Consider the following 71535-nt stretch of genomic DNA (forward strand, 5'->3'; position numbering starts at 1 on the left):
GCCATGGTGTGTGTGTGTGTGTGTGTGTGTGTGTGTGTGTGTGTGTAATTCTAAAAACAAATCTGATAGTCCCATTCCTCGTCATAAATACCACTGTGTGTGAGAGGACAGGAGATGAAATATTGAATAAGATCATACTTTGGGAATAAATATTTTTTCTAGGGCTTTTTTTTCTTTCTGTGAGTAATTTAGCTTATGTTCACTTTAACGCTACTAAAATGGTGCTTTGATGAACCCTTGTAGATTAATTTGTGCCCTCCTCCACAACTGTTCTTGAGAATAAAGCCCGACAAATGAATTTAATTCAAAGGGAATGTACATACCTAACTTTTATCTATACAAAGAATATATATGGGCTGCAGAAAATAGAGAATAAGGATGAGGAAGAGGAAAAATAACAAAATTAAAATCAGATTAAAAGCCCACTCTAAGGTTGGAGGCCTGGGTGGAAAAAAAGTGAAGAGACTAAGCAAAATAACAGACACAGACAACAGTGTGGTGACTGCTAGAGGAAAAAGGGGTGGGGGGAGGTAGAAAAGGATAAAGGGGAGATCAATGGTGATGGAAGGAGATTTGACTTTGAGTGGTAAATGCAACATGCAACATGCAGATGATTATAGAGTTACACACTTGAAACCTGTATAATTTAATTAATCAATATCACCCCAATAAATTCAATAAAAATAAAAATAGGTTGCTTCTATGCATATACATACAAATTATATAATCATATATGCTTAAGTATGTATTCTGTGTACTTTAAAAATTAAAAGAGACCCTGGCCAAGTAGCTCAGTTGGATAGAGCCTTGTCCTGAAAAGCTCAGGTCGCAGGTTTGCTCCCCAGTCAGGACGCATACTAAAATCAACCAATGAGTGCGTACATAAATGGAACAAACAGATGATCATGTCACTGCACAGGGACTGGGACCAAGGTGGGTCTGCTGCGCCGTGGTCTGGAATGTGTGGCTTCTTGACTACATGCAGGCAAGATTTCAAGACATGAGTTCAGATGATTTTGAGTACATTTATTAAAGATGAGGACAGTGAAATAAAGGAAGGGCTTGGGATGGAAGAAGCAAGAACACAGCAACAGGAGTGAGTCTAGGTGGAGGTGCTTTTTAACTCACTGGAGTTAAGCAAAAGGAGGCCCTCAGAGTCAGGATCAGCTGCCCTCTGCTCTGGCTGGTTTCGAGTCTCATTGGATCCCTGGGCACTTAGGGAAAAGCACAGAAGCAAGCCTGAGGAAGGAGGGTGGGGACGTGTGCGCATACTCACGGAAGAGAATGTCTACTAGCATCCTTTGCCTTGAGGGTTTTTATCCATTTTTTAAAGGCAGGAATTTTAGGTGAGATTCCCTCTTTAAAAATGACTGAGTGGAACCCGTGAAACCATATAGACCTAAAGTTTTCTTTTAGGGAAGATTTTAAATTATAAATTCAATCCCGTTCATTGTTATTGGGCTATTTTGAGTATTCTTACCCAGTTTTGGTAACTCAAATATTTCAAGGACATTTCCAATTTAATCAAATTAGCAAATTTTTAAAATAAAGTTACTAATAACTTTCTTTTCATTGACTGTAAAATAGTGGTATCACCTCCTTTATTCATTAGTAATTTCTGTCTCTTCTTTATTGGGATGTGCCTATCCTAAGATTTACCAACTGCACTGATTATTTCAGCGAATCACCTTTTGTTGTCATTGACTTTTCTCTATTGTTTATGTTCCAGTTCCGGGATTGACATTTTCTGTGAAGTGCCAGATAGTGAATATTTTAGGTTTTGTGAACCACTTTCGGTCCCTGTTGCACTTTGTTTTACAATCCACTTTTTTAAAAATGATTCTAGCTTAAGGACAGTATGGAAAAAGGGAACTAGCCAGATCTGGCCTGTAGTCTGACCCATTCTAATTCATTGATTTGTGCACTTACATTTATTACTTATATTCTCTTACTTATTTGGGGTTTTATCACTCATATCTTTCCATCTTTATAAGGTGAAAGCTTGGGTAATTGACATCTCCTCTAATAAAATAAGTTAAAACTATACAATTTTCTCCAAGTGCTACTCTAATAGCATCCCCAATACATTGACGTACTGTTTTCATTTCAATATTATCTAATTTCTCTCGGGATTCAACCCTACGTAGGCTACCAAATAGGAAAGGTGTAGAAATTCCATTTTCTCCAACTTATCAGAAAAAAATCCATGGTTGGATTCCCTCCCATCCTACCCCCAACACACTGGCATGACATTTTGACCTGTTACATTCTAAGAATGTCTGAAATAGGATAGAGCTCAGCTGTGGAAAAAACCTGAAGTTGAAACAAGCATGACACCTAATAATTTAAGTGACCATCAGCATATTAATCTTTAAATAAACACCAGCATCTCAGTGACAGACATGATTAACATTTTTACCACGTAACCTATAAAGCAACCTAAGGCATATTTTCTACATTATTAGGTAGCTCCATTTGTTTCAACTTTTGACTCTGCCTAAAGACTTTGAAATATCTGAGTTTATGTACTGTGTAATGTTTCAAAGCCTGAGCAGGAGCCATGGTTTCTTGCACAATCTCTCAAATTCCACTTGTTTAAAGTGAGAACAGGCTGTGCTCGCTTCAGCAGCACAGACTTAAATTGGAGTGAAAGAGACCACCACAACCCCTATGCAAGGGTGACACACACATTCATGGAGTGCTGTGTACTTTTAAAAATTGAGATAGTGCTTGACTCATAGCGCTCAAGAAATATCTAACAGTAGCACTACTAAAGTAGAAAAGAGGAAGTATGAAGTATCCTTCTTAAAGGAATAAAAGCAAATAGGCTAATATGTCAAATATATTAGGAGGCAATTAAAAAAAATGTACAGGAACCCCCTGCCTCTTTAATGGTCATGGAATTACTAGCTGTGTGTAGGAAACCATAAAATAGAAAGTAAACATTTGAAAATAAAGGTACTGAATCTTATAAGAATCTGGGACATGAAACAGAAGGAGTATAAAGCTTTCTCCTTGCTGAAATTATGCACAGAATTAATGGGATGATAGTGAAGAGGGATAAATGCTGGAAACACAATGAATTCTACTGGTTCAAGTCTCTCTGAAAATATTACTTGGTTTCATACGAGGCCTAACAAGTAAACTGAACCTCGAGGAAAGTCTCAAAGGAGTTTGACAAATGATTGTTATGACTGTAAAGTTTGCATGATCATATAGTTTCTAAGATGACAACATTGAAGGACAAGGCACATGGATACTTTAGTTTCTGACATGTTTGTTCAAAAAAATCCCATACATTTACATCCCAGACCAACATTCATCTTCAAAATGACTAATTAAAAATGTCTGCAGTTCACTTCTTTTAATTTAAAAGTTAAAAATATTTTTTAGATACTGATCAGGCCATTTAAGGAAACTGTTCTATTTTTTAATTAAATTAATAATCATAATTATTATTCACAATTTTCAATTCTAAAACATTAAAGTCTAAGAAGTATTTGATCTAAAAACAATTTTAAATCAGGTTCAAATGATACAGCAGCTTTACTTTCATTCAAGAAAACAATTTATTTAGCCCTGGCTGGTGTGGCTTAATGGGTTGGGCATTATCCTGAAAACTGAAAAGTCACCATTTCAATTCCCTGCCAGGGCACATTCCTAGGTTGCCAGCCTGGTCCCTGGTTGGGGGTGCGTGAGAGACAACAGACTGATGTTTCTCTCACTCTTTTTCTCCTTTCCTTTCCATGTCTGTAAAAATAAATTAATTAACTAAAAAATAGACATAAGAGTATTTTTTATAATAATCCCTCTTTTCATAATATTATTTGACAATAAATATTTATAAACATATAAGATTAGGTTACTGTTTGTAAAAGGAAAGCATACATTGAATAATGACAGAATATGAAAATTAAAGAAGTTATTTGTGATAATAAAATGACATCTCAATAAAACAGGCTTAATTTTTTTCCAAACAAACTAAAAAATGACAGTATAACTCCTAATACTTAGGCTGTCACAAGGAAATTTACAGGGCAGCAAAACAGATACACATAAACCAGTCTCTCAAAAACACTGTAGCCCCAAGAGATTCCACAAATAAGAAAGTGGAATCTAATAACCTTTAAAAACACGTTTCTTGTTAAATTACTCAACAAAATGTAGAAACGGAATACAGAAAACCACATGATGTTCAAACCAACTCAATTCTATCTGGAGGTGAAGTGACATGGCGCCCAGTCCTCCATGCCCCCAGTAGGACAGGACACTGTAGGGGCTAAGAAGTTGGTCAGAACTCCAACTCTCCACTGCCACGTGGCCTTTGCTGCATCAGGGAACACATCCAAGCTCCACTTGCCTTGTCTATAAAACGGTGATAATGCCAGTCTCATACATTTGCTGCAATGATTAAAGAGTGCATGTCAAAATGCTTAGTAGAATGCTTATATGGTAGACATGTACAATAAAGGAAGCTTTTAAAAATTTCTGATCATCACAAGGATACAAAGACCCTGAAGTGTACACAACAGTGCTTATGTAAACGCTATACTGAGTTGAAAACAGGAGAATGAACAGGAACTCCTTGTGGAGAACCACGTCTGTCATGTGTTGAGAACGGCAACACTGCCCACAGCCACGCTGCTGACTTCTTTCAGCCTTGTGTTGTTTGGTGTCTTTCTTCTCCCTGTATGCTTTAAATATTGTTTTAAATCTACCACTGACTACTGAAGTCTTTACTAATACTTAGATTTCATCCTCTTTATTCTATACATATCAAAAAAGTGAGGAAGATCTATATGTAATACTTTTTTATATTCTTGTTAAGTAACAAACCATACTGCTTTTGCAGACACAGTTTATCCTTTTGCACTTTGTGTTTTAAGATGTGGGGGAAATTATGTCATTTAGAGTGAAGGCAGGCAGGTGTAAATATCCACATTCACTTCCCACTAACACAATTTTGGTTTGAATGCCATTCCTACATCACTTGCAGGATGATTACACGTGGTTGTCCCATTGCTGTCCTGATTATTCAGTTTACTTATGCATTTTAAAAAGTTGTCCTTTATAGTTAACAAGTCAATTATATGTAATTGAGATTTTTCTAGCATATTATAAAAAACTCTTACTGTTAGGTCTGAACCAAAATGTCCAATATAGCAGTGTTTTGTTTTGAAACATGATTTTTCAAGCTTGCTTCTTAGTATGAATTTTGTAGTGCTTAATAATTCTGGAGCTATTAATGAAGGCTTCCCATGTAAATTCATATAATTTCTAGCCATGTAAGTTCTATGATGTGCAATAAAATTTTGATCACTGAATTAAAGTTTTCTCATTCAGTTGAAAGGGTGCCTGTTCAATGTGAATTCTTTGATGTACTGTGAGAGTCGATTTCTTGCTGAAAGCTTTTCTACATTCACTGCATTCATAGGGTTTTTCTCCAGTATGTATTCTGTAATGTACAGTGAGATGTGACTTCTTGCTAAAGGCTTTTCCACACTCACTGCATTCATATGGTTTAGTCCCAGTATGGATTCTCTGATGCACAATGAGTTGTGATTTCTGGATAAAAGCTTTTCTGCAGTCACTGCATTCATAGGGTTTCTCCCCAGTATGAATCCTCTGATGTTCAATGAACTGAGAACGCCGGAGGAAGGCTTTCCCACATTCATTGCATTGATATCTTTTGTCCCCGGTGTGAGTTCTCTGATGTATAATGAGATCTGACTTCTGAATGAAGGCTTTTTTACATTCATTACATTCAAAGGGTTTCTCCCCGGTATGAGTTCTGTGATGTAATCTTAGTTCTGACTTCCTGTTGAAGGCTTTTCCACACTCACTACACCGATGGGGTTTCTCCCCCGTATGAATTCTCTGATGAACAACGAGCTGTGACCGCCAGATGAAGGCTTTACCACATTCATTGCACTCATAGGGTTTTTCCCCAGTATGAGCTCTTTGATGTACACTGAGTGTTGACTTTTTGATAAAAGTTTTCCCACATTCATTGCATTCATAGGGTTTCTCCCCAGTATGAGCTCTTTGATGTACACTAAGTGCTGACTTTTTTATGAAAGCTTTCCCACATTCACTGCATTCATAGGGTTTCTCCCCTGTGTGAATCCTCTGATGAATAATGAAGTTTGACTTTTGGATGAATGCTTTCCCACATTCACTACACTCATGGGGTTTCTCTCCTGTATGAGTTCTCTGATGTACAGTGAGTTGTGACTTCTGAGTAAAGGCTTTTCCACATTCATTGCATTTGTATGGTCTCTCCCCCGTATGAATTCTTTGATGAACAGTGAGTCCTGACTTTCCAGTGAAAGCTTTTCCACACTGAACACATTTATGTTTCTCACTGGTTACAGTTTGTGGTTGTGTAAAGAGGTGTGACCTGTGCATGGAGGCTCTGATGTGCTCATTAGCTGTGTTCAGATGAAACACTTTCCCCAGTGTATTACATTCATGGTTTAGCTCCTTAGTCAGTGACTCACTATTACCTAATGCAACTTGGTTCAAAAACTTGTCTTGGTTTTCCCGGTGATTTGTATCACCTCTCAGTTTCCCGTCTTCAGAAATTGAGTATCCTATCATGTTATGGAGTACCATTTCTTCAGAAATGATCTTCTGTGGAGTTAATTCTTTCACTTTGGGTCTAATTTCAAAGGCTGAAAAAATCCAAAATGTAATGATGTTACTTCACTCTTGAGCTTTGAAAAATATAAAACAAAACACACAGTTCTTCATTTTAATGAGAACAGCAAATCTGATCATGAGTATGGTTGGTCAGCTTTAAAATGTAAGAGTATGATCTTAAAACCCAAAGACAGAAGAACAAGCAGACATTAAAAAAAGGTAGAATGGGAGAAATGGAAAAAGAAGAGTTCATGAACTCAATCAAGGTTCCATATCATGGTTCCACATGGTCCCCCACACTTCTGCCCCACCCCCACTCCACCATGAGGCTCTGTGAAGAGCAAAGGCAGACCAAAAAGTAACTTCAGGAAAGACAAAGAAAGGATGGTAGCAAAAAAGAACTGAGAGTAAGTTAAAGTAATCAGCAGAACGATTAAACCCACACTAAATATAAAAATATTGTATAAGTAACTGGGCAGAGTAAAGCACACTGCAGAAAAGGGATTTTATAGGACTGTACATATATCTTAAAGTATCAGATGACCTAAAAAGGCATGGAATGGGGCAGGTTCTATTTAAAGGGAGCAATCCTGAGTTAGAAGAACAGGTGACTTCGTAGGAAGAAAAGGTGAAAAAGAAACAAGACATACCCTCTACTTTTGGATGGTAGTGATTACGAAGAAAAGAAAAAGGAGGAAATTTAGGGCCCTCGTGCAAAAAGAGAACCACAAAACCAGAAAAATCAAGACTCCTCCCCAATCACAAAAAGGAAGGAAGGAAGAAAAAACTGAGGGATCCTACCAAAATACCTAGACTTTGCTGTATTAATGGAAAAAAACTCCAACCCTGGTACGGCGCAGTGGATTGAGCTCCAGCCTGTGAACTAAAGGATCACTGGTTCGATTCCAAGTCAGAGCATATGCCTGGGTAGCAGGCCAGGTCCCCAGTGGGGGGCACACAAGGGGCAACCATACATTGATGTTTCTCTCCCTCCCTTCCCTCTGTCTAAAAAATAAATAAAAGTTAAAAAAAGAATTCCATTGAATTAGAATCTTATACCATGATATGATAAAAATTAACAGAAGAAAAGTAAAATCCGTAGAAAACTATAGAAAAAATCAGGCAATGAATTTGTATAGAAATCAACAGAGGACAGTCCCCTGAAAAAAAATAAATAAATAACCTAGCCATGAAGCAGAAGAAAATTTTGTCTGAACTCCAAATAGAATTAAATACACTCAAACAAGCATGAGGACATGGAAAAACACCATGAAACAGAACTTTATAAAAAATTAAATAGGAAAAAAAGGGGAGAGATGAAAATGAAATGAATAAACTCAGGGGAGGAGTGGAAGATGAAATTACAAGATGCAGGCAGGGAGAATACACTCAAATGAAAATTTAATAAGCAGCATTGAAAAAAGGCAGGGAAACAATGAAGATAGTAAAAATAAAGTAAAGAATCAAGTAAAAATGGTCATAGAGAAAGTAATGGAAAAGGAAGACAGGCAGAGAAGGAATATTTCTATTATTAAAGTCCTGAAAAAGCCCTGACCAGTGTGGCTCTGTTGGTTGGGCATCCCTCAAAGCAAAACGTCACAGGTTCGACTCCAAGTCAGGGCACATGCCTGGGTTGTGGATTCGGTCCCCAGCTGGAATATGTGTGAGAGGCAGCCAACTCATGCTTCTCTCACACATCAGTGTTTCTCTTCCTCTTTTTCTCCCTTCCTTCCCCCATCTCTAAAAATAAATAAATAAAATCTTTTTTAAAAAGTCCTAAAAAAATTTAAAAAACAAAAGATTGTAACTCTAAAACATTTCACACTGAAATAAAGAAAAATAGAAGCACTTAGAAAGAATATGAATAACATTCAGTAACTTTGAAATATAGTATATCTCAGAATGCCCGGATGGCCTGGATGCATAAGGAGAGGAGTATGCACCCATCTGGGGACAATGGGTGCTGAAGTCGTTAGCCAAGGGAGGCCAATTGATTAAGAAATGTCCTAAATGATGTGGACATAGATAAGAGCCAAACTATAGGTATCAAAACTCAAGCAAAAAAGAAAAAAAGGATCATATAGGCGTTTAATATGTAGCAGTGTCATTTAGGCATTCAACAATCCCACGGCCATGTGTGGTCCTCAGCCATTTCTAAACATCTATGGCCTTCAAAATGATTTCCTAAAAAATATTTCAAGGCTAGACATGTCCTTATTCAATACGAATCTTACATCCCTGCCTCCCATACGCCAGGTTCTCACTTACCTGGATAAGCCCAACTTGAGATTTCTCCCTCCACCATCCATGGCTCTCCTTGCTCCCACAAGAAGATTTTATCTGACTTCAGAGACTGATACCCTGTTTATGGGAAATGATACGGGACTTGGGCATTAGTGGACAACCAACCATCCTAGAACTCGGGCCCATGACATTATGTATCAGAATGGTTAAAATTAAAAAGACTCACATCACCAAAGCTTGATAGAACTCTTATACATTGCTAGTAAGATACAAATTGGTATGACGTCTTTGGAAACTGTCTGGTTGTATCCACCAAAGATAAAGATGCATATGCCCTATGACCCAGAAATGCTATTCCTATATATATCTATATATACCTAACAAGTGAAATCCTATTTCTACTAGAGAATATGTATAAGAACATTCATAAAAAAAGAACATTCATAAAAAAAGAACATTCATAACTGTTTTGCTCATGATAGCCAAAATCTGAAATAACTCATATGACCATCAAAGCCAGTGTGGATCAACAGATGAATTACCATATAGTCATTAAATGGAATACGAAGCAGTAAGAACAAAAATCAAACTTCTGTCGCATGCCAAAACATGGCTGAATTTCACAGATATGAAGGGCAATGAAAGATGCCAGACGACAAGAACTTGTGTACTGCGTGATCACACTTGCATGAAGCTGAGGAACGAACAAGATGTGCAGGGACAGAAGCCAGTCGTTCTCTCTCCTGGAGCTAAGTGGGAGGCTGCCGGGTACTGGAAATGTCCTATAGCTTGAGCTGGGTAGTGATTGAGTGAGTGTATGCAGATGAAAAACTGTGTTAAGCTGTGTACTTAAGATCTGAGTACTTACTATACACATTATACTTCAATTTATAAAAACTGAGGACTTGGGCCCAGCACGCTGTCTCTAGTCTCCAAGGAATGAGCAAGACACAGTTCCCATTTTCTTTTCATCCAAATTCCCAGAAAAGTAGAAGCATAGTATGGGTACTCAAAATTAAAACATATTTTTTGACATTTATTCCCCGAAATGAAGTGCATTAAGCATTCAGAGACAAAACAGTTTTTAATAAACAGGAAAGGGATGGCAGTCACGTAGGTACTACAATGGGTTTATTAAATGTCCCTGAAGCCCTTGACACTGTCTCATTCAAGACGGAGGGCCTAATCCTCCTCCCCTGGAGCACAGGCTGCACTTAGTCACTCACTCCTAATAAACACAATGAGGTAAAAGTGATGTGTGATTCTGGAGACTTGGTCATAAAAGGCACTATGACTTTGGCACTGCGGCTCCCTCCTAGCTTCTCTCAGATCAGTGTCTCTGGGGGAAGCTGGCCATGTCTCGAGAGCAAGCTCACAGGTCTGAGGTCTCCTGAGGTCTCCTTCCACTCACTGAACAGCAAGGGACTGATGGCTCCTCCCAGGAACCCCGTGAGTGAGTCACCCTGGAAACAGATCCTAGACTCCCAGTCCTGCTTTTGGATGGCTGTAGCCCGACAGTATCTGACCACAACCACATGAAAGACCACAAGCCAGAGCCACCTGGCTAAGTTCTTCGAAATTCCTGACCTACAGAAATTGTTTATTTTGAGCCACTAAATTTTGGAGTAGTTATTATATAGCAATAGATGGTTAATACCAACCAGTACCTGCAGAGGAAAGATGTCCTTACCCACTGCAACAAGGTTGCTATAGTTCTCCAGCATCACATCCTTGTACAGGTTCCTTTGAGCAGAGTCCAGCTGCTGCCACTCCTCCTGAGTAAAGTCCACAGTCACATCCTTGAATGACACAAACCCCTGTAACAGGACATTCTTGGTCAATCTTAAGTGAAAAGTACTGGATAATGTATGTAAAAATGTTGAGAAATTATTGCTGTTTTCATCATGTAGAGTTCAGCATGATAAGTTAAAAATATTACTATGCAGCTAATTTTTTTTAATCCTCACCCAAGGATATATTTCTTGATTTTAGGGAGACAGAAAGGTCCAGGATGGTGGGCAGGAGACAGAGAAACATTGACCGAATGTCTCCTATAATGTTCCCCGACCAGAGATCAAACTGGAAACCGTTTGGTGTGTGGTATGACAGTACAACCGACTGCACCACCCAGCCAGGGCACTATGAGGCCAATTTTTTATTTTAGAAAGAGAAGGAAAGAAATATTGATATGAGAAATATTGATCAGTTGCCTCCCATTTGCGCCTGACCAGGGACTGAACCTGCAACCCAGGCATGCGCCCTGACCAGGATTCAAACAGGTCATCTTTTGCTTTATGGTACAACGTCCAACCAACTCAGCCACACCAGTCAGGACTGAGGCCAATTATGTGTTTCACTATGCGGGAGAAGCAAAAATTCCTATTATAAAAACTTTGCCATTGAGTCCTGGCTGGTGTGGCTCAGTGGACTGAGCACTGGCCTGTGAACCAAAGGGTCGCCAGTTCAATTCCCAATCAGGGCACATGCCTAGGTTGCAGGACAGGTTCCCGGTAGGGGGCATGTGAGAGACAACCACACATTAATATTTCTCCCCCCTCTTTCTCCATTCCTTCCTCTCTCTCTAAAAATAAATCAAATCTTAAAAAAAAAAAAACAACTTTTCCATTGAGAATCATTCACTCTCTTTCCATTAATAAGTATTATTAAGCACCTACGTGACCAGCACTATTTGGTGCTCAGAATACAAATATGAATAAAACACTGGAAGTTTACAGACTAATAGATGGAGGCAAACAAGTAAATATATAAATGCTATAAGGTGTTAAGTGGGTTATGCTAGAAATAGGAAGGAAAGAGTAATTTTGACGTGCTGAGCTGGGTTTTGTAGAAGATGTAAATTTATGCAAAATGAATAGTGAAAAATGTACATGTGAATTGTAAAAAAAAGTCACAACAACAGCCGGCCAGGACTCCAGGATGATGGAGCACAAAGCAGACACAGGGAACGAGGGAGCCGCAGGCAGGACAGCCGCAGAGAGGCGTACGCAGAGGGCACGCGGGGGTGCAGGCTCGCAGACACAAACGCACGAGTACACGGAACACTGAATAAGAGGTGGGCCAGACACATCATTTTAGGGGACCTCACCACAGAATATTTACTAATTACACGTGGAAAAAGTGACTGTGAGAGGACCAGCCGGCCCGCCAGAATCAGAGAGAGACAGATGGACGACGCCGCCAGGAGGAGAGGCAGGGCCCCCTGCAGGGGATGGAGGCCCCTAGGCTGGTCAGGGGCACATCAGCCAGCTGCAGTGCCGGGTCACGGAGCAGAAGGAACTGAGGACCATCCGGACTAGAGGGGGCAGGGCAAGGTGGTCCCTGTGGGTGGAGCAGCGTGTTCTCAGGCACGTCAGAAGCAAGTTCTCTGTCCTGTCCCCCAACAGTTCTACAAGTTTGTGACTATCCCCCCAGGAAAAACTTAAAGCAAACAAATACTTAGCATACCTATAAGACAGGTTTCCAATGTAAAAGAATTCAGTATTTTATAATGTTTTAATAAAAAAAATTAAGATCTTATTTTTTTTTAGAAACAACAGTATTTTTTTAATAGATTTTTTTAAAGTATTTTATTTATTTATTTTTAGAGAGGGAAGGGAGGGCGATAGAGAGAGAGAGAGAGAAACATCAATGTGCGGTTGCTGGGGGTTCTGGCCTGCAACCCAGGAATGTACCCTGGCTGGGAATCGAACCTGGGACACTTTGGTTCCCAGCCCGCGCTCAATCCACTGAGCTACGCCAGCCAGGGCAAGATCTTATTTACAAAGGGTAAGAAATAGAAGAGAGCCCTGGCTGGTGTGGCCCAGTGGATTGAGCACCAACCTGAAAGATGAAAGGTCACCGGTTCAATTCCCAGGGAAGGCACATGCCTGGGTTGCAGACTAGGTCTCCAGTCTAGGGTGGGGGGAGGGGGTTATGGGAGGCAACTAATCAATGTTTCTCTCATGTCTATATACATTTTTCATTTAATTGAATTAATTTCTGAAAACTGTCTCAAATACGGTAGAAAACAAAATGGGGTGTAAACAATATACTTACCTGGGACTTAGTCATTTTCTGTTGCTCTCCAGAAGGGGCAGCTATCTGTAAAGACAGAGCTGGGATGAGCAGACAGCCTTGAAAGCTTGAGAATCTGGGCCTGCCCTGGGACTCCCAGAACCACCAGCCTAGAATTTCCTATGACCAACCACATAAAAGACTACCCTCTGAAGGCTGCCCCTTTCAAAGGCTGCTTTTAGAGAGATCACAAAGGATTATGCTCTGATAACATAAACCTATTAACTTACAATTCTGAGAAGATCAAGACGTGACATGTTTTTCCTTTAAGGGTGTGAATATATTCCATTATATCTTTAAAACTTTTCTCCCCTTGCCATATTTGACAAACCCAGAGCTAACATCATAGTCAACAGTGAAAAACTGAAAGCTTTTCCTCTAATATCAGGAACAATACAAGGATGCCCCCTCCTACCACTTTCAATCAATATAGCACCGGAAGTCCTAGCTACAGTAATTAGGCAAGAAACAGAAATAAAAGGCATCCAAATTGGAAAGAAAAAAGTGAAACTGTCACTAAATCCAGATGACCCTAAAAAACTACACTAAAAACTATTAAAAGTAATAAATTAATTCAATAAAGTCATGGGATACAAAATTAATATACACAAAATAAGTTGCATTTCTATATACTAATAAGGAGCTATCATAAAGAAAAACTAATCCCATTTACAATTGCATTAAAAAGAATAAAATGGCCCTGGCTGGCGTAGCTCAGTGGATTGAGCTCGGGCTGTGAACCAAAGTGTCGCAGGTTCGATTCCCAGTCAGGGCATGTGCCTGGGTTGTAGGCCACGGCCCCCAGCAACCGCACATTGATGTTTCTCTCTCTCCTCTCTTTCTCCCTCCCTTCCCTCTTTAAAAATAAATAAATAAAATCTTTAAAAAAAAAAAGAAAAAGAAAAGGTGTTTAAAAAAAAAGAATAAAATACCTAACAATAATTTAACCAAGGAAGTGGAAGGTCTGTACTCTGAAAACTATAAGACATTCATGAAAAAAAACTGAAGATGACACAAATGAAAAAATATACCATACTAAGGAATTAAATAATATTGTTAAATAATATTGTCCATATTAGCCAAAGCAATTTACAGGTTCAATGAAATCCCCATCAAAATACCAGGCATTTTTCACAGACTTAGAACAAATAATCATAAAATGCGTATGAAACCACAAAAGACCCCAAACAGCCAAAGTAATCTTGAGAAACAGTAGCAAAGCTGGAGGTATTATGTTCCCCTTGACTTCAAACTGTATTTATTACAAGGGTAAACAATCAAAGCCAGCAGAGTATTGTCACAAAAACAGACACACAGATCAACGGAATAGAATAGAGCCCAGAAATAAGCCCATACATATATTCAATACATACAATATACATACATACATACATATGTGTATGTATGAATACATACATATATTCATACATACATACATGAATTGAATACATACATATATTCAATTAATCTATGACAAAGACAAGAATATACAGTAGGTTTTAGACCATCCCTTCAATAAAAGGTATTGAGAAAATTGGACAGCTACTTTCAAAAGAATGAAACCGGACAACTCTCACACCATACACAAAATAAACTCAAAATGGTTTCAAGACTTGAATGTAAGCCCATAAAACTTCTAAGAAAAAACACAGGCAGTAAGCTTTTTGACATCAGTCTTAGCAATATGTTTTTGGACCAGCTTCCTCAGTCAAAGGTGACAAAAGCAGAAATAAACAAACGGAATTACATCAAACTAAAAAGTGTTTGCACAGAGAGGGAAACCATACACAAAAATGAACAGGCAACCTACTGAATGGAAAAGGATACTTGAAAATCGTATATCCAATACGGGGTGAATATCCAAAATATACAAAGAACTTACACAACTTATTTTAAAAATTTAAATGTTACAGAACCAAAGTAAGGGTTTCGCTACCTGTCGCCTCCAATAGGCAAATTCTAGAGGCAGAGACTGGTAAGAAAGAAAAGATTTTTATTCAAATGATGTATGATCCGGGAGAATGGCAGACTCTAGTCTCAGAGCCTGTTCCCTCCGCCCGAGGAAAGCCCAGCCACCCTCAGCCAGGCGACCCCAACGGCAGTGCCCCGGTTCCTGTCCCGTCCTTTGGGAACCGCGGGCAGCCGCCGAGCGGTCACCCAGGAAGCCCAGCTTGCTGCAGGCCGCCACTGTCCGGCTCCAGGCTCCCCGCCGGAACCTGAGTGTGGGGCCAGCGCTACCACTGGCCATGTGGCTTCCACGGACACAAAGTACCTCAAAAGCACCAAATAGTATGGTCCCCAGGTGAGTAAGAGAGTGTCCCTTCCTCCCCCTGAGTTTATATTAGTTTCTGGTGTGGGAGGACCAGGTGCTTTCTCAGAATGTCCAATTAACTTCTCAAACTTCCCGGTGTTCTGAGAGGGTCCGCCTCCCGACCAATCCTGTCTTTCCTTCAGGCCAGATTGACAGGCCTCTTCACTCCAGCACCACCCCCAGACGCCATTCTGACCTCTACGTGGGAAAGTGACTGCCTCTCCGTGGGGTCCCACCGCCAATCTCGTGCGGGAAAGGGGTAGGAGTGTTTTCCCCTATCCAACAACTTGCTAACTTTGCCCCTGCTCAGTGCAATATCTCCTTCTGCCGCCATTTCTCCTGGGGGCGGGGGAACCTGTCGCCAAGTGCAGGACGTCTCCGCCCCGAGGGCTGAGCGTGGGAAAGAAAGGTGCTTGGTTACCCGCACCGCAGCCTGGCCTACTACCAGCAGCACCACTAAATCCCAAGCTCCGCAGGGAGGCAGCTACTATCTGGTACATCGCCCTTCAATTACTCACCACAACAGGACCGGAAATTACGGACCGCTACAAACGCTCCATCGCTGATCATACATGAATCCCTAACTCCCAATACCGCGGCCAAAGACTGAAACCTCCTTTTCTGAAATCGGGCTCTTCAACTTCCCACCTCTTGCGTCTTCTCGTGGGCCCTCAGCTGACAGCTAGGACCTGCCCCCACCACTTCAGGGGCCGTGGGACTCTCCCAGTAACCACGGAAACTGGAGCAGCCCCTCACTCGCCTTTCGCGAGACTTTGCGGGTGGTGAATCCCTGGAGCCGAGGATTAACATGGCCGCGCCCAGGATGGGATGGGAAGGAAGTGGGCGGTGCCCTGTTTCGAATAGTGTTAATGCCGTACAGCAAAGGACGTGAGAACTGAAATAGTGGAGCTACGCAAAAGGTGTAGGAACAGTGTGGGACCGACATTAGAAACTAGGAAAGCCGGGTATCTGAGGATGGAGTCAGGGAACCGATTCAGCTAAAATATGTAGACACGGGTACACAGAGTAAGGCGCAAAGCAAAAATTGTGGAGTCGGGAAGCAGGGGAAGCCCCTTCTGTTAAACAGATGAGAATGTCTCAAATCGATTGCTCTACATCACAGTGCCTCATTCTCCCAATCTGAGGAATAATAATAATAATGTTTATTGAGCACTTACTGTGTTTGTGAGATATGTTATTTAATGTGTTTTAAGATTCAAAGGCATTTATTACAAATAATTTACACATAGCATTCTTTTCTAATATTTTAGTAAAAGTTCTTTAAATTCTCTGTATAACCATCTTTTACACCTGACTCTTACAGTCATTTATAAGGTCATCAAGCCCTTTTTCAGGCCTAGTTGAGGTAGTGCATTTTTGAATTTTGAAAAGTGCTGTCAGTGGAAATTTTACTTCAAGTCTCAGGTTTTATTTCCATAGCTTTAGTACAGTTGAGTTCTTTTCCATTTGTCTTATAGGAATAGCTGTGGTCCTAACGATTTACTGTATTCTTAAGCTTATTGCAGGGACACTGATTAGTAAAATTATATGTTTCAAGTGTACAATTCCATAATACATTGTCAGTATATTGAAATGTGTTCACCACCCAAAGTCAAATCTCCTTCCGTCACCATACACTTGACCCCCTTTACCCCTTTCTGTGGAGAAGTCAGGATAGCACAGTATTCTCCCCAGGAGATAGCCCTGGGAGAGGGTAAGTCAGATTGCCTTTCATTTGGTGAAGTCCAGCCAATCACCCTGGAAAATAAAATTCAAATGTCCTCCCCTCCGCGGGGAACACGTTCCCTGAGTGGGATGAGAAGACCCCGCCCCTGCTGAAGACATCAGATAGGAAGCAGCAGAGGGTGAGCGTTGGGGTACGAACTCTGAAGGACAATTCAGAACCCCTAGATTCTCCTCTCGACCTGGTCTTGAGCTTGCTCTGTGGTCTTGGGGCAGCCACGTTCCCTCAGTTCTCTAATGTGTAGAGGAAGGCTTTGAACTACTCTTTCGGGTATTTTCAGTGTTTGCTGACATAAAGAAGAAAGCTTCAGCATCAATGTCAGTGAAAAGCACGTTAGATTCCACCCAGTTTTTTAAAAAATAATACCATCTAGTGTTATTACTGTTAATTAAATGAGGAGGCCGTTAGACTGAGGTGGTTCCGGTGCCTTAGCAGCCTTCTTCATAAGCAAACCCAAACCCATGCCTGTAAATGCTTCAAGTTTAAGAACTCAAAACCTCAGCACACCCATCACAGACAGCCAAGTAAGGCAACTGTTCAAACTGTAGCCCATCAAATAATTCCCTTGCTTTGCTTCTGAGTTTTCTCTGGAAAAGCCTTGCTCCCAGCTCCTGTCAGTGGAGCGCCTCTAACCATTTTCCATTTGATGCTGCCCAATTCAAATCAATTTTTGCTCAAATAAACTCTTAAAATTTTTAATGTGCCTCAGTTTATCTTTTAACATGACTACAGAAAATCTAGCCATAATGCCTAAAAACACTATGGGTTAATTCTCAAGGTTTGCTAGCGCTTTAAAGCCAGATACAGAGGACTTAATACTTCTGGAATATTCTCCCCAACCATATGCCAGGAGAATCACTATTCAAGCTTCAAAGCTGGGCTCTAACACTTTCTTCTCTAGTTTTGTTGTTGTTTGTTTGCTTTTGTCTGTTTGTTTTCCATGACTCCCAGAAACCTGTTCCTTTTTGTGGGCACAGCTGCATATGCTTCCCCTGCCACAGCCATTGCTACATGGGGCTAGGATCCCCAGTGTTTGAGTCATTCTCCCCTTTGGTCTGACAGCTACTCAGGGCAAGACTATGTCAGAATCAGCTTAGTTTCCCTGCCTTTCTTGTTAGATACACATTGGGTTGGCCAGAAAGTTCATTCGGTGTTTTCCATAAGGTGGTTTCAGTAGTGCTTGGTTGTCTCTAACTTCATTCGAAACAATTTTGTTAGATTGTATTGTGACAGCTGTCATATCAGTGAGCATTTAAAACACTTTATGAAAATGGATGAATTTTTGTGTAGCCATTTTACTATTGAAAATGGAAGAAAATAAGCAACATTTTCAGCATGTTATGCTTTGTTTTTGCAAGAAAGGTACAAATGCAACTGAAATGCAAAAAAAAAAAAAGATTTGTACAGTGTATGGAGAAGGTTCTGACTGATTGAACATGTCAAAAGTGGTTTGCAAAGTTTTGTGCTAGAGATTTCTCGCTGGACCAGTTGTAGATGCTAGCGATCGAATTGAGACATTAATTGGGACAATCATTATATACTATGTGGGAGATGCCCGACATTCTCAAAATATCCAAATTAATCAAGTTATTGGTGAAGATGAAAAATGTGTCTTTTATTTTATGGAAAAACACATACAGACTTCTTGGGCAACCCACTATTTATGTCTACTGACTCTTCCTCTGTAATGGAAAGCTCATTCATTCCTTCAGTCATACACATGTATTACTGCCATGTCCGGTAAGGCAAGGGAGGGGCTCAGTCCCATGTGACAATGCAGTATGACCAGTGATGTGACTGAGGGACTCAGTCCGATGTGACAATGCAGTATGACCGGTGATGTGACTGAGGCCTGCCTGGTGTTGAGTGGGTACAGTAAGAGGTTACTAACCCTGTCAGGGACTGGGGGGGGGGGGGATGGTAGTGGAGGGGGTGTGAGAAGGGCCTCTTAGGAAGGTTAGTGATGCTGACGTTCTGGGGGTCTGGGGACCCGAAGACCCACCATGACCCACTGTGGGCTCTTGGCTTCCCACAGGAAAGAATTCAAACATAAGATGGCATAAATTTAGAGTGAAATAGAGTTTATTAGTGAGACAGAGTGGGCTACTCCCCAGACAGAGCAGCCTCTCCGTAGAGGGATTTACTACTTTTATTGAGGCTCATTTAATCAAGGGGTAGGACATTCAATAAAGGGGAGGAATATTCAGGACTTCTCTGGAAAGATGTGGAGATGTGGAGACTTCTCAGAAAAGCTTCATTGCCACTTTTTGTCCTTATATGGGCCTTTTGTTTTAGATTTCAGCAGCTCAAGGTATGTCATTTAGCATGCTAATGTACTTCAATGAGCACATATAATGAGGCCAGGGGTCACCATGAGGTGGAATTAGTTACTGTGTTGGATCGGACTGGTCTTCCACCTGTTCTAACCCATAAATGCATTGGGGGTTGGTATTACTATAACCTTGGCAGTTCCTGTAACTCTTAAGGGTTATAGCTGTTTTGCCACATACCCTGTCTCATTAGGATATGATTTTTAAAAACTTAGTCTTAGAAGAGGAGCGGGAGTTTATCGGGAAAACAAGGTGAAGAAGGGAAGTTTCAATGGAACAGTAGGTCACTTCTCATATAGAAGAGCAGGCTGATCCGCCTCCACATCTTTGTTCAATTCAGGTGGTTCCCTCTGTTGGGAACACACACACACTCCTGTTTGGAGAGGGAGGGAATTCCTTACCAAAGATTTGGGGAGTCTTGTTTGCTTTGCAAGGCCCTAACTTACTAGTTCTTTTATATATGAAATATAATTCAAGGGTCCACAGTCTACAGCCCTTGGGAGAATCTTGCCCACTCTTTTGATAAAAGTACCTGCTCGTTCATTTACGTATTCTCTTCTTGCTTTTGTGCTGTCGCAACAGCTTTAGGGTCACTCGGTTTGTCCATTTTCTTTCATTGTTCACCTCTAGTCATATTTAGACATCATTTCTTCATTCACTGATGCTAACTTTTAAAATTTATTTTTTACTGCACAGGATGGCTTTCAGCATCATTTCTACTATTCAGGCATACCTATATTCCTAACTGTTTTGGGTGTGGCACTATTATGAGTTCTCCAAGAGGTGTGGGAAACTCAATGTAACCATAACCTGCAACTGGTTTATCCCTCCAAAAAGTGCAGATTTTCTACAGCTCTGGACAGTGATGATCATCCAATGCATACTGCTAGACCTCCACTTGATAGGAGATTATTAATGGAAAAGTCTTTCCCATTGCATTTTCCTCCCAACTTACTTTGTAATGGGGGCTTGATACAGGAGTGGATCATTGAATACATGCACACATTCATGCCAATTCAATTCTCAATATCAGTACCTTTCAATTCTCTGAAATGAGGAGGTCAGAAAGGCAGGCACTCGAATGGGAAGTATTCGCAAAGATGGCATTTAATTACATATTTGGTGAGAACCCATCACTATGCTAGATGAGTATCTAAGTGCAATATATATTGAGCAGCATTGACCGTGACTGGACAAAGTCCTGCTACTGACTCATATGTTTATTCTGAGGAACATATGAGGTAATGTAGTGAATGTGCTGCAAAAAATGTAAAAGATGATGTACATGCCAAAATCATTACCTTTAATTACAAAACCATTTTTGTTCTCATGTCACTGTTCATAGCGTTAACAAGTAAATTATAAAACAGTACAGCTGCATTTTTTTGTCTAGGACTCATGGGTAAAAAATTCTAAGTATGCAGTGGAAAATAGGTTTCCTGTGTGAACCCATATTGATGCATAATACCTTCTGGAAAGCATGGTTAAGAATGATTCTGAGGCCAAGTCGTGATTAACTCAGAAAGAGTTCAGTGGTCCTTCCACAATGGCTGCTGTTGGGCAAGGGCAGGGAATTGTGCCCCTTGCTGCGATGTGCTTGCTGTCCCAGATGCAGGTGTTTGTATTTAAGTGCTTTGAATGAGATAAAATGGAATGAGTGTCCAGAAAATTACGGTCATTCACCTTCAGTAACAATTCATCTTCAGTCTTTGAAAAAATGGCAAGTAAAAGAAACAGTACTGAGTTATAATTGTAATTTATTATTTTAATGAAAGAACATGTTTACTAGGAGAAGTCTTTGTGAATTCAACGTAATATTCTTAGACTCATCATCATTCATAAATAGGCACAGAAACTTCTACTGTATCAAACATCACGGAGTGGGCTCAGTGAAAATTTTAATTAGTGTTAATTTGTGCATATCAAAAGGATTTTAATTGTGGGAATAATACATGTACCTGATGGAAATATTCAAACAATACACAATGAACAGGAGGCCTCCCTCCCAGCTCAGATTCTGTTCCTGTCCTCCTGTGACCAGGGGCAGCCACCCTTAAGTTTTATCTCTATTTTTCAAACCAGGTCTATTCACATACAAATACAGGTATATATACATACATACAGAGAGAGAGAGAGACAAACATGCACCCTTTTGTACACAAGCAGAAACATACTAGATGCATATTTCAGCCAGATGCTCTTTTTACTTAACAGTTTAACTTGAACATCATTTTCTACCAGCACCTGTGTACCCTCAGCTGCTTTCTTTCATTTTCTCTTAATTTTGTGTTAATATTTTTTACATAAACAACCTTTTTATAAAGTTTTCTGCTTATGCAGAAGATAACAAAAACATTAAGAGCTGAGTGATGATATCAAAGATGAGGCTCATACCAGTGACCACAAATACTTACACATGGCAATGAACAGATATGCAAATTCAGTTCTCATATGTTGAGTATACAACACTCAAGCAACTCAGAAACATGTTTCAGCATATGAATGTTTCTCTAGGGCTCTGCTTATTTAACATGTTAACAATTTTTAAAACTTTATATTACAATGTAAACATAGGTTATTTACAATAATTTGTAAAACTTTTCTATAAAAGGTTTAGTATCAAGTTTAAACTTTCAATTGCTTCTATGTGAAGATTTTCAAATTCTTTCATGTACAATGAGGTGACTTCTTGTTCAAGGCTTTCTAACACCCTTTAAATTCAAAATACTTCTAAAGTTAAATAAAACCTTCAGTTCAATTCAAAGATTTCCCACATTATTTCACTCATGAGATTTCTCTTCTGAATGAGTTTTCACATGTTTGGTAAGGGATGCATTTTGTTTGAAGGCTTTTCCACATTCTTTACATTCATAGGGTTTCTCTCCAGTGTGGGATCTCTGATGTATAACAAGTTGTGACTTTGCATTGAAGGCTTTTCCACATTCGTTACATTCATAGGGTTTCTCCCCAGTATGAGTTCTATGATGTACAATGAGGTGGGACTTTTGGCTAAAGGCTTTCCCACACTCATTACATTCATAGGGTTTCTCCCCAGTGTGAACCCTCTGATGCTGAGTAAGGCCTTCAATTTGTTTGAAGGCCTTCCCACACTGATCACATTCAAAGGGACTTTCACCCGTGTGTGTTCTCATGTGGTAAGTAAGGGATGAGCTGTGTCCAAAGGCTTTTCCGCATTCATCACATTTATATGGTTTCTCCTTAGTATGAGTTCTTTGATGTATCATGAGGTGTGACTTCTTGCTGAAAGCCTTCCCACATTCATCACATCCAAAGGGTTTCTCACCTGTATGGATTCTCATGTGTTTAGTGAGAGATGAGCTATACTTAAAGGCTCGTCCACATTCGCTGCATTCATATGGTATTTCCCCTGTATGAGTTCTCACGTGTTCAGTAAGAGATGAGTTATATCTAAAGGATTTCCCACACTCCTTACATTCATAGGGCTTCTCCCCTGTGTGAGATCTCACATGTTGAATAAGATTTGAGCTGTGTCTGAAGGTTTTCCCACACTCAGTACACTTATAGGGCTTTTCCCCAGTATGAACTCTCAGATGGTCAGTGAGGGCGTGTTTGTGACCGTGAGCTTTGCCACACTGAATACATTCATATGGTTTTTCTCCAGTATGAGTTCTCTGATGGACAACCAGGTGTGACTTTTGGCTAAAGGCTATCCCACATTCATCACATTCATACGGTTTTTCCCCGGTATGAGTTCTTTGATGGTCTACAAGTCCTTGTTTGTGGCTGAGAGCTTTCCCACACTGACTACATTCATAAGGTTTCACTTTAGCTTGAGCGGTGTCACACTTCGTAGGAGGTGAGCTATGGCTGGATGGTTTTTCCTGTTTCTCCCCAGTTTCGATGTTGTCCCATTCAGTACGGGATGAGCCACGATGAACCAGGTTCTCAAGTTTCTTGCCAGTTTGAGTTTTGTCACACCTGTCAGATGAGCTATGGTTAGATAATTTCTGTTTCTTTCCAGTTTTATTTTTGTCTTTTTTTGTCTCAGATAAGGTATGGCCCAATGATTTCCTGTGCTCTTTAGCTACATCAGGTTTCTTTTTTGCATGGTTTCTTATATGACCAGGTGAGTCAAAATTCTTCTGTTTCAGACTCTCTCCCTCTGAATTAAATTTAAGAAGCTTTTTTTTGGAAGAAACTTGTGTTGTACTCACATTTTTTGCCCCCAATGAATTACCTTCATGGCCTTTCTTCTTAGTCAAAGTTTTTTTCTTTAATGTAATTTCCCTAAGGAGTTTGTTTTGAGATTCCTGGTGATTCTCTAGCTGGTCATCATCTTGCTGGACTTCCTCTAAAACAGAATTCAATGAGATATTCTTATGAACCTTTTCATTCTCATATTTTAGAATACAATTTACAAAGAAATGCCCTGTTGTGAGACTGAATCTTTATTCAAGCCTAGTACCCCAGAGTGAATGAAATACCAGCACCTATGTCCCTATCCTCTTGGGCTTGAAGGGGGAAATGCTGTAGTAAAAACAGTAAAAGAAAATCGACAATAGTAATTAGAAAAAGCTATTTATAAATATGATCTTGCAACCTGGGATAGAACATGAAATATACACAAGGAGCAGCAAACGTGAAGTAGGTGAAGTAAAAAGAGCTTGTAACTGTAGCTGACACTTTTTTGAGGTCTCTCCTCAGCCCAAGCTGCCCAGCTTTGATAACCGCTAATCCACCCATAGCATTTGTCTCCTGTAGCCTGTACTACATTAATCCATTAATCCAGCTCTCCATGGTCACAGGTGGAGATACATCTGACTCAGGATGTCCAATAAGAGTCTTCCTCCTAAAAATTTAGATTCTAGGTAGTCTCCACTGGGTTCTTAAATTTATAAATGATATAAGACAAGTAAAATAAATCCGTATTTTCCCTGTGAAAACAGAGAATTCATCAGTACGAAGGATGAAGCATACATCCACAGAAAAGCAGAGATGCAGGATCACGTGTCTTCGAAGAGACCATTTGCATAACCTCAATTACTAATGGCTTTCCAGTCCTGGTTCGAGTCCTTGGTAAGGCCTGGCTGAAGTAGCTGCCTTCACATTAGAAGATATCTACCCATGTCCTTATAGTAAATTCCTCTCTCTACTTAGGCTAGCTCATGTACATTTTTTAAAAAGATTTTATTTAATTATTTTCAGAGAGGGGAAGGGAGGGAGGAAGAGAGGTAGAAAAACATCACTGTGTGGTTGCATCTCACATGCCCTCCACTGGGGAACTGGCCCACAACCCAGGCATGTGCCCTGACTGGGAATTGAACCAGTGAGCCTTTGGTTTGCAGGCCGGCACTCAATCTACTGAGCCACACCAGCTAGGGCTAGCTCATGTAAATTTTTGTTATAGCACCCCAAAAAGCCAATACAGCAATAACAAGGCAAGTCCACCAAGGAGGACTGAACAACTTAAGGTGACTGAAGGAATAATCCAGAAAGGCTGTTCCCCTGCTACCACCCATGATCAATGTAATAACATTCCTGCACTAAAAGACAAGACAAAACAACAAAAACCTCCAGTTTCTCTGACTTCCTTAGTGCTTTTACCACATGATAAAATTCACAGAAATGAGATGGACGAACAAACTTCACACCATTTGGATGTACAATGTACACACACACTTGTTTTCCAATAGTTTGCTATGGAGCACCTCTGTTTTCCTGTCAGGTCACGCTATAACCACCAATTATAAATCCAAAGCTAATTTTCTAGCCCTGAGTGATTGCTCCCATTCTTTCCTCCACACACTATGCAGTTGTACATTTTGAGGTATCTTCTCAACCCAGGCCTCCCTTCTCTGAGACCACCGCCCACACTGACAGGTGCAGGAAGCCATGTTTGTATAGTACAACCCAACTTCTAGTGGAAAACAACTGATTGGACAGTGGTAATGGCCAGGCCCCACCCCAGCTAGTCCAATAACAATCTTTCTCTCAAGAACTTAGAATTGAAACTCAAAGACTTCTGGGAGGAGGCAGAAGAAGGTAAAGGGGGAATAAATGGTGACAGAAGGAGACTTAAATTTGGGCCATGAATACATAGTACATTATACAGATGATGTATAATAGAATTGTATACTTGAAGCCTATATAATTTTATTAACCAATGCCACCCCAATAAACAAAAAAATTTTACACAAGAAAGAAACTCAAAGACTTCTCTTAGCAAGATATGGACATTAAACATGTAAAAACCTAAAAACTTAGGTCTTGGGACTGCTACTTCGGGGTGCCCGTTTTCAGCTATGTGCAGAGAAAACTTGGAAAAGCGCCAGGGTGGGAATTAAACAGACTCAAAGAGAGAAGCAGATCTAAGAGTCCCATGGCTGCAGAAAGAAACAGAAAGTGAATAGCTGTCTTGGTGGTGAAGGAACATTACATGAATAAAGTGAAAACTGTGCTCAAACAGAAAAGAGTTATGGTGTTTGAATACCCAGCCAAGAAATAATATTATTTTTATGGAGAATTTTTAAGAGATTAGTTCCCATGGGATAGAAGGTCAGTTTTTCTAAGTGTAGCTGCAGTGGTGATATAGATAAAATAGGGAGAAGTGGAGAAAATAGGGAGAAGAATTTCTAGCTGCTTTTCCATTTAGGAAAGTTTTTAAAAAGATTTTATTTATTTCTAGAGAGAGGGGAAGCGAAGGAGAGAAACATTGATGTGAGAGAGCAATATCGATCGGTTGCCTCTTGTATGTGCTCTCATCGAGGACTGAATCTGCAGTCCAGGCATGTGCCCTGACCTGGAATTGAACCAGCAACCTTTTGTTTGTGAGACGACATCCAACCAACTGAGCCACATCAGTCAGGGCTCCATTTAGGAAATGTTAAGTGATGTACGCATCCTGAGAGAAATTGTATAACAAGAACTTTTATGTAACATGGCAAAGGTTGCATTGTCCAACGCCCAAGGATTCTGGAGAGAGTGAAAGAAAATGTTCTTCTGGGAAATTCCAGAACTTCTGGCCAAGATGAAGGCATAGGTAGACACACTGTGCCTCCTCACACAACCAAAATAAATGACAACGACAAATTTAAAAACAAAAAACAACCAGGACTGCCAGAAAATTGAACTGTATGGAATTTCAACAACCAAGGAGTTAAAGAAAAAACATTCATACAGATTGGTAGGAGGGGCGGAGACGGGCAGCCATGCAGAGAGGACTCTCGGCAAGGAGGCAGCTGGTGGAGCAGGCAGATAAACCTGGAGGAACAACTGGGGAGCCAGACAGACCATAAATATTCAAAAGACCATGCAACCCAGGGTCCCAGTGCAGGGAAAATGAAGCCTCAAAACCTCTGACTGAAAAAACCTGTGAGGGTTATGGCATCAGGAGAAACTCCCAGCCTCACAGGAGAGTTCGTTGGAGAGACCCACAGGATCCTAGAACATACACAAGCCCACCACACGGGAATCAGCACCAGAAGGGCCCAATTTGCTTGTGGGAAGTGGAGGAAGTGACTGAAAGCCGGCGGAGAGCGGAGCAAGCAGCACTGTTCCCGGTCGGACCCCTCCCCACCGACAGCAACACAACACAGCAACTTAGGTTGCCTGGCCCTGGTGAACACCTAAGGCTCCGCCCTTTACTGCTTAACAGGCACACCCAGACAAAAAAGGAAAAAAGAAAAATGGCCCAAATGAAAGAATAGGTCAAAGCTTCAGAAAAAATACAACTAAGTGATGAAGAGATAGCCAACCTACCAGATACATAGTTCAAAACACTGGTAATCATGATGCTCACAAAAATCATTGAGTATGGTCTCAAAATAGAGGAAAAAAATGAAGGCCATGGTAAGTGAAATAAAGGAAAATGTACAGGCAACCAACAGTGATGGGAAGGCAATTGGGACTCAAATCAATGGTTTGGAGCAGAAGTTAGAAAGAAACATTCAACTAGAACAGAATGAAGAAACAAGAATTCAGAAAAATGAGGAGAGGCTCAGGAACCTCCAGGACAACTTTAAATGTTCCAACATCTGAATCACAAGAGTGCCAGAAGGAGAAGAGGAAGAGCAATAAATTGAAAATTTCTTTGAAAAAATAATGAAGGAGAAATTGCCCAATCTGGCAATGGAAATAGACTTCTAGGAAGTCCAGGAAGCTGAGAGAGTCCCAAAGAACTTGGACCCAAGGAAGCACACACCAAGGCACATCATAATTACATTACCCAAGATTAAAGATACGGAGAGAATTTTAAAAGCAGCAAGAGAAAAGAAGACAGTTACCTACAAAGGAGTTCATAAGACTATCAGTTGATTTCTCTAAAGAAACCTTATAGACAAGAAGGGGCTGGAAAGAAGTATTCAAAAGTCATGAAAGGCAAGGACCCATATCCAAGATGACTCTATCCAGCAAAGCTTTCATTTAGACTGGAAGGGCAGATAAAGTGCCTCCCAGATAAGGTCAAGTTACAGGAGTTCATCATCACCAAGCCATTATTATATGAAATGTTAAAGGGAGTTATCTAAGAAAAAGAAGATCAAAAATATGAACAGTAAAATGACAACAAACTCACAACTATTAACAACTGAACCTAAAAAAAAAAAACAGTAACAAAAATGAACTAAGCAAACAACTAGAACAGGAACAGAATCACAGAAATGGAGATCACATGGAGGATTATCAGCAGAGGAGTGGGAGAAGGATAAAGGGGGAAAACATACAGGGAATAAGTAGCATAAATGGTAGGCAGAAAACAGACAAGGAGAGGTTAAGAATAGTATAGGAAATATAGAAGCTGAGTAACTTATATATACAACCCATGGACATAAACTAAAGGGGGGGAATATGCGTGGAAGGGGGTATGCAGGGCAGAGGGGAATAAAGGGGGTAAAATGGGACAACTGTGTTTGCATAATCAATACAATATATTTTAAATAAAAGAAAATTTTATTCTGGGAAAAAGGGATCAAAACTCAAACCTTTCCCCATATGGTGTAACATCATAAGAACCTTTTATAATGATGTTTGGACTGGTCCCAACTGACATTGGCCAGTAAGGAAAGATATAAAGTACTACAAGGGAAATTTACCATGAGGGAGGGAAGAAGAGGAGAATCTGAACTAGCAAACTGGTATAAGAGAGTAATACTCAGGGGAGAGCTGGGTGGGGGAGCATGTATCTGTCTATAAGCTTGTCTGGAATGTGAGACAGTGACTGAAACATGAGTTGTAAGCTAAAATGACTACAACTTCAGATACTGAGGTATGGAGCTCGTTAGACTCAGTACATCATTGGAGGAAACAGAAGAGTCCTTCCTGGAAGAACCTCCAAGTACTACAGAAGAACCAAAACAAAGAAGAGAGTCACTGGAGCAATGACCAAGGTGTGTTAGATGACTCGGGATATTTGTTAGTCGTAATATTAAGTATCACTGAGAAAAGTAAAGATAGCCAAACTGCAGCCGCTAATGAATGGATCAAAAACTTCATAAGGTCTCTCATTTGTTATTTGAAGGACGGGTCCCTCCAATCTCAGGAAACTCAAGGAGTCTTGGAAAACCCAGAGGGAACTTAAAAAGATGTTTTGGACATTCTGCTAATTTGGGGACTGTAATAATATAAATAATAACTGAATGTTTTAATGTTTGGTGGCAACACTTAAGATGATTTTTTTTTAGAAAGGGGACTTAACAAATCTACCTAAGAATTGAAGCAATTTAGTTATGTGATAATATGAATCTTGTTTGGCCAGTGGCAGTGAGAAGAAAAATCGCCATGAACTGAAGAAAGAATAAAAAGAAAGAAGGCAGAGAGCACAGATTCAGAGAAACTCCATGGCGGACAGGCCTAAAATCAGAGCAGACCCTGATAAAAACAGGGGAGGTGAAAGGAAGTTCCAATTCAGAAAGAAAGACAAAGTTTTCCGTTCTGACCCCCTGAGAACAAGCTGTCTTACCAGCAGGTCAAGTGCGAGTCAACACCAAGGACCTGCAGACTGACCTGGAAACTGACCTTAGAGTCACCGCAGTAGAATTAAAAGCTTGTATTTCCACAAAGCATGATTCCTTGGAGGGTAATACCATAAAAAAAATAGATAGTAGAAGATACACCTTAGGGACAATTCAGCAAAGTGAGAAGGAAGAGACACTGGTGAAAAAATGGTCAAGGAGCACTCAGAATAAAATCAGAGGCAAGTGTTATAATTCGAACCGGGCAGGCAAGAATTTAGCCTGATCAAAACGATTCAAATATGCACTGAAAGGTAAGCAGTGGTCACTGTAAAGTCAGAAATTTAGGTGGAGACATGAAATCTGTGGCATTTGACTGCAAAGGTTAAGGAGAAGATGTAAACAACGATGCATTACAGACCACAGATCTAGAACATTTCACAGGGAAAGGAGGAGAAGGGAAAGTACTTAGGGTCAGAAGCATCAAGCCCGAGATTTGGAAAGAGGACAGATCTAAAAATGTCTGAATATACAAAGAGAAAAATTTCATACCATGGGGTTTTAGGGCTACAGTGAACCTCATATGAGAGCCTTTCACATGGACAGGTTCACAGAAAGAAGAAATATTAGAATCTCCGAGGTTAAAGAATCTTTGTGGTTTGAAATCTTCTTCCTCCAGGAGATTCTGGTATTTCTGTTGCTACTTCCTGGTTAAGAAAGAAGGATCTGGGATCTTTAAGAAGAATTTAAGAATAAACAATTCTTTGGCCCTGGCTGACATAGCTCAGTGGATTGAGCACGGGCTGCGAACCAAAGCGTCGCAGGTTCGATTCCCAGTCAGGGCACATGCCTGGGTTGCAGGCCACGACCCCCAGCAACCGCACATTGATGTTTCTCTCTCTCTCTTTCTCCCTCCCTTCCCTCTCTAAAAATAAATAAATAAAATCTAAAAAAAAAGAATAAACAATTCTTTGAATAATTCCAAAGTTACCACCAGGAAATGAGGAACTTACTTCCATTGGCTCCTTTTTGCTTGGGTCTTGGTGTTTCACGTGGTGTTCCACCTTGTCTGGGTCTTTTCCCCTTCCCCAAACATGGCTGTTCTCCTTTTTCCAACTTGGAGATCATGTCTGGCTTGGCAGCTTGACACCCTGCCCATGGGGAATGGTAGACATTGAATGTTAGAACAGCAAACATCCCCGAAATCAAGCCCTGACATTTGAGCTTCAGAGCCTTTACAGGATAAGGATACAGAACATATGGATTCTGAGATTTCACAAGGCCCCACCCGAGTAGACCTTCTATTTTGGACGCAAGGGCAAAGTATCGTGCCTAGTACCCAAAAGGGATTAAAATTCCTTCACTCAAAAACCAAGGCCAAACTTAGGAAGGACTTCAGAGAGGAGGAATCACAGTGGACACATTTTGAATTACGAAGGAATTGCCTTACCCATTGAGGCGAGGTTGCTGTAGTTCTCCAGCATCACATCCTTGTACAGGCTCCTCTGAGCTGGGTCTAGATGCTCCCATTCCTTCTGGGTAAAGGCCATAGTCACGTCTTTGAATGTTACCAGTCCCTGTAATAGGATATTCTTGTTCAGTCTAATGTCATCCACACTCGTGAGTGACTGGGACAGATCTTACCTTGACCATTCACTGTTGATAGGATGTTATATAGAATACCTATTCTCTGCTCAATTTTGCATTTTTTCTTCAGAAACAAAAATCATATTAGTCCCTGTTATGGACTGACTGTGCCTCCTCTAAATTCCTATGTTGAAACCCCACCCTCTGATAGGATGGCATTAAGAGAGAGGGCCTTTGGGAGGAGATTACAATCGGATCAGGTCAGGAGGGTGGAATCTTCATGCATGGAATTAGTGCCCTTATTAGAATCAGGAGAAAGCTCACTTCCTCTCTCTCTTTCTGCCAGTGAGGACAGAAGTCTGTAACCTGGAAGAGGTGACATCTCAAATGAGCATTCAATACTGTCAGTTTCCTATTCCTCTTTCAAAGATGATTATGTCAAACATTCTCCCCTTTCTCTTTGAAATCTGCAACATCTACTCCTTTTCCACTCTCAGCTGATGCATTTGTCTACTTCAAAGAGAAAATAAATGCAAATGGACCAGAACTACCTTGCCTTGTTACCATCAATTCCACTATCGTGTTTCCAAACCCACAGAATCTATCTTCCCTTGTGTTCAAGTGGAAGAATTGTCCTTTGTCTCAACTAAGGCCAGTCTGTCCACTTATGCTCTGGATCCCATTTTTGACTGCCTTCTCAGGGCTTTCACCCCTGTAGTCAATCTCATTTCTTTTGTACTATCTCCTTTCTACTGGATCATTTCAACATACAAAGTTACCTTACTATCTATCATTCATCTGAAGAAAATCTCTCATAATCTCAAGTCCCATCCAATGACGATTTCTTTTTTCCCTTTGCCAGCAAAACTCCTAGTATCATCTAGACTTGCTGTTTCTACTTCATTACTTCCCATTCTTTCCACTCATCCCAACAGAATTTTATACTCCACCAAAAGAGCTATACTCAATCAAAATAACCATTGAGCTACATCTCATCAAGATCAACTTCTCTGTAGTCACACTTCTGGGACCCACAAGAGCATATGACATAACCGATTACACCCCTTGTCTTGAAAAGATTTTTTCTCCATGCTTATTTGACACATTTCCAATTTTCCTCCTGCCTTAGCTCAGTGGATACACTTTTTCATTTGTTTGTTTGTTTGTTTGTTTGTTTTTATTTCCTCCTAAACCTCATAAAGTGTCAGAATGACTCAGAGTGGAGTCCTGGGCCCTCTTTTCTTCCCTATCTGCCTTCTCTCCCTAGGTCATCTTATCCAATGTTAGAGCTTTAAGTGCCATCTTCACGCTGATGCCTTTCAAACACGGATTCCCTAGCTCAGACCTCTCTTAAGTTCTAGGCTCATATATCTAACAACTACTCACATCTCTCCTTGGACATGCCATGGGCATCTGGACACTGCCCAAACACAACCACTGCCATCTAGCCTGCGTTCCATTCACATCCACCAAACCTGGTCTCCAACACAACCCGTTCTTAGAAACGGAACCACCATCTATCCAGTTCCTAGATGCAAATCATGATTTTTTTTTCCTTCCCTCAGGTTCCATACGAATTCATCAGTAAGTGCTATCGGCTCATCTCCAAACGTATTCTGAATGTGGCTTTTCAGGTCAATGCTACAACCCTTTTCCAAACCATCATCATTTCTTCCTTCCAACTACTGCGATAAACTCTCCTGGCCGACCTTCCTGCACCTCTGGCACCCACAGGGACTCTCCAGCTTTCAACCAGCAAGCCACGGTACTCGCTGCCTCCCACACACGCCCCAAATTGCGGACCCCCACCTGCCTCCCGAGTCTCTGACACACCACAAAGCCCCCTTAATGAGCCCCGGGGCCTTCCCAACGGACCTTTCAGTGACTGCCACACACTCAACCTGCTCCCCAACACGGTCACCGCAGGTCTCTCAAAACGCCGATTTTTTTAAACTGGAGCACTCGACCGCACAGACCAGTCCACCGCTACTCCACAAATCCCGCAACACGCGACCCGCCCTCCGGACTCCACTGCAATTCCCAAAGCACCTATTTCACAGACAACCGTAAAGCTCCATCACTGACCCCCAATTACACCGTCTCTTCCCACGGGAGCGCCCCCGGCCCGTCGTCGCGCTCACCGCCGTGCTGCCCGCAGGCTTGGATACAGCCATCTCCGGGTGACACCTGGCCTATTCGGCGGTCCTTGAACTCTTCCTCGGGTCCACGGCCTCTGGCTTTGTGGGGATCCGGTCGGAGTCACAGATGGACAAGGCGGCCAACCCAAGCGCGGCCTCAGCGGGTCCTGCAGAGACGATGGCGGCGCCCCTGGATCTCTCCCGCGGGAGCCGCCATCTTGGCCGGGGTTCCTCCGTACAGCGCCGACCCCGGGTCTTCCTGCCCGCTGTCAGGCGATGGCCCCAGGGGTTGGTTTCTTAAGCCGCCCTGGAGTGGTCGGGTGCGAGCACGCGGAAAATCCGCTCAGTTACTCCCCGCAGAGCGCTTCAGGGCGCCTGGCGTCCTGCCGTAGACTCCAGGGGTTTCCCCTGCTAGAAGGCTGAATTTGGAGCCGCCGTTCTGAATCCCCGCCCAGCTACCTCGAAACCGGCCACAACGCCTAAGGCAGGCTCCAGATAGCTAGGATAACTAGCGCAATTGGAGGGAGAAAAAGCCCCATCGGGCAGAAGCCATTGTTTCATAGGGAGAGGAGACTAACCTTTGAAATTTAGGATGTCTTTTCATTTATGATTTACAAACAGTGGGGGGGGGGGCGGGGGAGAAGCAGCAGGTTAAGTGAACACAACACCCCTCACTGAGAAGCCGGATTTGACGGAGATATTTCATCCAAATTATCAAGCGATTACAGCAGAAATAATTTCTCAGTGCACTATGTCATGTCTCAACATCATTTACCAATTATTTCCCGAGCTTTTACTATGTGCAGACTAGGTGGCTGTTCTACGCTAGATAACGGAAAAGTGGAGACGCGGGTACACGCACTCTGTTCCCCGGCTGGAATTTACGGTGGGGCAGAGGCTGGGGAATATATCTTGTTCCTTCTCTGGCCGGCCTGGCTCAGCTTCTTGGAGTATCCCCTTGTAACCAAGGGCTGCGGGTTCGATTCCAGTCAGGGCACATTCCTAGGTTTCCGGTTCCATTTCCAGCCGCCAGGAAGTGGTGGGGTGCAGGGCAAAACCTCAAAACATGCTTCTCTCTCTCCATACGAAAACATGTTGTTCCTTCTTCCACAAGCAAACACACCCTGTTGTGCACCTTCCACTCGGGTTATCCCCACTGCGTTGTCCCTCAGTCGGCAGTGGGTTGCATTTGCCCGCCTTCCCTCTCAGTCTCTTGTCTGAATACGAGCCTCAGAGCATCTGCACTGAGCTCATAAAAAAGACCCCCTAGGCCTCCTAGTCTCAAGACACTTTCTGCCTAGTATCTCCAACCTATTCCTGAGTTTTTTTCTAATGAAAACAAAAATTGTGTTTGGCCAACAAATCACAGTGGTGTTTCCCATTTATCCCTGGAACAATCCCAACAATGTTTCCCTAGCCATCTAGTATCAACCCTAGGGCCCAGCAACACATGTTGCAGGCAATGTGATCACCCAATTCTAACGTGTTAACCATGAGTTAGTTGGGACACATGACAATTGGGGGTTCTACAAACCACACCTATTGTCGCCATTGACAGTTAAGTAACCTTTGAGACAAACAGTAGCTACAAAGCGCCAGATGAGGAACTAAACAGGGCCTGACCTCAGCGCTCCTTCTCCTGTGACCTTTGGCATGTAGATGACCTCTCAGAGCCTGTTTGCTCCCATGTGTTCGGGGAAACATCTATGGAACAGAGGTGGTGAAAGCCCGAAGAAAAGAGTGTGTGTTCAACCCTAAGTGCAATGGCAGGGATTCAAAAGGGAGAAGTAGGTTTGCTCATTGATTCTATTAGCAAATGTCAGTGAGACAGGTAAGACAGGACTGGTGGTTGCAAGGAAAACAGACACCTTAAAGAGTAGACACAGCAAAATGAGATTATGGGACCTAATGTTCAATACAACTGTAAAAAGGAATTCCTTTGAAAGGAGAAGCATGAGTTCAGTGTTTTAGCAGCGGCGGAGGGATAGATTTGCATAACGGTGTGGTGAGAATACCGCACAGGGGGTTTGGAGTGGAAGTAGTGGGGAGAGTACACATGCATAAGCCTGCTATGGATGTGCATGTGAACCTGCACCATGTGTCTTGTACATATGTTAGGGAACTGAGAGAATTAAAGATGCATTCAACAATAGAGCATCCCGCAAGGCACTCAGCCTGCTCACTGGAAGGAAAACCTTGATTCTAGATGGGTTTCTATATGCTCATCTTAAAGAAATACACTCTGTCTTTGAGATACAGGCTATCATGAAAATAAATAAATGAACACAAACACCTATGTTTCTTTCAATGGATTTTATTTTTCATAGAAAACAGGAAAACCTCTGATGGGGAAAAGTCCCCATCAATGACAGCCACAGTAACCTGAGACCCTGGAAGAACTGTTTTCCTCTCTAAGCGCTCCCTACAGGTTGTGTGCTGGAACACTGGCCCCGTGGGTCCCTGAGCTGGGGTCCTCTTGGAGCCACAGAGCTGCTTCATGATGGAAGGAGTTTCCCCCACAGGTGGATTTCAGTGGCGCTGTGGGGAGGAAGCTGGTTGTCTGGGACCCTCGCACCGGGAGTTGGGAGCACGGAATCCGGCTTGGCACTCCTGCAGAAGGGACTGGGTGAGCACGCCTGCCTGCGCGAGTTGGCTTGCTAAGGCTGGCCGCTGGCGGGTGGGCGGGGCTGCGAGGCCAGGAGGGTGTCGAGCTGGAAGAGCGCCCAATGCAGGTTGGCCCCCATGTGCGCCAGCTGCCAGCTGAGCCAGGCGCGCTGCGAGACACCGATCTGGGTGCCACTGGTGGGCCCCGGTAGGAAGGCGCCCCCCGGAGCCCGCAGCTCCTCCAGGCCCACGTCCAGAGCACCGATTTGGTTGAAGAGGTTGGACACCAGGACTTCCGGAGGCTGGGGGGCTTCTGGAGACGGGTGTTGGCGGCGGCGCTTTGGGGAGGGCGACCTGCAGGCTGGCCTGGCCTGGCCCCATCTGGGACGAGTGGTCTTCCCTGGACTTCTGGGTGGGATCCTCCTGCCATTGAGTGGCAGGGGAGGGCGGGCAAAACCTGCGCGGGAAACAAAACAGCAGGTGTTTCAGTGAGTGTGAGCGGCCTGGACAAAGTCACCAGGGCCCCATCCCTGAGCTGACTGCCCCACCTCCCACTCCCCACCAACACTGACTGGTGGCCCTGCCACAGTCTGATGGGAACCACTGCCAGGTCCTGCACCTCTGTCTTCAGCCCCTTCGGGCCTTAGGGTCATCTCACCAGGGTCGGTGTGTCCCTCCCTCCCCTGGGTGCTGGTGTGCCCCTCAGGGCAGGTGTCCACACCCCCCGTCTCTGCAGAGGCACAGCCCAGAACCTACCCGGCCTGTCCCGATGTCCTGCTCTGCTGGAGTCGGGCTTGTCCTCTCTGCTCCCTTGGGTGGGGGAGAGCCGTCCCCTCACCTTCCCTTCTGGGCGTCCCTTTTCTTTGGGGCCACTGTGAAGGGAATCATCAGGGCTGCTCCCCCGACTGTGCCTGGAGCTCCTAGCCACTCGGCTCTGCCTGGTGACTGCTGTGGGTGGAGAGGTGGACAGTAATGAGTGAGGGGTCCCGGACCCATCTCTGCAAGTCAGGAGGAGAGTGCATGAGTGGAAGAGCCCCACCTCTAATGGCTGATATCTCCGGGATGCCCACTGCCTCCCTGCTCCATGGGCAGCTGCCCAGGGCACAGCCTTTCCCATCGCTATCCATGTCCCTCAGCTGCCTGGCATGCCTGCTCCAGGAAGCCCTCCCTCCAGTCCAGGGCCCAAAGCTGGCTCAGCTGCTGAAGCCCATAACCCAAAGGCATCTGGATTGCCCTGACTGCTTCCACTGTATGAAGGTCAAGCCTTCTGGGGTTTGCTGATTTGCCTACCCCCATAATCTTCTCTCTCTCTCTCTCTCTCTCTCTCTCTCTCACACACACACACACACAGACACACACACACACACACACAAGGGAGAGAGAGAGAGAACTGAGAATCCTACCTCCTTTGCTGTGGGAGCTTTCCTCAGTGTCGGTGATCTTCTTTCTCCCCCTCTCATAGTGAGGCCAGTCTTCTCCTTTTGCTCCAATGGATGGGTTTCCCTTGGAGCAAACCCTCTCATATTCCCTGTGGGAGCGACCTCGTCTTTCTGGGTGCTCCTGACCAGGTCTTCTGCCACTTGTGACCCCTTCCATCTCCTCCACGTCTCCCACCGGAGCCAGGCTACGTGTCTGGAGGCCTGAGGAGTGAACCAGGCAAGGCCCAGGCAGACCGGACGCCAGGCTTTATAGCAGTGGGTCCCCTGCTGGGTCATACCATTACTGTAGGGTGGGGCTGGAGGGGAGACCCTGGGGAAGAACAGAGGAGGGGCTTAATGGGATTAGGCACTTGTGGAGTCTCCAGCCCACTCTCTGAGTCCCTGTGACACTTCAGCTGCTCATTTCTGAACATTTCCCCCTGCCTGGCAGCAAGCAGAGGCAACAGGTTCTGTGTTGTGTGTTGATCTCAAAGAAGGTGCAGTCTATGTGTTTCGTGTGCCGTTGCTCTTTCAGCATGGGACACTCCATGTGCGCCCAGGGCCAGCACAGTGCTGGTGGGAAACACTGAGTCACTCTGGCCTGTTCGGCTGTGCGTTCTCTGTGGCCCGTCCTCCGTTCTGCCGTCACAGCAGCAAAGCCACTGGAGCGTCTATGGAGTGAAAAGCGTGAGATGAGGCTCCCGATTATTGTTTTCTTCCAAACCTTAACCCACAGACTACAGGGCTCTGCTCTCCACAGCTGGTCCACGTGGAATTCGTTGATCGAACCGTCTGCATGTGATTTTCCCTTCACTCGTCCCCATCTGACAAGGTTTCATAGGCCCGGGAAGATTGTGCCAGGCTGTGCTGTCCTCGGAAAGCTTCTGCCTCCTTTGCTGAGGAGGGTAATCAAGATACACAGCTCTAGACAGGACGAATGGAACCTTGTCAAAAAGGATAAGGTCAGATGTGCAAGTCCAGGCCGTCAGCTCTCACGTGACAGTAAATCTGTGTGAAGTAGCTCCATCTCAGAGGATTTGTCATCTCTTCAGGGAGAGGTCAAAGCCAAAGGACTGGTTTCGGCTACATGGATGCACAGCCTGGATGATTTCCTCAAAGTCACAGGTTCTTTAGAAACGGTGCTTTCACCTTCCAAATGGTGCACGGCGTTTATTCTCTAAGACTGATGGCTCTCAGGATTCCAGCTGCGTGCCTGGGTGTCACCTTCACAGGCAGGGGGCGTTGTCCAGAGCACAGGTGGATTATCTCCCTCCCGTATCTCTGCATCAGAACGAAGGCGGTGTTTGGGACACCTTCAGAATACTGCCCTTTGACCTCCCTGTGCAAAATGACTTCAGTGCCTGTTGGAACTCCTTCCATAGCTACCTCCCTCCTCTCCCCATCCCCCCACCCAGCTCCACCCCTTCAGCTTAACAGCAAGGGTGGCTGTGGAGGCCAGGCACTGGTTGTCTGGGGTCCAGTGGCAAGTCCTTCAGGGCTTCGGGTCATCTCACCAGAGTCACTGTCTGTCTTTCCCTGGGCGCTTGGTTGGCCACACAGGCCTGTCTCCACATCTCTACGTCCCCAAATATGCAGCCCTAAACACTGTCCCTGGTCCCTTAAATTCCCAATTCAGATCCTGAAGACCTGCAAGAGGCAACTGATTGAAACACCGCCATTTCTCTCCCTCTCTTTCTCCCTCCCTTCCCTTCTCTCAAAAGATAAATAAAATCTTAAAAAACAAAGAAACAAAAAACAAGCAAACCCATAGTCTACCAAGTCATTCTATTAATAAGGGTAAGTTAACAAAATAAGATACCAGAAGGATTTGTGGGTAATGGAAGTAGAGATCTTTGGAAATGGAAGTAGGCACAGAAAACTGAGAAAATAAGGTCTACATATTAGTATGGGTCTAAAAATGAAACCCTGTAAAGGAGAGCCAAGGGCTGTGTTTTGACAGTGGGGTCAAGATATTGCCTGCCCAAGGACAGAGTAGGAATGTCATATGCATGGATATGTACGTGTTGATTTGAGTTTTGTTTCTGAGACAGAGGGCAAGGGAGGGAGGAAGAGAGAGACAGAAACCTTAGTATGTGGTTGCCTGTCACATGCCCCCTACCGCAGAACTGGCGGGCAAACCCTGCAGGGGCCCTGACTGGGAATCGAACTGGTGACCCTTTGGCCTGCAGCTGGCACTCAATCAGCTGAGCCACACCCTCCAGGGTGTGGAATGTCCTATATCTTGATGGGAGTAGTGATTACATGGGTGTGTATACCTGTGTACACTATTTCATGGACTTGAGCATTAGCTCTGGATGCATTGTGTGGATATGAATAAATCCATAAAGTTGATACAGTGAAAAACATTGGGAAAAAACAAGAATAATTGAACCAGGGAAATAAATAAACAAAGAGAAGATTCGAGAGGTAGCTGAACAATTGCAAGGACATTTACTCAGTCGTGTGTTAAAAGTCTGCAATACTGAAAAAGTTTTGGGGGGCGACCTTAGGAGCTAAGGGCCATGAATCAAAAACATGTGACTTCCATTTCAACACTTGAATATGTTACATCCTTCAAGTAATCAAGTTTGCTCAATTAGTTTAAAGGCTTGTAGGTTTCTGTGTTAGTCCCTGAGAACTGCCGTTAGAAAGCGCTACCGACTGGGTATCTTCAACAACAGAAATGTGTTTTCTCTTAGTTCCACTCGGAGGCACCAGGCTCACCTGGCAGCCCCGTCCCGACAGGAGCTGAGCTGGGTGAGGAGACCCTCGGGGCCCGGCAGGTGGCCAGGGACAAGCTGCAGAGCTGCCTTACTCACAGCGGTCCTGCCAGAGGAGGTGGATCTGGAGGAGCAGGTTAAGGAGCTGGGGGCTTGGTCTTGGTGATCTGATAACCTGACACGACCCCGCAGGAGTGGAGCTGGGCTCGGCCCCCACCCTGTCCTTGCCACCGGGTCTTTGCCACACCCTCCTGTTATCATTCTAATATCAGAATGCACTTGTTTATTGGTACCACAGGACACAGAAAGGAAGCAGGGACAGGGTTGATTGGACTCCTATTTGTTTTATTTCAGAATAAATGAATTTAGCCATTAAAAGAAAAAAAATGAAAAAAGGTGGTGGGTATCAAGAATTTCCGTGATTCCAGGCCCTGGCTGGCGTAGCTCAGTGGATTGATCGCGGGCTGGGAACCAAAGTGTCCCAGGTTTGATTCCCAGCCAGGGTACATTCCTGGGTTGCAGGCCATAACCCCCAGCAACTGCACATTGATGTTTCTCTCTCTCTCTCTCTCTCTCTCTCTCTCTGTCGCCCTCCCTTCCCTCTCTAAAAATAAATAAATAAAATATTAAAAAAAAAAAAAAGAATTTCCGTGATTCCGCCAAGGGCGCGCAGCAGCGGCTAAACTGTAGGCTCTGAGCTTTGTCCACCCCCCTCCAAAGGCCAACAGAGCAGGTCCGACTCCCGCAGCCGCTAACCACGGCCTGGGTGGGTGCGGGAAACGCCCGCGGCCTGGGTTGGGGCGACGTGGTGCGGCTTCCAAGGTAAGAAGCAGAGTCAGGTTTACCGCTGGACAAGAAGCGCGCGAGGGGGACCGAGTCTAGGCTTCTGCACTCCCCTGGGAGCTCGGAAATAGTGAGGAAATAGCTGCCTCTCTCGGCCCTGATGCCCAGCCCAGCTTAGATCTGCAGGTGGTGATTTCAAGCACCAGTTTCCACCAATGGGAACCCGATCTCCAGGGAGAAGTGACACATGTGGGCGGTGCCGGAGAATGTGCGCCAGGAATTGGGGGCATCCTTAGCACTAAGGGAGTGATCACAACTGCGGGATTGGCAGGGGGGGGCGGGGGGAACAGGGCCAAAGGACCTCTCCCTGGGCAAGTTTCAGCATTAAAACAAATCGTGATGGCAACAAGTGAAAACTCATTAAATGCAGGAAACGGCAATCAGGAGTCCACACTGACTTATCCACTCTTTGTAAATGGGGTATTTGTACAATAGCGGTGATGCCTTTAGCACTAGGACTTTTTCCATCACGTTATTCCTGACTTTTTAATACACCATGTTAGCGAGACTTATTTTTACCATTGATTGAGGCCATTGGAGACTCAAAACCATCACATCCAGTACTAATTTTTCACATTCAGGATTGTTCTGGGGAGAAACACTAACAATTTCAGAGAAAGGGAAAATGTATCTACCATCAGGGGAGATATACAAATATTGGGACCTTCCAGCTGAATGTGTGGGGACGCTGCCCAGGGAAAACGTGTGACAGGATTGCTGTGTTGGTGGGAATGATGGATGTTACAACCTGTGTCCGCTTGCCACCATTGTTCCTTACACAGCTGGCCATGGGCACTTTTATGTCAATGTCCCCTTTCCTCAATTTAGAATAATGGCATGAGCTAGAGCATATCCATGTGTTTGTTTTGTTTCAGTACATGTTTGTTTTGTTCAAGTTTCACGAAAACTTTCTTTTGTCGTTTAACACCTCATTTTATTGCACCCATGCCTAAAAACCTGAGTCTTGAGTTCAAGAGGGGCTGCAGCTGTCATACAATGAAAAAGTAAGGAGGGTATCTGCTCCTTAACTCACACTGGTACCTCAGATATAACACAACTTCCTAGTAGCGTTACACATTCAATTTGAATTTTATGACACGGACAAGCCACATTGCATCATTCACTGTGTGGTTAGCTCTATAGATTTTGTAACACCTTCTATGTACAACACATTTTTAAAACATTCCAGCATTGAGGTCTTTGTGATCTTTTCTTTTGTCTTTCCTTTTTTTTTTTTTTACAAATTTAGTTAAATGTTACTGATACCATATAGCAAAATAATATGAGCAGAATTATACCCTTAATAATGACACATTATCTTTTATTCTTCACTTCATTACAATGAGAGTAAACAACATCTTCTTTAAACTTTCATCTTCCCCAGTTTAAGCCACTCCTGGCTGAGCGAATGTCACATTCATTTATTTTATTTGTAGGATCACTTTTCCCAGAGTCTTTACAATGTCTCACTAAATGGAAGTACTAGGAATGCTGTTTTGGTGTCCACAGTTCTGCAGGATGTCTGGTGGTCTTCATTTTCTTTCTACTTTTAGAGGATTGTCTTCTTTCTAAACTGCTTTATTTAATTTAATTTTTTATTTTTTAGGTGAGTCTAAAGAGAGGGGGAGGGAGGAAGGGAGAGGGAGTGAGAGACGTCGACGTGAAAGAGAACCATGGATCGCTTGCCTCTTGCATGTGCCCCAGCCAGCACAGAACCCGATACTCAGGCATGTGCCCTGACTGGGGATGAGACCAGTGACCCTTTGGTTTGCAGGACGATGCCCAACCAACTGAGCCATACTGACCAGGTCTTCCTCAACTGCTTTATAAACACTATGGCCTAATGTATTAAACATGCTTTGAGAAACAAGAATGTTTCTAATAACAAAAACAAAACATGGTTTGTGATCTTTTTAAGAACTCAAAATTCATGATGCTTGCCAAGATTTAGATTAAAGTTACATGTCAGAATATTCCAACACCTGGCTAATTATGAACTCGACTTTCTGTACTGGGTTCTGAAATGAGGGAGACGATGTCAGCATTTTCTACATTGCTTAACCTTCTATTCTACACTCACTAGTCCTTTCCTTGAACAATATCTAAGGACACAAGAAGATGAATTTTGGCCAAAATATCCTTTAGGATTAGGTTATTTAGGGCTTGTAAGTATAGCCCTGGCTGGTATAGCTCAGTGGATTGAGCTCTGGCTGCAAACCAAATGGTCACTGGTTCAGTTCCCAGTTGGAGCACATGCCTTGGTTACAGGTCATGAGATGCAGCCACACATTGATGACTCTCTCTCTCCCTCCCCCCCCAACATAAATCAATAAAAATCCTAAAAAAAAAAACCCAGAGCCAAAATTAGTTAAAAACAAAAAAGACTTGTAAGTGTACAGTGTAAGAAAAGATCTTCTCTTAGAGCAATATACTCCCTTTGTCCAAACTGAAAATCAGGCTTCCAAATTAAGAACTTAAGGGAATGAACAAATCATATCTGGGGCTTATCTGTACATACTGGTTTCTCAATTAAAAATGCACAATTGTGGCCCTGGCTGGCGTAGCTCAGTGGATTGAGCACGGGCTGCGAACCAAAGCATCACAGGTTCGATTCCCAGTCAGGGCACATGCTTGGGTTGCAGGCCACGGCAACCAGCAACCGCACATTGAAGTCTCTCTCCCTCTCTCTCTCTCTCTCTCTCCCTTCCTTCCCTCTCTAAAAAATAAATAAATAAAATCTTTTAAAAAATGCTCAACTGGGCCCTGATCAGTGTGGCTCAGTTGGCTGGGCAACGTCCTGCAAAGCGAAGGGTCTCCTGTTCCATTCCCACTCAGAGCACAGCTCTGGACTGTGAGTTTGGTCCCCTGTCAGGGTGCATGCAAGGGGCAGCAGAAATAAAATGAGGATAATTATATTTAATTCTTAGAATAGTTAGAATTATTTTGAAAAGTAGAGGAAATATTATACTTAGGTCAGTGTTTGGTGCCTAATAAAAATTCAATGAATGGACTGGCAAAGAAATTGCCTTCACTTATCGACTGAACAAACATTTATTGTAGCTCTACTTGGGCCAGAATCTTATCTAATTACTGGGATAAGTTGGTAAATAAAATAACCACTCTGTTGGGAATTTCTGCATTTCATCTAGAAATTGTACTCCTAGTTATTCACCAAGGAAATGAAAATAATCTACTTCTCTGTATATGAATATTCATAGCAGCTTTATTCATGTCTCCAAAGTGGTTACAATTCAGTGTACATACACATATTATGGTATATTTATATAAGACAAAACAACTCAGGAATATAAAGAAACAAATTATCAGCACGTGCCACAACATGAATGGATTTCCAAACCATCATGCCAGAAAACTGAACCAGAGACAGAAAGTGTATCCTGGACGTGACTGGTGCAGCTCAGGGGGTCGGGTGTGGTCCCTCAAACGGAAAGGCTGCTGGTGTGATTCCCAGTAGGCAGCTGATCGATGTTTCATTCCCTCCCTTCTCCTCTGTCTGAAAAGTAAATAAATAAAATATTTTAAAAATAGTATATCCTGTGTGGTTTGATTTGCATGACTTGTAACCATCTAAGAAGTAAATCGTGTTTGGCACAAAACATGACATCAAAAATTACTCCCACTTAATCTGCTGTTTCTCTTTCTCTGATTTTATTGTTTTCTGCAAAACATCATTTATTACAATTCCAGGTTGGATATATTAATTGTACTCATCCCAACATAATTTTATGACTCCACCAAAAGAGCAATAATCCATCAAAATAACCATCGAGCTACATCTCATCAAGGTCAACTTCTCTGTAGTCACACTTCTGGCATGCACAAGACCACATGACACAACTGATTACTCCCCTTCTCTTGAAAAGATTTCTTCTCCATGCTTCTTGGACATGTTTCCAGTTTTCCTCCTGCCTTAGCTCAGTGGACACACTTTTTCATTCGTTTGTTTGTTTGTTTGTTTGTTTGTTTGTTTTTATTTCCTCCTAAACCTCATAAAGTGTCAGAGTGACTCAGAGTGGAGTCCTGGGCCCTCTTTTCTTCCCTATCTGCCTTCTCTCCCGAGGTCATCTTATCCAATGTTAGAGCTTTAAGTGCCACCTTCACGCTGATGCCTTTCAAACACGGATTCCCTAGCTCAGACCTCTCTTAAGTTCTAGGCTCATATATCTAACAACTACGCACATCTCTCTTTGGACATGCCATGGGCATCTGGACACGGCCCAAACACAACCACTGCCATCTAGCCTGCCTCCCATTCACATCCACCAAACCTGGTCTAACAACACAACCCGCTCTCAGAAACGGAACCACCATCTATCCAGTTCCTAGGTGTAAATTGTGATTTTTTTTCCTTCCCTCAGGTTCCATACGAATTCATCAGTAAGTGCTATCGGCTCATCTCCACACGTATTCTGAATGTGGCTTTTCAGATCAGTGCTACAACCCTTTCCCACGCCATCATCATTTCTTCCTTCCAACTACTGCGATAAACTCTCCTGGCCGACCTTCCTGCACCTCTGGCACCCACAGGGACTCTCCAGCTTTCAACCAGCAAGCCACGGTACTCGCTGCCTCCCACACACGCCCCAAATTGCGGACCCCCACATGCCTCCCGAGTCTCTGACACACCACAAAGCCCCCTTAATGAGCCCCGGGGCCTTCCCAACGGACCTTTCCCCCCACACAACCTGCTCCCCAACACGGTCACCGCAGATCTCTCAAAACACCGATTTTTTTAAAAAACCGAGTGCTTTTCTGGAGGACTCGACCGCACACAGCCCTCCACCGCTACTCCACAGATCCCGAAAAACGCGACCCGCCCTCCGGACTCCACTGCAATTCCCAAAGCGCCTAGTTCACACACAACGGTAACGCGCCAATCACTGACCCCCAATCACACCATCTCTGCGCTCCAGAGCGCCCCCGCCCGGTCGTCGGGCTCACTGCCCCCCGGCCCGCAGGCTCGGACACAGCCATCTTCGGGTGACACCGGAGATTTTCGGCGGTGTGCGCACTCCTCCTAGGCCTCTGGCTTTGTCAGGATGTGGTCACAGTCTGGGGACTCGGCGGCCAACCCGAGCGAGGCCTCAGCGCGTCCTTCAGCGGGGATGGCAGTTCTCCTGGGTCTCTCCCGCGGGCGCCGCCATCTTGGCCGGGGTTCCTCCGTACAGCGGAGACCCGGGGTCTCCCTGCCCGCTGTCAGGCGGTGGCCCCAGGGGTTGGTTTCTTAAGCCGCCCTGGAGTGGCCGGGTGCGAGCACGCGGAAAATCCGCTCAGTTACTCCCCGCAGAGCGCTTCAGGGCGCCTGGCGTCCTGCCCTCGGCTCCGGGGATTTTCCCTATCAGAATGCTGAATCTGGAGCTGCGTTCCGAATCCCCGTTCCGAATCCCCGCCCAGCCACCGCGGAACCGCCCGTTACGCCTAGAGCAAGCTCCTAGCTAGCGCAGATAGCTAGGATAACCTGCGAAATTGGAGGGAGAAAAAGCCCGATCGGGCAGACCATTGTTTCATAGGGAGAGGAGACTAACCTTTGAAATTTAGGATGTCTTTGCATTTATGATATGACGACAATGGCGGGGGGGAGGGGGGGAGCAGCAGTTTAAGTGAACACAACACTCCTCACTGAGAAGCCGGATTTGACGGAGATATTTCATCCCAATTATCAAGCGATTACAGCAGAAATAATTTTTCGATGCACTATTTCATGTCTCAACATCATTTACCAATTATTCCCTGAGCTCTTACTATGTGCAGACTAGGTGGCTGTTCTACGCCAGATAACAGAAAAGTGGAGACTCGCATACACGCACTTCAGTTCCCCGGCTGGAATTTACGGTGGGGCAGAGGCTGGGGAATATATCTTGTTCCTTCTCTGGCCGGCCTGGCTCAGCTTCTTGGAGTATCCCCTTGTAACCAAGGGCTTCGGGTTCGATTCCAGTCAGGGCACATTCCTAGGTTTCCGGTTCCATTTCCAGCCGCCAGGAAGTGGTGGGGGTGCAGGGCAAAACCTCAAAACATGCTTCTCTCTCTCCATACGAAAACATGTTGTTCCTTCTTCCACAAGCAAACACACCCTGTTGTGCACCTTCCACTCGGGTTATCCCCACTGCGTTGTCCCTCAGTCGGCAGTGGGTTGCATTTGCCCGCCTTCCCTCTCAGTCTTTTGTCTGAATACGAGCCTCAGAGCATCTGCACTGAGCTCATAAAAAAGACCCCCTAGGCCTCCTAGTCTCAAGACACTTTCTGCCTAGTATCTCCAACCTATTCCTGAGTTTTTTTCTAATGAAAACAAAAATTGTGTTTGGCCAACAAATCACAGTGGTGTTTCCCATTTATCCCTGGAACAATCCCAACAATGTTTCCCTAGCCATCTAGTATCAACCCTAGGTCCCAGCAACACATGTTGCAGGCAATGTGATCACCCAATTCTAACGTGTTAACCATGAGTTAGTTGGGACACATGACAATTGGGGTTCTACAAACCACACCTATTGTCGCCATTGACAGTTAAGTAACCTTTGAGACAAACAGTAGCTACAAAGCGCCAGATGAGGAACTAAACAGGGCCTGACCTCAGTGCTCCTTCTCCTGTGACCTTTGGCATGTAGATGACCTCTCAGAGCCTGTTTGCTCCCATGTGTTCGGGGAAACATCTATGGAACAGAGGTGGTGAAAGCCCGAAGAAAAGAGTGTGTGTTCAACCCTAAGTGCAATGGCAGGGATTCAAAAGGGAGAAGTAGGTTTGCTCATTGATTCTATTAGCAAATGTCAGTGAGACAGGTAAGACAGGACTGGTGGTTGCAAGGAAAACAGAAACCTTAAAGAGTAGACACAACAAAATGAGATTATGGGACCTAATGTTCAATACAACTGTAAAAAGGAATTCCTTTGAAAGGAGAAGCATGAGTTCAGTGTTTTAGCAGCGGCGGAGGGATAGATTTGCATAACGGTGTGGTGAGAATACCGCACAGGGGGTTTGGAGTGGAAGTAGTGGGGAGAGTACACATGCATAAGCCTGCTATGGATGTGCATGTGAACCTGCACCATGTGTCTTGTACATATGTTAGGGAACTGAGAGAATTAAAGATGCATTCAACAATAGAGCATCCCGCAAGGCACCCAGCCTGCTCACTGGAAGGAAAGCCTTGATTCTAGATGGGTTTCTACACGTTCATCTTAAAGAAATACACTCTGTCTTTGAGATACAGGCTGTGATGAAAATAAATAAATGAACACAAACACCTATGTTTCTTTCAATGGATTTTATTTTTCATAGAAAACAGGAAAACCTCTGATGGGGAAAAGTCCCAATCAATGACAGCCACAGTAACCTGAGACCCCGGAAGAACTGTTTTCCTCTCTAAGCGCTCCCTACAGGTTGTGTGCTGGAACACTGGCCCCGTGGGTCCCTGAGCTGGGGTCCTCTTGGAGCCACAGAGCTGCTCCATGATAGAAGGAGTTTCCCCCACAGGTGGATTTCAGTGGCGCTGTGGGGGAGGAAGCTGGTTGTCTGGGACCCTCGCACCGGGAGTTGGGAGCACGGAATCCGGCTTGGCACTCCTGCAGAAGGGACTGGGTGAGCACGCCTGCCTGCGCGAGTTGGCTTGCTAAGGCTGGCCGCTGGCGGGTGGGCGGGGCTGCGAGGCCAGGAGGGTGTCGAGCTGGAAGAGCGCCCAATGCAGGTTGGCCCCCATGTGCGCCAGCTGCCAGCTGAGCCAGGCGCGCTGCGAGACACCGATCTGGGTGCCACTGGTGGGCCCCGGTAGGAAGGCGCCCCCCGGAGCCCGCAGCTCCTCCAGGCCCACGTCCAGAGCACCGATTTGGTTGAAGAGGTTGGACACCAGGACTTCCGGAGGCTGGGGGGCTTCTGGAGACGGGTGTTGGCGGCGGCGCTTTGGGGAGGGCGACCTGCAGGCTGGCCTGGCCTGGCCCCCATCTGGGACGAGTGGTCTTCCCTGGACTTCTGGGTGGGATCCTCCTGCCATTGAGTGGCAGGGGAGGGCGGGCAAAACCTGCGCGGGAAACAAAACAGGTGTTTCAGTGAGTGTGAGCGGCCTGGACAAAGTCACCAGGGCCCCATCCCTGAGCTGACTGCCCCACCTCCCACTCCCCACCAACACTGACTGGTGGCCCTGCCACAGTCTGATGGGAACCACTGCCAGGTCCTGCACCTCTGTCTTCAGCCCCTTCGGGCCTTAGGGTCATCTCACCAGGGTCGGTGTGTGTCCCTCCCTCCCCTGGGTGCTGGTGTGCCCCTCAGGGCAGGTGTCCACACCCCCGTCTCTGCAGAGGCACAGCCCAGAACCTACCCGGCCTGTCCCGATGTCCTGCTCTGCTGGAGTCGGGCTTGTCCTCTCTGCTCCCTTGGGTGGGGGAGAGCCGTCCCCTCACCTTCCCTTCTGGGCGTCCCTTTTCTTTGGGGGCCACTGTGAAGGGAATCATCAGGGCTGCTCCCCCGACTGTGCCTGGAGCTCCTAGCCACTCGGCTCTGCCTGGTGACTGCTGTGGGTGGAGAGGTGGACAGTAATGAGTGAGGGGTCCCGGACCCATCTCTGCAAGTCAGGGAGGAGAGTGCATGAGTGGAAGAGCCCCACCTCTAATGGCTGATATCTCCGGAATGCCCACTGCCTCCCTGCTCCATGGGCAGCTGCCCAGGGCACAGCCTTTCCCATCACTATCCATGTCCCTCAGCTGCCTGGCATGCCTGCTCCAGGAAGCCCTCCCTCAAGTCCAAGGCCCAAAGCTGGCTCAGCTGCTGAAGCCCATAACCCAAAGGCATCTGGATTGCCCTGACTGCTTCCACTGTATGAAGGTCAAGCCTTCTGGGGTTTGCTGATTTGCCTACCCCCATAATCTTCTCTCTCTCTCTCTCTCTCTCTCTCTCTCTCTCTCTCTCTCTCTCTCTCTCTCTCTCACACACACACACACACACACACAAGGGAGAGAGAGAGAGAATTGAGAATCCTACCTCCTTTGCTGTGGGAGCTTTCCTCAGTGTCGGTGATCTTCTTTCTCCCCCTCTCATAGTGAGGCCAGTCTTCTCCTTTTGCTCCAATGGATGGGTTTCCCTTGGAGCAAACCCTCTCATATTCCCTGTGGGAGCGACCTCGTCTTTCTGGGTGCTCCTGACCAGGTCTTCTGCCACTTGTGACCCCTTCCATCTCCTCCACGTCTCCCACCGGAGCCAGGCTACGTGTCTGGAGGCCTGAGGAGTGAACCAGGCAAGGCCCAGGCAGACCGGACGCCAGGCTTTATAGCAGTGGGTCCCCTGCTGGGTCATACCATTACTGTAGGGTGGGGCTGGAGGGGAGACCCTGGGGAAGAACAGAGGAGGGGGCTTAATGGGATTAGGCACTTGTGGAGTCTCCAGCCCACTCTCTGAGTCCCTGTGACACTTCAGCTGCTCATTTCTGAGCTTTCCCCACTGCCTGGCAGCAAGCAGAGGCAACAGGTTCTGTGCTGTGTGTTGATCTCAAAGAAAGTGCAATCTCTGTGTTTTGTGTGCAGTTGCTGTTTCAGCATGGGACACTCCATGTGCGCCCAGGGCCAGCACAGTGCTGGTGGGAAACACTGAGTCACTCTGGCCTGTTCGGCTGTGCGTTCTCTGTGGCCCGTCCTCCGTTCTGCCGTCACAGCAGCAAAGCCACTGGAGCGTCTATGGAGTGAAAACGTGAGATGAGGCTCCCGATTATTGTTTTCTTCCAAACCTTAACCCACAGACTACAGGGCTCTGCTCTCCACAGCTGGTCCACGTGGAATTCGTTGATCGAACCGTCTGCATGTGATTTTCCCTTCACTCGTCCCCATCTGACAAGGTTTCATAGGCCCGGGAAGATTGTGCCAGGCTGTGCTGTCCTCGGAAAGCTTCTGCCTCCTTTGCTGAGGAGGGTAATCAAGATACACAGCTCTAGACAGGACGAATGGAACCTTGTCAAAAAGGATAAGGTCAGATGTGCAAGTCCAGGCCGTCAGCTCTCACGTGACAGTAAATCTGTGTGAAGTAGCTCCATCTCAGAGGATTTGTCATCTCTTCAGGGAGAGGTCACAGCCAAAGGACTGGTTTCGGCTACATGGATGCACAGCCTGGATGATTTCCTCAAAGTCACAGGTTCTTTAGAAACGGTGCTTTCACCTTCCAAATGGTGCACGGCGTTTATTCTCTAAGACTGATGGCCCTCAGGATCCCAAGCTGCGTGCCTGGGTGTCACCTTCACAGGCAGGGGGCGTTGTCCAGAGCACAGGTGGATTATCTCCCTCCCGTATCTCTGCATCAGAATGAAGGCGGTGTTTGGGACACCTTCAGAATACTGCCCTTTGACCTCCCTGTGCAAAATGACTTCAGTGCCTGTTGGAACTCCCTCCATAGCTACCTCCCTCCTCTCCCCATCCCCCCACCCAGCTCCACCCCTTCAGCTGAACAGCAGGGGTGGCTGTGGAGGCCAGGCACTGGTTGTCTGGGGTCCAGTGGCAAGTCCTTCAGGGCTTCGGGTCATCTCACCAGAGTCACTGTCTGTCTTTCCCTGGGCGCTTGGTTGGCCACGCAGGCCTGTCTCCACATCTCTACGTCCCCAAATATGCAGCCCTAAACACTGTCCCTGTTCCCTTAAATTCCCAATTCAGATCCTAAAGACCTGCAAGAGGCAATTGATTGAAACACCGCCATTTCTCTCCCTCTCTTTCTCCCTCCCTTCCCTTCTCTCAAAAGATAAATAAAATCTTAAAAAACAAACAAAAAAAAAACACAGGCAAACCCATAGTCTACCAAGTCATTCTATTAATAAGGGTAAGTTAACAAAATAAGATACCAGAAGGATTTGTGGGTAATGGAAGTAGAGATCTTTGGAAATGGAAGTAGGCACAGAAAACTGAGAAAATAAGGTCTACATATTAGTATGGGTCTAAAAATGAAACCCTGTAAAGGAGAGCCAAGGGCTGTGTTTTGACAGTGGGGTCAAGATATTGCCTGCCCAAGGACAGAGTAGGAATGTCATATGCATGGATATGTACGTGTTGATTTGAGTTTTGTTTTTGAGACAGAGGGCAAGGGAGGGAGGAAGAGAGAGACAGAAACCTTAGTATGTGGTTGCCTGTCACGCACCCCCTACTGGGGATCTGGCAATCCATGCAAGTGCCTGGACTGGGAATCGAACTGATCACCCTTTGGCCTGCAGGCTGGCACTCCATCAGCTGAGCCACACCCTCCAGGGTGTGGAATGTCCTATATCTTGATTGGAGTAGTGATTACATGGGTGTGTATACAGGTATACATAATTTCATGGACTTGAGCATTAGCTCTGGGTGCATTGTGTGGATGTAAATAAATCCATAAAGTTGATACAGTGAAAAACATTGAAAAAAACAAGAATAATTGAACCAGGGAAATAAATAAACAAAGGGAAGATTCGAGAGGTAGCTGAACAATTGCAAGGACATTTACTCAATTGTGTGTTAAAAGTCTGCAATACGGAAGAAATTTTGGGGGGCGACCTTAGGAGCTAAGGGCCATGAATCAAAAACATGTGACTTTCATTTCAACACTTGAATATCTGTTACATCCTTCAAGTAATCAAGTTTGCTCAGTTGGTTTAAAGGCTTGTAGGTTTCTGTGTTAGTCCCTGAGAACTGCCGTTAGGAAGCACCACAGACTGGGTGTGTTCAACAACAGAAATGTGTTTTCTCTTAGTTCCACTCGGAGGCGCCAGGCTCACCTGGTAGCCCCATCCCCACAGGAGCTGAGCTGGGTGAGGAGACCCTCGGGGCCATGCAGGTGGCCAGGGACAAGCTGCAGAGCTGCCTTACTCACAGCGGTCCTGCCAGAGGAGGTGGATCTGGAGGAGCAGGTTAAGGAGCTGGGGGCTTGGTCTTGGTGATCTGATAACCTGACACAACCCCACCCCGCAGGAGTGGAGCAGGGCTCGGCCCCCACCCTGTCCTTGCCAATGGGTCTCTGCCACACCCTCCTGTTATCATTCTAATATCAGAATGCACTTGTTTATTGGTACCACGGGACACAGAAAGGAGGCGGGGACAGGATTGATTGGACTCCTATTTGTTTTATTTCAGAATAAATGAATTTAGCCATTAAAAGAAAAAAAATGAAAAAAGGTGGTGGGTCTCCAGAATTTCTGTGATTCAGCGAGCGGCACGCGGCAGCTGCTAAACCGTAGGCTCTGAGCTTCTTTCACCGCCCTCCAAAGGCCAACAAAGCAGGCCAGACTCCCGCTGCTGCCGCTAACCACAGCCTGGGTGGGCGCGGGAAAGGCCCGCGGCCTGAGTTGGGGCGACGTGGTGGGGCTTCCAGGGTAAGAAGCAGACCCAGGTTTACCGCTGGACGGGTTCCGCGCAAGGGGGACACAGTCTAGGCTTCTGCACTCCCCTGGGAGCTCGGAAATAGTGAGGAAATAGCTGCCTCTCTCGGCCCTGATGCCCAGCCCAGCTTAGATCTGCAGGTGGTGATTTCAAGCACCAGTTTCCACCAATGGGAACCCGATCTCCAGGGAGAAGTGACACATGTGGGCGGTGCCAGAGAATGTGGGCCGAGAATAGGGGGCATCCTTAGCACTAAGGGAGTGATCACAACTGCGGGATTGGCAGGGGGGGGACAGGGCCAAAGGACCTCTCCCTGGGCAAGTTTCAGCATTAAAATAAATCGTGATGGCAACAGGTGAAAACTCATTAAATGTAGGAAATGGCAATCAGGAGTCCACATTGACTTATCCACTCTTTGCAATTGGGGTATTTGTACAATAGCGGTGATGCCATTAGCACTAGGACTTTTTCCATCACGTTATTCCTGACTTTTTAATACACCATGTTAGTGAGACTTATTTTTACCATTGATTGAGGCGATTGGAGACTCAAAACCATCACATCCAGTACTAATTTTTCACATTCAGGATTGTTCTGGGGAGAAATACCAACAATTTCAGAGAAAGGGAAGATGTATCTATCATCAGGGGAGATATACAAATATTGGGACCTTCCGGCTGAATGTGTGGGGACGCTGCCCAGGGAAAACGTGTGACAGGATTGCTGTGTTGGTGGGAATGATGGATGTTACAACCTGTGTCCGCTTGCCACCATTGTTCCTTACACAGCTGGCCATGGGCACTTTTATGTCAACATCCCCTTTCCCCAATTTAGAGTAATGGAATGAGTTAGAGCATATCCATGTGTTTGTTTTAATTCGGTACATGTTTGTTTTGTTCAAGTTTCACGAAAACTTTCTTTTGTCGTTTAACACCTCATTTTATTGCACCCATGCCTAAAAACCTGAGTCTTGAGTTCAAGAGGGGCTGCAGCTGTCATACAATGAAAAAGTAAGGAGGGTATCTGCTCCTTAACTCACACTGGTACTTCAGATATAACACAACTTCCTAGTAGCGTTACACATTCAATTTGAATTTTATGACACGGACAAGCCACATTGCATCATTCACTGTGTGGTTAGCTCTATAGATTTTGTAACACCTTCTATGTACAACACATTTTTAAAACATTCCAGCATTGAGGTCTTTGTGATCTTTTCTTTTGTCTTTCCTTTTTTTTTTTACAAATTTAGTTAAATTTTACTGTTACCATATAGCAAAATAATATGAGCAGGATTATACCCTTAATAATGACACATTATCTTTTATTCTTCACTTCATTACAATGAGAGTAAACAACATCTTCTTTAAACTTTCATCTTCCCACAGTTTAAGCCACTCCTGGCTGAGCGAATGTCACATTCATTTATTTTATTTGTAGGATCACTTTTCCCAGAGTCTTTACAATGTCTCACTAAATGGAAGTACTAGGAATGCTGTTTTGGTGTCCACAGTTCTGCAGGATGTCTGGTGGTCTTCGTTTTCTTTCTACTTTTGGTGGATTGTCTTCTTTCTAAACTGCTTTATTTAATTTAATTTTTTATTTTTTAGTTGAGTCTAAAGAGAGGGGGAGGGAGGGAGAGGGAAAGAGAGACATCGATGTGAGAGAGAACCATGGATCTCTTGCCTCTTGCATGTGCCCCAGCCAGCACAGAACCCGATACCCAGGCATGTGCCCTGACTGGGAATCAGACCAGTGACCCTTTGGTTTGCAGGACGATGCCCATCCAACTGAGCCACACTGGCCAGGTCTTCCTCAACTGTTTTATAAACACTATGGCCTAATGTATTAAAAACACTTTCAGAAACAAGAATGCTTCTAATAACAAAAACAAAACATGGTTTGTGATCTTTTTAAGAACTCAAAATTCATGATGCTTGCCAAGATTTAGATTAAAGTTACATGTCAGAGTATTCCAACACCTGGCTAATTATGAACTCGATTTTCTGTACTGGGTTCTGAAATGAGGGAGACGTCAGCATTTTCTACATTGCTTAACCTTCTATTCTACACTCACTAGTCCTTTCCTTGAACAATATCTAAGGACACAAGAAGATGAATTTTGGCCAAAATATCCTTTAGGATTAGGTTAAGACTTGTATGTGTACAGTGTAAGAAAATATCTTGTCTTAGAGCAATATACTCCCTTTGTCCACGCTGAAAGTCTAGCTTCCAAATTAAGAACTTAAGGGAATGAACAAACCCCCTTATCTATACATACTGGTTTCTCAATTAAAAATGCACAATTGGGCCCTGATCAGTGTGGCTCAGTTGGTTGGGCAACATCCCGCAAAGTAAAGTGTTGCCTGTTCGATTCCCGGTCAGAGCACATGCCTGGACTATGGGTTTGGTCCCCTGTCAGGGTGCATGCAAGAGGCAACAGAAATAAAATAAGGATAATTATATTTAATTCTTAGAATAGTTAGAATTATTTTGAAAAGTAAAGGAGATATTATACTTAGGTTAATATTTGGTGCTTAATAAAAATTCAATGAATGGACTGGCAAAGAAATTGCCTTCACTTATTGGTTGAACAAACATTTATTGTAGCTCTATTTGGGCCAGAATCTTATCTAATTACTTGGGATAAGTTGGTAAATAAAATAACTGCTCTGTTGGGAATTTCTGAATTTCATCTAGAAATTATACTACTAGTTATTCACCAAGGAAATGAAAACAATCTTCTCTGTATATGAATATTCATAGCAGCTTTATTCGTGTCTCCAAAGTGGTTATAATTCAGTGTATATATACATATTATGGTATATTTATATAAGACAAAACAACTCAGGATTATAAAGAAACAAATTATCAGCATGTGCCACAACATGAATGGATTTCCAAACCATCATGCCAGAAAACTGAACCAGAGACAGAAAGTGTATCCTGGACGTGACTGGTGCAGCTCAGGGGGTCGGGTGTGGTCCCTCAAATGGAAAGGCTGCCGGTGTGATTCCCAGTAGGCAGCTGATCGATGTTTCATTCCCTCCCTTCTCCTCTGTCTGAAAACAAATAAAATCTTTTAAAAGTAGTATATCCTGTGTGGTTTAATATGCATGAGCTTGTAACCCTCTAAGAAGTAAATCGTGTTTGGCACAAAACATGACATCAAAAATTACTCCCACTTAATTTGCTGTTTCTCTTTCTCTGATTTTATTGTTTTCTGCAAAACATCATTTATTAAAATACCAGGTGGGATATTTAAAAACTCTTCTGTGGTAGAAAATCAGGATGAAACACAGATCGCTAATGGCTGGTAGCCTTTCGACCTGAGATAATGCCAGCAAGCGAGCGGATGTGTAGATCTCCACAATAGGCATCCCTTCTCAAGGTATCCGCTGGTCCGGGATATCTCATTGTCACAGTCAGAGTTAAACTGGAGATCTAACAGGTAATACCTGTGTCCTATCCCGTTTCTAGGCCCCCTACAGATCAGCACAGGAAGGTCACAGAGGACCCTTCCACCCTGAAGGCCACCAGTGTGCACTGAGGACAAGATCCTGTGTCCTGTGAAAAGAGCGTTGTGAGGAGGGCACGGGACACTCACTAAAGAGGGCACGCCAGCCTGAAAACCTCCCTCAGGCACCGCCTTTGTGCTCAGAGAGAGGACACATACTCACTTCACTGGGATGCAGCCCTTCATGCCACAGTGTCCTTGTCATTCATCAGCAGGTAACTCGGCCACCCAAAACCTTTTCCTCACTCTCCGCCTCATTTCCCTGAGGTGCTCTGTGTGGCTGCAAGGGGAACACTGTCACCCGTGAATGCTGGCTGACACTTTGATCTGCAATAACACCATGGAGACAGCCAGTGGGAAACGTCTGTGTGGTAGGGCTCCCCTTCCTCAAGGTACACACTCAGAGGGGAGACCTCATTGTCAAGTTTATTGTTAAACCACAAACATGGCAGATCCTGGCCTGATTCTAGGACCTGTGCCAGAGACCCACCATCCCACTCAGTGCTCACTGGGCACTGTGTCCATGTGGCACTGGACGCTGTTCCTGTTCTCGACCCCCCTCCGGGGGTGACATCGGCAGGAGATGTGCCCCGTGCAGAAGTCTAATGTTGTGTCCCTAGCTTTGAAGTTAAGTCTCTACCGTGTGCCTGGAAAGTAACTTGCATTTCTTGAGCATACACTGAGATTCTTGTTGTAGAATCTGTAACCTGAAAGCTGTAATTGCCAGGGGCCCTCCCTCTAGTTTTGCTAATAATAAGACGTTTTTGGCTCTCCCCCATCTTCAGGCTCCGGTCAGGGAGAGGAGGAGGAGTGAAGCATCCTGCCTCACCCCCCTGCACCCCACCTGAGGGTGTGTAGTTCACCCAGCTGGCACTGGCCACTCCACCTGCAGCTCCACCCTGCGCCCCTCACACAGGTGTCTGAGCCCTCTCGGGCCGGGTGAGGAAGATTGTCTTGGAGCCTCAAACAGGCCACTGAGTAAGAGACACGTGACTGTGGGCCGGGGGGGGGGGGTAAAGCTTCACGGGTGCCTGCCTGTGTCCTCCCCACCTCACACCACAGGGCTGGTGTGTCTGGTCCCTTCTGTGAGGCGTCCCCGAGGGTGGGGGAGGCTTGTTGCACGTGGACTCTGCCTCCGGCAGGACGGCGGGGAGCTGTTGGGGGCAGCCGGCCACTGTTCCTCCCAGTGGCTTCTGTTTCTCTGCACCACTGAGATGCCCCGAACTCCTACCTCCAAACTGTGTGAAATAAGAAGCTACTTGACCCTGGGGGACGCCCAGTTGTGTCCTCCCTTGTCACCTTGTCACACACCTCCTTCGTGCAGCTGTCTGGAGTTCAAGGTGATGAGGGAGCAGGACAACGTCCGGCTTATCTGTGTCTTTGGGTGGAGTGATGCTTCTCATGCAGAGAAGCTGCTGAACGGTTTATAGTGTTTCCTAGTGTTCTTTCATAAATGTGTTGAGAAAAACGAACATTTTAAAGGATGGGACCTCAACAAAAAAGCCTGGAAATGGACAGGCGTGGAAGAGCCCTGTCAGCCTCAGGACAACTAAAGGGGACCTTCTAGGCCCTGAGCCCCAACTCCTGGGGTCCCCTGAGTGCACACCTCCACAGTGAGCCCAGGCAGCCCACCCCACATGGCTGCCACAAGAAACATTGTTTAGGTTCCCTGCCAAGGATGAGCTGGGAAGCTCCTCGTTAGGGGCCGGCCGAGGAGAAGGTCCACAGAGTTTGTTACGTGTATGCAAACACTTCTTGTGGAGGTGGGGCCACTGAGTGGACGAGGTGAGGGACGATGTCAGGACGGTGATGACCGGCACCCTCCAAACCCAGCAGCCGACGCTGGGGTGGCCAGGACCTCCTTGGTCCATCACCCGCAGAGGCAGCTCTGATTTCTAGTGGTCTCTGCACACAGCCTGACATGGCTTGGTTTCCGTCCTTTCTTTTTCTCAGTGGATGGAAACCCTGAGGCAAACAGCTCTCCCTGTTTCCACTTTCCCCTTGGCTAGAACCTGTGGCAAACCGGGCCTTACTCGGGACCCTCCCACCGCTGGCAGGGGCAGAGCGACCTCAGCCTGCCTGTGTCAGCAGAATGTGGAACTCACACCTTCCCCCTGTTTAGGGAAGGAGGGAGCCTTGTCATCACGGGAACTGTGTCCGTTTGGTCCCCACCTGGGCTGTGAGGACGTCCCTGGGTGGGCTTTTCTCATTGCATTCGCTCCGCAAACCTCCCGTTCCGTATTTAGGATCTGGTCGGTGACTGGCTAGTTCTATAGGTTCAACACCCGCCTTGTCCGAGAAACACCTCTGGTTTCTGGTGGGCGGGACTCTGCCCGGAATTGAACATGCCCCTGGCTCTGAGCCACAAGTCTTCGGGCCCCTTCCTGATCTCCAGCGTTATTCATTTCTATTGTCGGTGTTGGTGTTGTTGTTTTTAATGGCTAAATCCATTTATCCCGAAATAAAACAAGACAAATAAGAGTCAAAACAGCCCTGTTTCCATGTGCTCCCTGTATCCTATGTTATCAATAAATACACTTACGCTGGTATTACAATGCTGATAGGACAGGGTGGCAGGGACGGGGTGGCAGGAATGGGGTGGGGACAGAGCCCGGGCCCCACTTCTCCCGGGGGCAGGGTGGTGTCAGGTTATCGGATCACCAGGACCAAGCCTGAGCACTCCTGGGGGCCCTGCATCTCACCCAGCCGCTGCAGGACCTGCTGTGCAGGAGGGTGGGGGGAGGAGTTCTCAAGTGTAGCAGGTTCGGCTCCACATGGTCAGCGGGGATCACCTCGCCAAGACCTCTCTGGCTCTGAGCAGCCCCAGTTGCCTGGGGGTCTGTCTGTAGTGGGCTCCCCAGCAGGCCTCTGGGCAGCCCCCAGGAACTTGCCATACAGGCTAACCACCAGCTCAGGGTGTCAGTAGCTTCTGCAGCCCCAGGAGCTTCACCTTCCTCTCCTCCCTGTCCCTAGCCACATGGCTGACTCACGCACTCACTTCTTCCAGTGGCGCTGCTTCAGTACTGCCATGCGTCTGGTACAGGGCTGTCCTGTGGCATTATCCAGCTGTGTCTGTCTCTCCAGAGGGCTGAATGCGGCAATGCTCCAGCTGCTCAACCAGCTCCTTCAGATCCACCTCCGCTGGCAGGACCTGTGTGAGTAAGGCGGCTCTGCAGCTTGTCCATGGCCACCTGCAGGGCCTGGTGGGTCTCCTCGTTCAACTGGTGTTGAGATGGGTTTGCCAGGTGAGCCAGGTACCCACAGTGCTCCTTTTGCTTCTTCTGCTGCTGGCACAGCATAACTGTTCCTCCTCAGCACCGGCTAAGGCCACATTAAACATGCCGCCATGGCCTCTTGGCTATCTAGGTCCTCTGGTATGCTCAGCTTTGGCTGGGGAGCCTCTTGACCCTTCTCCTCTTCTCCATCCAGTCCACCTCCTTCCTCAGGCAGAGCTGCAAGGCTCAGCTGAGCCTGTAGCTACTGGTTCTATTGGTGGACAATTTCCAGGAGCCCCTGGGTCTCCTGAAACTCCTGGCGGGCCATCTGGGCTTCCACCTTCCCTGAACTTCCTCTCCCTGCAGCATCTCCATGAGCTGGACATGCAGCCGGACCTGGTTCTAAAACATCTCCTGTCAAAGGCCAGCCACTGTCAGGTGACCACGTGCTGCTGCAGTCACTCAGGTGCAGGCCCTGCTGCTGCTGCAGACTCTGAGCCTCTGGGCTCTTCAGCTGCACCGTCTCCTTCAGCTCCCCCAGCTTCTCCTGCAGCTGGCCCAGCTTCTTGGCATACTGCTCTGTCTGGTGTGTGCTGGTGGTCTCCATATTCATGTTGGTCCACCTGACAGAGCCATCCTGCAGCTCAGCCAGTTGCTCCCAGAGCTCACAGTTCTGGGAAAGAACACGGCTGATGGTGGTGCAGTCGTCTGCGTGTCCTCCAGAATGTGCTGGCTGCATCTCCACCCAGTGCTCGGCCTTCTGCTCCAGGTCCAGCAGTCGGCGCCCCTGCTCCTGATTCAGACGACCCAAACCCTCATGGCCCTGAATCTGGGCCCGCAGCTCCCCTGCCAGGATCTCCAGTTTCTGCTGTAGCTGTTCCACTTCTCTTTATAGCCTCTGTTCCACCTTCAAGGGCCCTGCCAGGGACTCCTGTGGTGGTGGGAGAGCTAGCTAGCTGGTTCCTCAGGCAGGCCAAGCCGGTCAGCTCCTGCACCTGACTCATGTGCAGCTCCTTCTTCTCCCTCAACGTGCACGTCTGCTCTGATTTCTGCTGCATCTTCTGTTGCCAAATGGCCTCCTCTCCTTTCAGATTCTCTGCATATAGGACTCTCTCGACCTGCAGCTTTTTCAGCAAATTCTTCAGTTGCTCCACACATGTCCCCAGCTGTACCCGCTCTTCCAGTGCTTGCTGTCACTGCCCCTCGCTCTCAGGGGTTTCAGACTGACTAAGAAAGTGTTTCAGCAGGACCTCTGACCTCTCCAGCTTTTTCTTCTGCTTTTCTTCCATCCCGAGCTGCATGGCCTCCTTGTTAGTCACTGAGACCCGAAGCTTCTGCAGATCCGAGTTCTCCTGCTTCGGGCTGTCATTTGTTTTGTTGTTCTGGTAGAACTCCAGCTTTAGGGTGTCACAAGTTGTGGGTAGCTCTTTGTTGCACCTGCCCACCTGTTTCTCCTGCACGGAGACGGCACACGGCATCCACTCCAGTCCTCCAACACGCTGCTGGGAAGACCTCACGAGACCAGCAAGACCCTCCACCTCTCCCATTCTTGGCCCAGCTGCTTGTGAAGAAGGGATCAGAGCTGTCTGTGAGTCTGTCTTCTCAGACACTGGAATCCCTGCGGTCTGGATATAAACCTGTAATTGCTTTCTCAGAACCTCTTGCCCCTTCGCAAGCTTTTGTTTATATTTACGCTTCTCTTTTTCTAGTTAATCCACAACTTCCCGGTTCTCTTGTTTCTCCAGAGCCTGTATATTAGCAGAAGATGCTTGTCCCTTCACATGGATGGAGGATGCAGGCTCCTATACGAGGCCGATGAGCTGCTGGGAAAGCTCATGCAGGCTCTCGGTAGACGAGAATGTGCCTTCAGACTGGACAAAAGGACCATGCTCAGGACCATAGTTCTGAGTTGATGAAACAGCACTGGGGAAAAGGACACTGCCAGGTGACATGGTGTCATCGGAAGACAGTGCTGTGGGAGTGGCATGGTCTTCAGGTGCATCCTCAGGCACGTGACAACCATCAGAAGTGGCTGTCTCAGGGCTCCGGCCATTTTTAACCTTTGCTTTTTCTTAGCTCCTACCAGAACACGAATGCCTCTTTACTGCAGAAATTCCCTCAACTTCCCCCAACCCCCCCCCCACCCCCCCCCCCCCCCCCCCCCTGCCTTGGTCAATTTGTTCTGTCACACTTCTGACATCTCAGGAAGGGGAGAATGCGCCCTCTAGTGGAGCAAGTGACTGGCACTGGGCCACTCGTTCCCAGGGTTCTCTGCTACTCGCCTGAGGAGGAAGGTCCCCAAACCTGTCTCCCTTCTCTGGTCCTCTCCTGCTGACGCTCTCCCGGGGTCTACCTCTCTTGAAGTGGCGATAGCTTCTTGACCTGTCTGCTGTTCTTCCCCATCAGAGGGACACGAATCCGTGGGCTCCCTGAGACGGGGACATGTTATGAGAAGCTGGGTCATGAGGATGCCATATAGTGAGGAGAGGGGGGCCCAAGATAAAGGGGCTGTGTGTGTGCATGGGGGTGGGATCCAGAACCTGGTTATGGTCTGGGTGCAGAAGAGAAAGGGCAAGTGCCGGGGGGCAGGTGGCAGGTGGGCCCGAACCAGTGTGGGATCCAGTGGTAAAAATGGATGAGAGACAGAGGGCCCCCTTTGTTGGAGGTGGGGAAACGGAAAGTGAAGGGCTTGTGGGTGAGAGGAGGGTGGAGGCAGTGTCACTGATGACCCCGTGGGTGTAAGGTGACAAAGACTGTCCACTTCCGTGGTTACTCTGCCACAGCCCTCAGAGCAGAGGTCCCACAGTGACTTCTCCATGATCTGGCTTCCGAAAGAAGGCTTGTGCTAGCTAGCGTGTGTGGGAGACAGGGACTTCCAGGGATATCTCTCAGGGACAGGCGAAGCTGGCAGGGGTCCCAGGCCCCACGTCCCTGCCTGCACGACAGCCCACTATCCCTCCCCCACGCCTTGCTTCCACAGCCCTTACCCACCCACGGTTCTCCCAGGCACGTCAAGGCCAGGCTTCACTGGCATTCGGTGGGCTAGATAGGAAGAGGGACCCCCGAAGTCACGGAAGAGAACGCTCGCCTCTCGAAGGAGAAAGCTGGCCCCATGCTGCGGCAGGCCTGCCAGGGCAGCTCTCCCAGGTGGGGAGCCGAGACCCAGGTCCCACGGTGCCGGCTGCAGCAGGGGGGCTCTTTCAGAAGCTCTGGGGTCTGTAGCATTTGGATACCTGCCCTTGTCCCCACTGGTGCCTGCTGGGCCCCGCCTGCTTCCCTGGAGCCACGATCCAATCTTTCCTGAGCGTTCCCAGCTGACTTCTCTCTCTTCCCGTGCTGGTGCAAAGAGAGGGGAGAGGAAAAAGAAAGACGGGTGTCTCCAGCTTTTTTTTGGTCCGAGCCTAGGGTTCACTTACCTTGTTGATGTTGTGTTCTTTTTAAAATGCTGGGACATTTCTGAGCTCAGTGACAGGAAGATCACACACACACACACACACACACACACACACACACACACACACACAGATGAACCCCAGCCCCTGTACCTGACTGAAGTGCAGGGTGACCCAGCCACGCTCCTTCTCTCTCTAAAGCATCCTGCAAAGAGAATGTACGTTCCAGGCCCACGTCACAGAGGTATGGGACAGTCATAAATGGTTATTGATTGCAGGGGAGGGGACACACAGGGGCATGTGTACCTATGGTCACATTGTCACCAGCCAGCCCAGCAGAACCCACCACCCCTTCTATCTTCTAGGTCCTTCCACCCTTCTCTGGGGCTTCCTATTTTTCACCTCCAACCTTTCTGCATGTGTATGTGTGTGTGTGTGTGTGTGTGTGTGTGCACATCTAGTACTGTCTTTCTTCTCTTGAAAGGCCAATATTCCACGGTGCCCCCTTCTTCCTCAGAATACAAGCTTGGACACCAACTCCACCAGTGAAGGTCTGAAGTATTTTCAGGACCTTTTTCAAATTTCCTGGCACTGTGAAAACAAGGAAACAAACAAAAAAACCCCAAACCTTTGGACACTATAATACCCTGACAGAAAGTACAAATACTTAGGCACATAGACTGATGGATGTTCACACACTTAATCGTGTAAATAGTGTGAAAGCACATCTGTGTCAAAGAGTGTTTTGTTTTCCCTACACGCCTCCTTAGTGTTCCCTGCCGTCACTATTAGGACTACCCATCCTGTCCTGCACCCGAGGGCGACCTTCTCCCGACCTCCAACAGTGCTGCTGGTTACATCCGCTGGGCACAGTGTGACTGACACCTTCTTGTTGCTCACTCCTCACAGGGGCCCTCTGAGAGAGCTCTGCTGGCTGCTCCCGTGTTAGAAGAGGACGCTAGAGAACACGGGCTAGCTCTGCTCACTGCCACGACCACAATGCTAGGGGAAGGCAGGGCTGCATCTCGCCAGGGTCTCTGGCCCAGTGTCTCCTTCTTCAGCCGCTACGCTGTGCTGTGAAACACCACGACAGCCTGGGAACAGGCCAGCTCCGTGCAAGTGAGGGTGACGAAGAGTAGGCACTGACCTCCACCTGCACGCTGCGGGGCTTCACACACGCCCCGTGCACTCTCTCTTCCCTTGAGGCGCAGACACCTCCGGGGGTGTGAGGCTCACAGTAGGGAAGGGACTTGCTCATGGCCACAGCCGCTAAGTGGCAGTGTGAGATTTGAGCCCCGGGATTAGGGACCATTCTTTCCTTCTCCATTTCCTGGAGCATGGGAGGAAACTGAGGCCAGGTAGGGTTAGATGAGTCGTAGTCACCTCTCTCTGGTGGGGCCAGATCAGCATCTGCACGTGGCTGGGGTTGAACTTGAATGAAGTCCTTGAGGGGCCTACCTCTGAACTGAATGTTTAGAAGCCACTAAACCCTCAGAATCCTTCACCTTTGCTGTACTTGTTTCAGAAAAATCTGAACACATGCCTCTAATATATTTTTATGTTAGGTTATTATATACACATGTGCAACAATAGTAAAATATTGTATCTATTATTAATGTATATTTATAATGTTTTAAAATCTATAATAAGACACTGTAAAATTATATTTTTTTCAAATTATGAAAGGGGTATATCCTTTACCCTCACGAAATGTTGTGATTAACAAATAAGTTCCTGCCCTGACTGCTGTGGCGCAGTGGGTTGGGCATCGTCCCACAGGCCCAGGGGTCGCTGGTTCAGTTCCAGGTCAGGGCACGTGGCTGGGTTGTAGGCCAGGTCCCTGGTCAGGGGCACGCCAGCCCCATAGATGTTTCTCTGGCACACTGATGTTTCCCTTCCTCTCTTTCTCCCTCCCTTCCCCTCTCTCTAAAAATAAATTTAAAAAAATAATGTACAACCAAGAGTGAACCATGATGTAAACTGTGGACTCTGGGTGATGGTGACACGTCGGTACAGGTTCCTCAATTGTAACAAAATCCCACTCTGGTGCGGACGTTGGTAATGGGGGAGGCTGTGCATGTTGGCGGGGGGGGGGTAGAGGGGTCCCATGGGAAATCTCTGTACCATCCCCTCATTTTTGCTCTGAACCTTAAACTGCTCTTTCAAAAAATAAAAGTATTAGAATAAAAAAATATTGACAATGATGCTTCCGTGGCAGGGATGATTGAGAATGCTTCAGTTCCCTTCTATGTGTTTAGTTTTTTAATTCCGACCTTGAGTAAGATATTCTTAGAATAAAATGTATACGAACAAGAAAATGGGCTGTTTTTTTTCTAAAACCAATTTTAATAGAAACTCAAAAATTATTTTATGTGGAAACTTTTAAAAATAATAAAATGACCTGCTCCAGAGCTTTGTCCTAGGATGCTTATCACCTGCTGTAAATGAAGTCCCTCCCCCACCTCCACCTGAAAGTCCTTCAGTGCTTTTCAAACTTGAACCTGCCTCAGAATCCCCTGGGGAGGGCTCGTTGACACACAGTTTACATGCCCCGCCCCCACTGCTCTGACCCAGGAATATGTGGGCTGGTGCCCATTTGCATTTTTAACAAGTGCCAAGTGATGCTAATGCTGCTGGTCCTGTGGCCACACTTTGAGAACCACACTCCCAGATGGTAGGAAGACAAAAGCACGGTCTCCTTTAAGGTCAGTCATCTCACCTGGTCCTGTGGTACCTAGACAGACAGTGAGCATCCTAGGAAGGAGAGACTTAGCAAGGATAGTTCTCTCTCTCTTTACACTAGCCCAGACTGGATAGTTCTATGTTTCTACTTAGCAATGCTGTATGTAGAGAATGTGAAAAAACAACCACAGATGCACCCACATAACTTCCTTTTAAGGGAAGTGGTCAGAGCATTTTTTCCCGTGTTCATGCCACATGGTTGAGGGAAAGCAACACAGCAAGAGTGACAGGAGGCAATGTTGTGGCCGCAAAGTAAACCAAACTCAGACAGACATGATCCAGCCATCTCGTGGGAAATAGAAGTGCTCGGTAGATAAAGAGATGTGGGCATCACACTAGGTACAGTTTCTACTGTTCTAGTTTCTCTGGGGCCCAAGTACCTCCCTGTCTGGGCTGTTCTGGAGCCCAGGGGGGTCCTACAAATGCAGGTGCCTGTGCAGGTGACTTCTGTAGGAGCAGGGTAAGGGTGGTAAGATTTAGTACCAATTCCAACACCTGAGTGTGTTTTCCCCACAGCACAGGGCAGTTCTCTGACAGCAGGTGTCCTACAATTCAACTCGAGTCTGACACTATCTACCTGGGTCAGTCTCACGAGATCGCCCCCCACTTACCTGTGCTTGTGACCGACAGGCTGCAGATTAGAGGTTCCGACTTGGGTTTGATTAATTTGCTTCAGCAGTGCACAGAACTCAGAGAAACATTTACTTACTAGAGTACTGTATAGTACAGTAGGCTATTCCTTGGAACAGTCCGATGGAAGAGATGCATAGGACGAGGCACGGGGAAAGGGCGCAGAGTGTCCACACCCTCTCCAGACGCACCCCTCTCCTGGAATCTCCTTCCTAGAGAGCTTCACCAACCTGGAAGCTCTCTGACCCCCATCCTTTTGGGGTTTTATGAAGTCTTCATTATGTAGACACACTTAAATCCTTGGCTATCGGTAATTGATTAAACCTGGTTATGAATTACTTGCCATGTGGCTGAACAGTAATCAAACTCAGGCAGAGAAGGGGGCCCAGGGAGTGAGGCCGCATTCCGTTCTGCTCACTGGGCACCTTGACCCTTAGGGAAGAACTGACCTGGAATCAGCGTCCAGGGCTGCAGTTCTGGTGTTTGCCCTCTAGGTGTCCTCAGAGAGGCACTACCCTTGCTGGCATAACAAGATGCTCTCACAGCCCTGTCCAGTCAAAATGTCCCATGACCTCTGTTGTTTCTTCTGTCCACTCCTGACTGAGTGAATGGGGGAACCTATAAGGGAGCACCTGATTTCCTGCTTATTATAGGTTCCCTCCATCTCCTAGGACCCAGGGGCTCAGGGACCTTGAGGAGGCAACAGAGACACGCACAGCATCTCCGACGAGTTCCCTCCCCAACAGGATGCCATCACAGTGGCCCTGCGGGGAAGGCTAGTTAGGTGGAGAGGGTTCACCCCATTTTACAGATGAGCAGACAGTTTCAGAGGGTCAGATGCAGACTCACAGGATGTTAGTGCTGAAAAGGATGTTGACTTTGACTGTCATTTTACCAATAGGGGGACTGACCGTGTGACCAGGAATAGTCATGGCAGTGGCCACAGTGAAACCTCCGGTTCTAAGGCTCCCAGTCCTGTGTTCTTCCCTTTAAATTGTGCCTCAGTTTCCTCACCTGTAAACTGAGGATAATAATAGTGCCTGACTCAAAAGGTGGCTGTGAGCACTAAGAGTTAAGCTCTCAAGAAGGAACTATTCTACAATGCTGCCTGCACGCACGTTTTAACTCCATTTAAAATGTGTTCATGACGACTTTGGCTGGAAGTATCCCAAACAGACCTATCATAAAATTCTCACCCTTTTTCCTCCTGCAGCGGTGGACTGAGAGTGAGCTGGGTGCTAGAGGTCAGTGAGGGTCAGGAGAGTTGAGGACATGTTGTGTGGAGAGCAGGGAGGTGGCTGTGGCTTGGGGAATGATGCTTCTGCAGCTGTAAAGAAATAAGCAGTGCCCTGGCTGGTGTGGTTCAGTGGACTGAGTGCCAGCCTGTAAACCCAAAGGTTGCCGGTTTGGTTGCCGGTTTGATTCCCAGTCAGGGCCCATGCTGGGTTTTGGGCCAGGTCCCCAGTTGGAGGCATGCCAGAGGCAACCTATCGATGTTTCTTTCCTCCTCTTTCTCCTTCCTTCTTCTCTCTAAAAAATAAATAAATAAAAATTAAAAAAAAAAGAAGCAGCCTGATAGTCCCCCATTGCAGCAATGAACATGATGAGGAAGGATGCCCAGGCCCAGCTGGCAGGTCCCGGAGAGTTATTGTCACTTTGTCCGACCTTGCCCGACGTTCCCTGAAAGAAGGGCAGCCGAGTCCTCACGGCAACCAGCGCCAGTCGCCAGAGCACAAAGCAGCTCTCTGTGTGCTCCTGCCTCTCTCCACGTGGCGCTCTTGCACCCCGCACAGCACCTTACAGTTTTTCAAGGTGAAACTCGGGCAGATTTTATCTTGGCTCATCCTCACGGCCTCCCCGAGCAGCAGGCAGAGAAGGCCTGTCTTCTTTTCTTGAGGCTCACATCCCTACTTTGCAAGCTAGGAACTGAGACACAGAGAGGGTCGTGCAGCTGTATGTACAGTCACACGGCTAGGACACGGCTTAGCCAAGACTACGGTCTCTGAGTCCCTGTTCAGTCCTGCCCAAGTCTCTGCTCCAGAGGACTGCACTGACCGGGTGAGGTTCGAGTCTTGTGTTGCTTTGCTCGAACCACAAATACTCAGAGACACTCCATACATTTCCGTGTAAAGGTCACACTCTTCTTTGTTTTCCCTTTCACTGTGACCACGCTGAGCCCTGTATCACTGCCTAGCATGGGGGGATGGAACCCCTCAATATGCTCAAATTATCTGTGCTCCAGGAAATCCCCAGGCCCCATGATGACGATGTGCCATTTTAAGTGGTCACATTTCTGGGCGGGGGTGGGGGGAGAAAGGTTTTCTAACAATTACGAAGGACCTCTAGCCATCAAAGAAAACAGCCTGACACAGCAATGCCACTCCTAGGTGTTTACCCAAAAGAAACGATAGCACACGTCTACAGAATCACTTGCACGTGTGAGTTCATTGTAGCTGGACAACCCAAATGTATATGCACGGGAAGCACTACAATCACACAGTGGGACACTGCTCAGCAATGAAAAGCATACACGGCAGACACGAACGAGTCTCAGAGACACTGGATTTACCGAAAGGTGCCAGACACAATACAGCATACACTGTAGCATCCTATTTAGATGACCATTGTTCTAGAACTGACAAAATAAACTGTAGTGATAAATCAGAATTTTGCTATAGAGGGCAAGAACTGTGGTGGGGAAAAACTGACTAGAAAGGGCTGCAAAGTAACTATCTGGGAAGATGGAAAAACGTGTGTCTTGTTTGGGGTGACGGTTTAACAGGTGTAGACATTTGTCAGAACTCACCAAAGGATGCATTATAATCCATTGAGCAAATTAACAAGGCCTTAGTAAATTATACTTCATTTTTAGACCTCAAAATTGAGGGAGGGGTTAGAGTCACTTTGGAAAAATGTGTTTTTCCCATATGCGCACTTGCTCGCACATTTCGATCTGCATATACGGTTCCATGGGTAAGTGGTTGTGCTAAAATATGGGCATGTATTAATTATGTAGTCACTTTGGGGGGAATTTTCCATGGGGATCCTTGGCTTTTTGCCACTCAGTGGACTCGTCTTTGACCGAGTACCCACCATAGGTCTGGAAATGTCTAAAGGCCGTGGACTGGAGATATAGACATCAATAAGACACGGGCCCATCCTGGAGCAGCCCACAGCGGCATAGAGGAAGGAGGTCACAAGAATGGGTTAGACAGGAATGAAAAGAAAGTATCTGAAGTTGTTCAGAAAAGCATCCGTGGGACAGCGCAGCGCCCTGCGGTGGGTCAGGGAAATCGAGCTCTGAGAGGGCTGGGCGGGCTGGGAAGGGCGGGTATTCAACGCAGACAGCAGCATCTTTCACTCAACCAGTGTATGATCCCCGCTCATTGGGCCCCTGGATGTGCCCCCTAAGGACGGCCATTTTGCTGGCCCCTAGGAGGGGCCTCTGGAACCAGACTGACTGCTTGGGGTCTGCTCTTGACCAGCTGTGTGTCCTAAGCAAGCACCTTGGCCTCTCTCAAAGACAGAGATCATCACTGTGTCAGGTATCGTGCCGATTAGAAAACGGTGTCCATGTGAAATGATTGGCCTAGAATCAGGCGCAAACTAAGTGAGCAATAACTGTTAGGCATCATCATTGCTACTACCAGATGCCAGATTTTGGCCAAAAGTGCAGACTGGAGTCGGGCCTCCTGAGTCTGAGTCTGGCTGGGGGAGGGGACATCCACCACAGAAAAAAGGCTCCTTCAAATTTCCTGGAGCTCAGATAGAGTTTTCTGCACTCTCAGTTTTCTCAGTGGCTGCAGGAACAGGCCAGGTGACCTCTTTACTTGGTTCTTGTGCTCAATTCATTTTGGACAGAAGCACCTCTGAGCTGCTTTTTGGAAGGTGACAGCTCCACCTCTCCTCCCACAAACCAGGTAGAGGCTTGCAGAGACAGTCTATAGGGAGACCCCTCCGCTATAGGGAAGGGGACTTTCAAGAGCTGGGCTAAGAGTAGGAACCTAGACAGGCTGGCCCTGGGTCTGGAGAGGCACATTGGAATCAACCCTGGTCACGCAGGAAGCAGTGTGGGAAGGGGTTTGCCAGGTAAGGGACAAGGGATGTGAACTGGCCTGCATTTACCTCCGGGGGCTTGCTCATGGCCAGCTGTGGGCACTCACTCTTTCCTCCTTCCCCTTCATTTGAAGTGTGCATTCACAGAAAGCCACACACATCGTTCCAACTTTTATCCACATTTTTAACTCGCACACCAGCTCACACAAACTGACTCATCACTCACTCTGACTCACAAGTACAGGGTCATAACAGCACCAAACACGCGTGCACAGTTACACATGCATGCAGTGTTACACATGCACTCAGCCACACATACTCTAACAGGTACATACACCATACACACGGCCACATCCTCATCACATAAAGTGGCCCCTCATCCACGATGCTGACCTCTCCCTGCCCATCACTTCTGAGCCCTCAGAGAGGGATAATTGGACATGTTCGGGGGAAGACGCCTGGGCCTCTGGGTACTCGGCAAAAAAAGGCTCCCTGACGTCTAAACCTCCATGTGGTTCCTTGCCCTGCGGTATCTGGGACCCAGACAATGCAGGTGTCTGTTGAATGAAAAAATAAAGTTATCAACTGCTTATTAGTGTGGTCGATGACGCAGACTTTGAAAGAATTCACAAAGAGAAGACAGTGCAGAGAGTAAAGGTTTTATTTTTACTTTCCCAAGGGAGGGAGGGGGCTGGGTGTGGAGATACGCACCGCACCAGCCCTGGGGGCTGTGAGTGTTTATGGGTGACCAGGTGGTTGAGGGCAGGAGGTTTCGGTTGGGCTGCAGCTTGTTTCAGTGTCATCTTTGGGTGCAGGGTGGGTGGTCGCTGTGGTCTGGTGTGTCCCGTTTCTGCAAGTTCTGGGAGCCTCTGCACCTTTGGGGCGCTTCCAGTAAATTTCTAGTCCTGAGGATAAAGGCTCATAAAACAGTGAGGGTCAGGCATGCTTTATGGGGTCCAGCCAGGTCTGGGAAAGTGGGCCTGAGAAAATGCCTTTAGTCCCGTTACTGCTTATCACCAGATTCTTTGTGTTTGCCCGGGTCACTGCGTGGTGTGACATCATGGGGTAACTT

General features: G+C 46.0%; 2 protein-coding genes and 1 pseudogene across 3 annotated transcripts; all 3 read right to left on the minus strand.

The window, feature by feature from the left end:
- Nucleotides 1-3744: 3744 nt before the first annotated feature.
- LOC123820072 (zinc finger protein 300-like) lies at nucleotides 3745-16246 on the minus strand. 2 transcript variants are annotated; one of them, XM_045840777.1, is made up of 6 exons: nucleotides 15790-16246; nucleotides 12943-12987; nucleotides 10577-10703; nucleotides 8911-9003; nucleotides 6507-6674; nucleotides 3745-4401 (listed from the first exon to the last, which is right to left on the minus strand). In XM_045840777.1, exons 2-6 carry the CDS (start codon nucleotides 12955-12957, stop codon nucleotides 4391-4393), a joined length of 414 nt encoding a protein of 137 aa, XP_045696733.1. In that variant the 5' UTR covers nucleotides 12958-12987; nucleotides 15790-16246; the 3' UTR covers nucleotides 3745-4390. The 2 variants fall into 2 exon arrangements, with proteins under 2 accessions (XP_045696733.1, XP_045696732.1); XM_045840776.1 differs by having other exon boundaries at nucleotides 3745-6674.
- Nucleotides 16247-23147: 6901 nt separating this feature from the next.
- LOC123819627 (zinc finger protein 37 homolog) lies at nucleotides 23148-33334 on the minus strand. The gene is made up of 5 exons (XM_045840012.1): nucleotides 33003-33334; nucleotides 30725-30851; nucleotides 30288-30425; nucleotides 23565-23678; nucleotides 23148-23305 (listed from the first exon to the last, which is right to left on the minus strand). Exons 1-5 carry the CDS (start codon nucleotides 33033-33035, stop codon nucleotides 23148-23150), a joined length of 570 nt encoding a protein of 189 aa, XP_045695968.1. The 5' UTR covers nucleotides 33036-33334.
- Nucleotides 33335-48209: 14875 nt separating this feature from the next.
- On the minus strand, nucleotides 48210-62677 carry LOC123819628 (annotated as a pseudogene).
- Nucleotides 62678-71535: the final 8858 nt, after the last annotated feature.

Source organism: Phyllostomus hastatus, unplaced genomic scaffold, assembly GCF_019186645.2.
Source record: "Phyllostomus hastatus isolate PE091 unplaced genomic scaffold, TTU_PhHast_1.1 phas_contig_34, whole genome shotgun sequence".
In the NCBI taxonomy this organism is placed as follows: domain Eukaryota; kingdom Metazoa; phylum Chordata; class Mammalia; order Chiroptera; family Phyllostomidae; genus Phyllostomus; species Phyllostomus hastatus.

Bases quoted from the DNA above. Each gene is read 5' to 3' on its own strand.
- LOC123819627 (XM_045840012.1), bottom strand. From the start codon at position 33,035: ATGGCTGTATCCAAGCCTGCGGGCAGCACGGCG. The intron at 30,852-33,002 runs GTGAGCGCGACG...ATCCTATTACAG, and splicing joins AGCCTGCGGGCAGCACGGCG to GGACTGGTAACATTCAAAGA. The intron at 23,679-30,287 runs GTAAGTTCCTCA...ATTCTGTTTTAG, and splicing joins GCAAAAAGGAGCCAATGGAA to AGGAAGTCCAGCAAGATGAT.
- LOC123820072 (XM_045840776.1), bottom strand. The intron at 9,004-10,576 runs GTAAGGACATCT...TCCCATAAACAG, and splicing joins TAGCAACCTTGTTGCAGTGG to GGTATCAGTCTCTGAAGTCA. The intron at 6,675-8,910 runs GTAAGTGAGAAC...GGATTTTTTCAG, and splicing joins CTCAAGTTGGGCTTATCCAG to CCTTTGAAATTAGACCCAAA.